This window comes from Dipodomys spectabilis, unplaced genomic scaffold, assembly GCF_019054845.1.
Source record: "Dipodomys spectabilis isolate Male_0828 unplaced genomic scaffold, ASM1905484v1 ptg000017l, whole genome shotgun sequence".
NCBI lineage: Eukaryota > Metazoa > Chordata > Mammalia > Rodentia > Heteromyidae > Dipodomys > Dipodomys spectabilis.
Window position 1 is genome coordinate 19,490,682 of NW_024870694.1, and position 72,089 is coordinate 19,562,770.

At 41.6% G+C, this 72,089-nt stretch overlaps 1 protein-coding gene and 1 pseudogene across 2 annotated transcripts; one reads left to right on the plus strand and one right to left on the minus strand.

Moving 5' to 3' along the window:
• Positions 1 to 15,835: 15,835 nt before the first annotated feature.
• On the plus strand, positions 15,836 to 37,557 carry Tra2b (transformer 2 beta homolog). Of its 2 annotated transcripts, none has more exons than XM_042667618.1 (9): positions 15,836 to 16,046; positions 26,690 to 26,823; positions 28,030 to 28,192; positions 30,188 to 30,376; positions 32,210 to 32,325; positions 33,972 to 34,055; positions 35,043 to 35,102; positions 36,163 to 36,236; positions 37,018 to 37,557. In XM_042667618.1, exons 1-9 carry the CDS (start codon positions 16,011 to 16,013, stop codon positions 37,026 to 37,028), a joined length of 867 nt encoding a protein of 288 aa, XP_042523552.1. In that variant the 5' UTR covers positions 15,836 to 16,010; the 3' UTR covers positions 37,029 to 37,557. The 2 variants fall into 2 exon arrangements, with proteins under 2 accessions (XP_042523552.1, XP_042523554.1); XM_042667620.1 differs by lacking the exon at positions 15,836 to 16,046 and adding an exon at positions 21,430 to 21,628.
• Positions 37,558 to 69,265: 31,708 nt separating this feature from the next.
• The window catches only part of LOC122096693, a 6,641-nt pseudogene continuing 3,817 nt past the window's right edge, over positions 69,266 to 72,089 (minus strand).

Here is a 72,089-nt window from a genome sequence, read left to right on the forward strand (position 1 = left end):
AAGAACATTCATCAACTTATGACCACCAACACCATTGACGCTAAATCTAGCCCACTGCCCTGCTGGGCTATAGCCTACCCATTTCCAGAACATGTTTTGTGTGTCTGTTTCTTCTCATCATTAACTTTTCATTCCAAGAATAAGTAGGGTATTACCTAGCTGCAGGAAAAGCTGGAAAAATAAGTACCTGGGATCCGTAGCTTTTGTAAAGGAAAGCCAGCTCTACTACAAGTGGAGATTTCCCCCTCCCCCCCCCCCAGACATTTAAGGAAGCAATTAAGAAGCTAAGTGGCCATAAATGAAGATACACAGCCCCTTTTGACTTCCTGTCCACCAGGATGTATCCCCGTTCTGCTCGGCTCACTCTCCCCACCACGATGGACTGAGACCTCAGAAACCAGCTGCACCTGAGGGCAGCTTCTTTGGTACTCCAGGCAGCTCTAACTTTTCAGAAAAGTGCTGAATTCTTGTTGATTGTCTTTGATGGAGATGATGTCTACCAGCAGCTTTCATCAACCCTGGATTTCTAGAGGTGACATTTGATCTTTTACTGCATGTTGGAGGACACAAGCAGCAACTAACTTTGCTAAAACTATTCTCCAATCCTAAAATGAAGATTGAATGATTGGTAAGTGTTGCTACCTGCAACCTGAAACAGCATGACCGGATACCAGAGCTAAAGAAAGAGAGAGGGAGCAGGGGAGAGAGGGGGCAGAATGATGAGGGAAGTAACATTGATAAAGAGGCATGTTCTCAAAATTTGACAGGGACCAAGGGGTCAAGTTTCACCGGCTCTTGGGCCCCAAGCTCCTGTAAGCAAAACTATTTAGTACAATGTAGGGGACCTTAGTACAAGTACATGCAGAAAACAACAATCGTTAACATAAGGCATAGTTTGTATGCATAGTAATAATTGACTCCCTTATTGTTAGGAAGCAGAGAGAAACAGCGAGCATTGAACCACAACACAAATATTTGTCTTATCCCCAATGTCTCAAGCTTTATAGGGTCCAAACAATTTTAACTCAAATATCATACAGTCCAGTTAATAGTAACTTACACATTTGTTCAGGTGGGGCCTGAACTCTGGGACTGGGCACTGTCCCTCAGCTCTTCAGCTCAAAGTTAGCGCTCTACCACTTGAGCCACAGCGCCACTTCTGGCTTTTTTCTTTTTGCTTATGTGGTGCTGAGGAATCGAACCCAGGGCCTTGAGCATGCAAGGCAAGCGCTCTACCACTGAGCCACCTTCCCAGCCCTTACACATTTGTTTTGCCTTATGTGTTTGATCTTTCCAGGGTCCAGTTCTTAGGCTTCTGAGTACTGACAACATAGTATTCCAACCTTTTAACCCTTTCTTGATTTCACAGCTTGGCCTCAGAATTCTCTACAGGTGAGTAGTGGTCATTAATTTGCATTCTTTAATGATGAAAACTGAGCTATTTGTAAACCATAATACAATATGAAAATAAAATTTTGAGGGGCTGGGAAGATGGCTCAGTGGTAGAGTGCTTGCCTTGCATGCCTGAGGCCCTGGGTTCAATTCCTCAGCACCACATAAGCAAAATGAAAAAAGCCAGAAGTGGCGCTGTGGCTCAAGTGGTAGAGCTCTAGCCTTGAGCTGAAGAGCTGAGGGACAGCGCCCAGGCCCAGAGTTCAGGCCCCATGACCGGACCCAAAAAAAAAAAAGAAAGAAAAGAAAATTTTGAGAGGCTGGGAAGGTGGTTCAGCAGTAGAGTGCTTGCCTCCCATGCATGAGGTCCTGGATCGATTCCTCAGCATCACATAAACAGAAAAGCCTGGAAGTGGCACTGTGGATCAAGAGGTAGAGCGCTAGCCTTGAGCTGAAGAGCTCAGGGATCGCACCCAGGCCTAGAGTTCAAGCCCCACGACTGACAAAAAAAGAAAGAAAAAAAGAAAAGAAAAGAAAGAAAAGAAAATTTTCAGGCTAGGAAGGTGGCTCAGTGGTAGAGCGCTTGCCTTGCTTGCATGAAGCCCTGGGTTCAATTCCTCAGCACCACATAAGCAAAAAGAAAAAAGCCAGAAGTGGCGCTGTGGCTCAAGTGGTAGAGCACTAGCCTTGAGCTGAAGAGCTGAGGGACAGCGCCCAGGCCCAGAGTTCAGGCCCCATGACCAGACCCAAAAAAGAAAAGAAAAGAAAAGAAAATTTTGAAAAGAATATGTCTTAAAAAAAGAAAGAGAGAAAGCAACTACTACACTACTACTACAGCCTTCTTCTTTGTCTGCTCCAAATCAACCTACACTTTTCTTCCTACCTTTAACACTTCTTGTTAAAGCTGTGATGTAGCTACCTCTCATAACCTTAACCACACAAACTACTAAAAAATAAGTGGTTGAGGCAATGTCCCATCTAAAATTGTCCTAAGGGTCAGAATCTCAAGATGATTTTCATCCCTTCTCCACTTTGCTTAAATTTCATCTTACAATTTGTCACTACTTTTTTGTTTGTTTGTGCTGGTCCAGGGGTTTGAACTCAGGGCCTGGGCAGCTGTTCCTAAGCTTCTTTTGCTCAGGGCTAATGCTTACCATGTAAGCCACAGCACCACTTCCAGCTTTTTCTGAGTAGTTTATTGGATTAGAGCCTCATAGACTTTCCTGCTTGGGCTGGTTTCAAACTGCAATCCTCAGATCTCAGCCTCCTGAGTAGTTAACATTACAGGCATGAGCCACCAGTACCTGGCTAATTTTTTCACTATTTATTATCATAAACTTATAACTTACTATGTAGCCCCAATAACAGGCCCAAATACATATAGACAACTAATTTTTAACAAACACAAAAAAAATTGCAAATAACAAGCAGTTCTTTCTGTGTAGAATAGTGGGGGAAATTTGGTTAAAACCTATAAATACCCGCATTCAAACATCACCAAACTTTGTCCACATTTGCACAACTGATTCTAAAGCCTTAGGTAATATGCAGAACTTGTCTTCTTAATTATGCAATACCTTAGTCTATAGAGATTTATACTTCAACTGACCAAATCTATATTCCTGATGGGTTTGAATTTTGAGTACAACTCAATTAATCTTCAATTACAGCCCCCTATGTAAGATTACTACTGCTTGTCTCCTATCAACTTTTTGTGTATGGCTGGGGGGGGGCGGGGGGAGGCTTGAACTCAGGGCTTCTCACTCTTCCTGACTCTTTTTTTACTCTACCACTTGAGCCATACCTGACTTCTGGCTTTTTCCTAGTAGGAGATAAGAATCTTGGAGATTGTCTGCCCAGGTTGGCTTTGAAACACAATCTGAGATCTGACTCCTGAGTAGCTAGGGTTTGAAGCACCCTGACACCCAGTTCTTCTATAAACCTTTACCACTAAACATGGGAGTTGGTCAAAACTCACCAAGAATTTTGATACAATGATTAGTTTTTCCATTTGGAGAGAAATTAGCAGTTTTCATAGAAACTTCACTGAGAGACATTACAGATGGTTACAGAGACAGATTATAGATGGTTGAAAATCTTTGCTAGTTATGTATCTAACAGAGGATTAATATCCAGAATATATAAAGAACTCAATAATCAGGGGTTGGAGGCATGGCTCAGTGGGTAGAACATAGCCAATGAGTGAAAGATGTAGGTACTAAGTTTGAGTTCTGATCTCAGACCTAAAAGAGAAAAGAAAGGAAAAGAAAAATTCCAAAAGAACAAATAATTGAATCAATAAATGAGTAAATAAATGAATTGGACAAGTCTGAAAAGCTCAAGTAGAAATGGTCAATAAATACATGAAAAAAATGTTGCTTTCTGGGTGCCAATGGCTCATACCCATAATCCTAGTTACTCAGGAGGCTGAGATCTAAGTATTGTGGTTTGAAGCCAGCCCAAGCAGGAAAGTCCATGAGACTCTCATCTTCAATAAACCACCAGAAAACTGGAGGTGGTGCTGTGACTTAAGTGGTAAAATGCTTGCCTTGAGCTGAAGAGCTGAGGAACAGCACCCAGGCCTAGAGTTCAAGCCCCACGATTAACAAAAAAAAAGAAAAGAAAAGAAAAGAAAAAAAGAAATGCATTCTTTTCCTGACTTATGTAACTATAATCCCTCGTACATCACCTTTATAATAAAGGTAAAAAACATTTTAAAAAGAAAGTACAGCAATGAAATCTGTTGGAATTGTTTTATGAAGGGAGTATGGAAGGGAAAAGTGAGAAGGAAAAATGAGAAGATTGGTGGGGGTACATTGTACGTAAGTGTGAAAGTATCACAGTAAAGTCCCCTTGTACAGCTAATGTATGTTAATTTTTAAAAACCCACCATTTTTACAACCAACATATACTAACAAACATTTTGAAAGGTCAAAGAAAGGAATCGTCATTGTGAAGTCTCAGAAGGCATTGTTTGGGTATCATCTTATTGATACTACCTGAGAGTTCCAGGGTATCTTACTTGGCTCTTTCTGCTACAATAGACCTATTGTACAGGTCAAAAAGCCAATACCAGGATTATGCCCCTTGATACCTAGGGTAAAATTCAGATGGTAAAACTTCAGAAATAAGTGGAATCCAAATGTGTGTGTGTGTGTGTGTGTGTGTGTGTGTGTGTGTGTGTGTGTGTGTGTGTGAAAAAACTGCATGTTGGGAGCTAGTGGGTCAGGCCTGTAATCCTAGCTACTTAAATGTCTGAGATCTGGAAAATCATGGTACAAAGCTAGCGTGGGCAGAAAAGTCCTTTATATTCCATCTCCAAAATGTCCAGGAAAAAAAAAATGGCCTGGAGCTGGGCACGGGTGGCTCATGCCGGTAATCCCAGCTACTTAGGAGGCTGAGATAAGAGGACTGCGGTTCAAAGCCAACCCCGTGCAGAAAAGTCCGATACTCATCTCCAATTAACCACCAGAAAACTGGAAATGGTGCTGTGGCTCAAGTGGTAGTGCGCTCACCTTGAGTTGAAGAGCTCAGGGGCAGTGCCCAAGCCCAGAGTTCAAGGCTCACAACCGACAAAAGAAAAAAAAATGGCCTGGAGGTATGGCTCAAGTGATAGAAAATTTCAGTTGAATAAGGAAACTGAGTGAATCAAAGACCCCTGAGTTCAAGCTCCAGTACTGTTTTGTTTTGTTTTTAAAGCCAGGTTCTGGTGGCTCACATCTATAATCCTAGCTACTCAGGAGGCTGAGACCCAAATCCTGGTTCAAAGTCAGCCCGGGAAGGAAAGTCTGTGAGGTTCTTCTCTCCAATTAACTAGCAAAAAGTCAGAAGTGGAGCTATGGCTAAAGTGGTAGAGCACTAGTCTTGAGGAAAAAAACCTCAGAGGCAGTGCCCAGGCTGAGCTCAAGCCACAGACTACTTAAATAAATACATAAATAAATACATGAATAAGCCAAGCCAGAAGTGGAGTTATGGCTAAAGTGGTAGAACATTAGTCTTGAGGAAAAAAAAAAAAACTCAGAGACAGTGCTCAGGCTGAGTTAAAGCCCCAAGATTAGTTAAATAAGTAAATAAATAAATGCAAGAGCATGTTATTGAGAGGATTAGCTCGATGCTAAAACCTAGCTTACATGTGGAGATCCTAGATTGGATCCTTAGTACTAGGGGAGAGGTAGGGAAACATGTTATTTATTTATTTTTGGGTCCGGTCGTGGGGCCTGAACTCTGGGCCTGGGAGCTGTCCCTCAGCTCTTCAGCTCAAGGCTAGTGCTCTACCACTTGAGCCACAGCGCCACTTCCGGCTTTTTTTCTTTTTGCTTATGTGGTGCTGAGGAATCGAACCCAGGGCCTCATGCATGCAAGGCAAGCGCTCTACCACTGAGTTACCTTCCCAGCCCGGAAACGTGTTATTGAGAGACTAATAAATGGGTGAGTGGGCTGGTGTAATTTGGAAGTTTCAGATTCAGTCCTTTCTAAGCCATGTTTTACTTGAGGTTTGGCACCACCTGGTGGAAATAATCTATTCTGGTTTAACTGTTGATAAGGGTGATTATATTTGTGCGGCTGGAATGTACAGGACAGCTATATCATCATTCCAGAATATCTTGATTATTAGTTAACATTTGTTTTGTTGGTCCAAATAGGAATATTTGACCATTCCTGTACCTCAGAGTATCCACAGAAGCTTTTTATTTACAAAGAACAGTTGTTATACCTCTTTTGTTTAAATTGGTGCTTATTTCACAAATGATTTCATGAATGTATTTTTCAGTACTCTAGTCAGAGGAGTAGCTTCTCCACTTCTTCCCAGGCTATAGCTGGAGGATAAAGTAACAAATTACAAGAGAAAATTCACTACAATGTTCCCATTTCATTAGCTTTCATGATTTCTCCTTCTACTTACACAAAGAAATAAGTTAGGCCAGGTGCCAATGGCTCACACTAGCTACTCGAGAGGCTGAGATCTGAGGATCACAGTTCAAAGCCAGCCTGGGCAGGAAAAGTCCATGAAACTCTTTTTTTTTTTTGGGGGGGAGGGGTCCAGTCGTGGGGCCTGAACTCTGGGCCTGGGCACTGTCCCTCAGCTCTTCAGCTCAAGGCTAGCACTCTACCACTTGAGCCACAGCGCCACTTCCGGCTTTTTTCTTTTTGCTTATGTGGTGCTGAGGAATCGAACCCAGGGCCTCATGCATGCAAGGCAAGTGCTCTACCACTGAGCCACCTTCCCAGCCCCTCTATGAAACTCTTATCTCCAATAAACCACCAGAAAACTAGAAGTGGTGCTGTGGCTCAAGTGATAGAGTGCTGACCTAGAGCTGAAGAGCTGAGCAAAAAGAAAAGAAATAAATTAGGTACAGTGGTTTATGCTTGTAATTCCATTTACACAGACAGCTGAGACTAAGAGGATCACAGGCTGGGCGCTGGTGGCTCACGCCTGTAATCCTAACTACTCAGGAGGCTGAGATCTGAGAATCGCGGTTCAAAGCCAGCCCGGGCAGGAGAGACCGTGAGACTCCTATCTCCAATAAACCACCAGAATACCAGAAGTGGCGCTGTAGCTCAAGTGGTAGAGCGCTCGCCTTGAGCTGAAGAGCTGAGGGACAGCTCCCAGGCCCAGAGTTCAAGCCCCACGACCGACAAAAAAAAAAAAAAGAGGATCACAGTTCAAAGTCAGTCTAAGGAAAGTATCAAGAGCCCATCTCATCAAACAAATTAGGAGTGGTTTGAGAGGATCTCAGTTTGAGGCAAGCTTGGGAACAAATTACACCCTACAAGATCCTATCTGAAAATAACCCAAAAACTCAAAAGGGTAGGCGGTATGACTTAAGTGGTTGGTAACTAAGAGTCAAAAAGCTTTGAGTTCAAAGGCTAGTACTTCCAAAAAAAGGAAAAGAAGAGATATAGAAATATCTATACCATGATAAATAAACCTATCATTTTTTGCAAAAAGGAAAAAGTCACCCATCTAAAAAAGCAAGAGAATCTATGAACTATTCACACCAAAAGGAAGGTTCCACAATTTTGCTGGATACAAAAATCAACCTACAAAAATTAATTTCTTTTCATACCACCAAACACCAACTAGAAAATATTAAAAATAAAATGGTACCCTCAGGAACCATAAAAATTGCAAAGAATTAACAAATGAAGACCATATAGAATGTCTTATTTAAAAATAACTTTGGTCCAAGCAAGGTGGCCAAAGCCAACAATCCCAGTACTCTGAATATTGAGAGAGGAGGATTTTGAGTTCCAGACTGTCTTAGGCAGCTGGGCACAGTGGCTCACGCCTGTAATCCTAGCTACTTAGAAGGCTGAGATCTGAGGATCATGGTTTGAAGCCAGTCCTGGTAGGAAAGTCCGTGAGACTCTTATCTCCAATTAACCACCAAAAAACCAGAAGTGCTGCTGTGGCTCAAGTGGTATAGTGTTCACCTTGAGCTGAAGAGCTCAGGGTCAGCGCCCAGGCCCAGAGTTCAAGCAAATGTAAAGATGGTCATCTATTTGAAATGGATGATTTAATATTGTTATAATATCCATCTTCCCTGAGGTAGCCAATAATTTCTTTTTCGATCATGGGGCTTGAACTCTGGGCCTGGGCACTGTCCCGCAGCTCCTCAGCTCAAGGCAAGTGCTCTACCACTTGAGCCAAGCACCCTTTCTGGTTTTCTGGTGGTTAATTGGAGATAAAAGTCTCACAGACTTTCCTGCCTGGGCTGGCTTTGAATGTGATCCTGAGATCTCAGCCTCCTGAGTAGCTAGGATTACAGGCATGAGCCACCAGCACCTGGCTGATACAATTAAATTTTTAAGAGGATCAGTAGGGTTGAAATGGATTTTTGGAATGTAGGAAGACAGAACAGTAAAGCATGTTGACATCATATTAGGAAAAGGGATAGAGTGAGGGAGAGTGAATAATTGGAATAAATCATATGCATGTGGAAATGCCAAAATGAAATCCCTTCTTGTATATCTAATGTATGCTGACAAAAGTAAACATTTTTAAAGTAAAAATTTAAACCTTGTATGATTAGACATAGCTGAAATCTCAAATAATTGGGAGGCTGAGATAGAAGAATGACTTGAGCCTGGGTATTCCAGCCTGAACAATATAACGAAGACCCCATCTCAAAAACAAAAGTAAGGCCGGATGTTGGTGGCTCACACCTGTAATCCTAGCTACGCAAGAAGCTGAGATCTGAGGATCATGGTTCAAAGCCAGACAGTGCAGGAAAGTCCGTGAGACTCTTATTACCAATAAACCACCAGAAAACCAGAAGAGCACTTGCCTTGAGCTGAAGAGCTGAGGGACAGCACCCAGGCCCAGAGTTCAAGCCCCAGTACCAACCAAAAAAACCCAATAACACAAAAGTAAGGTTGTGCGTCAATAGCTCATGCCTGTAATCCTCATTATTCAGGAGGCTCAGATCTGAAAATCAAGGTTCAAACCAGTCCAGATAGACAAATCCTGGAGACTCTTATCTCCAATTAAGCCGCAAGGGGTCTGAATAGAGATATGACAAATGGTAGTGTGCCAGCCCCAGTGTCTGTGCAAATGTAAATAAATAGTCAAAATTTTTACATGGATTTTTTAAGGAATTCAATAAACATCTGTATAATTTATTTAGAAGAATAAAGTTTCACTAAGAGTTAAATCAGTCTTTTTAAGAAATGCATGTAGATGGGGTTTTTTTGGTGATGGTGGTCATGATGATGGACATGATTATACTTTGGGATCTTTTTCCTTTTTAGGAGAGGCAAAGTGGGGGTGCAGAAAGGGAGGGAGAGAAGTTAAGCAAATGAAATCATACTATTCAGTATATACTATATAGAACATGAACTGTGTAACTTATGAGCAAGCACAGGAGGGGAAAACTGAGGGAAAGGGAAGGAAGATGTGACATTGTCCATAAAAGAAACGTACTAATGCCAGGAGCTGGTGGCTCATGCCTGTAATCCTAGCTACTCAGGAGGCTGAGATCTGAGGATCACGGTTCGAAGCTAGCCCGGGCAGAAAAGTCCTTGAGACTCTTATCTCTAATTAACCACTAGAAAATAGAAGTGGTGCTGTGACTCAAGCGGTAAAGCTCTTGCTTTGAGCTGAAGAGCCCAGGGATAGCACCTAAGCCCAGAAGCCCAGAGTTCAAGCCCCACAGCCTACCAAAAAACAAACAAACAAAAGAAACGTACTCATTACCTGATATGTGAAATGGTAACCCCTCTGTACAATACCTTCATAATAACAATAAAATACCTTCATAATAACAATAAAATGTATATGGAGAGTATAGTAATCCCTAAGCCAGGATTAAGCTAGAGAAATATAACCAGCAGGTGATAAACATGAAAAGATTTGTGACAATAAACTGGCTCACACAATTGTGGGGATTACTTGGACACGTTTGAAATCTACAAGGAGGGCTGTTTGTTCTACCTGAACTCTCAGGCAGAAGCTGAAGGTACACTGTTGGCAAGATCTTCCCTATTGAGTCAGGTCCACATACTTTATTTAGGACAATTTCTCCTACGTAAAAGTCAATAGATTAATGGATTTTAATCACATCTACAAGATATCTTCACTGCAATAGATTCATTTTTTAAATGATCATTACAATTGTATTATTTTTACTTAGCTTACCGTAGTTATGCATGAAGAGTTCCATTGAGGACATTTCTACACAGGTACAAATGTATCCCAATCACCCTCACCCTTCCATCACTCTCTTTTTAAAACAATGTCACCAAGTTTTATTATTCTATTTCAGACATGCAAACAAACTACTTCAGCCATAGCCTCAATTAATTTTGATTGAATAACTGGTTTAGTTGAGGCATGGGAGAGCATGTCTGTAATACTACCGCTTGAGAGGCAGTTTTACTCCAGGCTGGCTATAATAGTGAGATAAAAAATTGAAACAAACAGAGCCGGGCGCTGGTGGCTCACGCCTGTAATCCTAGCTACTCAGGAGGCTGAGATCTGAGGATCGCGGTTCAAAGCCAGCCTGGGCAAGAAAGACCGTGAGACTCCTATCTCCAATAAACTACCAGAAAACCGGAAGTGGCACTGTAGCTCAAGTGGTAGAGCGCTCGCCTTGAGCTGAAGAGCTGAGGGACAGCTCCCAGGCCCAGAGTTCAAGCCCCACGACCGACAAAAAAAAAAAAAATTGAAACAAACAAAAAGGTTGTTGAACATGGCTGAGTGCTATTGGTGTTACTTTAGTGACAGAAGTTGGGAAGCAGAGAGGCAGGAGGATTACTGAAGCCCAAGAGTTTGAGATCAGCCTGAACAACAAAGTAAAACTTTGTATCAAAAAAAATCAATGTCAAGTAAATCCTTGTATCTAAAAAATGAACATCTGGGTGTGGGTACTAGTGGCTTATACCTATAATCCTAGTTACTCAGGAGGCTGAGATCTGAGGGTTGCAGTTCAAAGCCAGCCTCAGCAGGAAAATCCATTAGGCTCTTATCTCCAATCAACTACCAAAAAACTGGAAGTAGAGCTATGGCTCAAAGTAGTAGAGCAATAGCCTTGAGCACAAAAAACAGAACAAAACAAAACAAAACCCCAAAAGACAAAATCAACCCCCTCCCCAAACCAGGGACAGCACCCAGGTCTTGAGTTCAAGCCTCATCACCAACAACAACAACAAAATCTTAGAGGAGGAATAGAAAGGAACAATGCCTCTGTGTCTCTGACCATATACAAGAATATTGAAAAGAAAAAAAAAAAAAAAAAGAAGGAAAAAAAGTAAGTGTTGAACAGGACCAGATCAGAGCCCTCTGGTATTCTCGTGTATGTCCAAGAGAGTAGAGAGCATGTCCTTTCATTTAAAAAGATATACCATAAAATGTGTGTGTGTGTGTGTGTGTGTGTGTGTGTGTGTGTGTACTAGGCTTGATCTCCTTTGGCTTGTTCACTCATGGCTGGCGCTTTACCTTTTGAACCACACCTCTACTTCTAGGTTTTTGCTAACTGCAGATAAAAGTATCACAGACTTCCCTTCCTGGGCTGACTTTGAACTGTGATCCTTAGATTTCAGCCTCCTGAGTAGATAGGATAACAGGCGTGAGCCACTAGTGCCCTGTAAAACTTTAGTACTAAAAAAAAAATATTCAAAGCAGTTTTTTTTTTTTTTTGCAAGGACAGTCAAACCCATGAGAAAGAGTAGTTTGGAAATAGACTTGTGTATATAAACAATCTGTGGTACTACAAAGGAGAAGACCAGTTATTTAATATCTAGTGCTGGGAAAACTGGTATCTATATGGTGAAAAGTAAAATCTGTATTTCATACAACCCACAAAAGTAGACCCCAGATGGAATTTAACCTAAACATAACAGATGAAAATAGTAAATATAAGCTGGGCACTGGTGGCTCACACCTACTTATTAGTTACTCAAGAGAGTGATATCTGAGGACCATGGTTAGAAACCAACCCCGGCAGGAAAGTCTCTTTATTTCCAATTTACCACCAAGACATTGGAAATCCAGTGGCTCAAGTGGTAGATCACTGGCTTTGATGGAAAAAGCTAAGGGACAACACCTAGACTCTGAATACAAGCCTCAGTACTGGCATACTCCCTCTACCACACAGAGAGGCATCCTTACTTGATCTTTCCTGCAGTAAATCATGTAAATGGTCTGAGGTCTCCCACATCCAGACCTTTATCTCCTTCTTCCAGGATCCTGAACTGTGGAAGGAAGCCAGATGCACCTCACTTATTTGATCACCTACTCTCTGTTCTGCCCTGTCATCCTCGAGAATCCTCTAGCCTTCTCTGTTCTTCTATCATTGTCCATGTGGCTTCTCCAAACCATCTTATAGCATTAGTTTGTTACTAGTAAAAAGTTGTTCACAGGCTGGGTGCCAGTGGCTCACTCTTATAATCCTAGCTACTCAAGAGGCTAAGATCTGAGGTTTCAATTTAGCCCAGGCAGGGAAGTCGATGAGACTCTTAACAACTACCAAAAAGCCAGAAGTAAAGCTGTGGCTCAAATGCTCAGAGACAGCACTCAGGCCCCGAATTCAAGCCCTAGGACTGGCACCAAAAAAAAAAGGGGAAAAAAAAGTTCATAATCTGTTTCTTTAGAGACCTTTCCACACTTATAACTCCACAAAGTTCTAATGGATTCTAAATTGTTTCAAAATTTGACCACAGTTGTTCCAAGCCTTGTCACTGCAATTTTGCAGTTTCAATCATTCTCTGGAGCATTTTCAGTCAAGTCCACAGAGGATGGCTCTGAGAAGTACTTATTGGTCAAAAGAGTTAGCTTTTAGAACTCCATGGACTCTAGATAAGCTCGAATCTTATTTCTAACTTCAAATAAAGTTATGCATTTTGTAATAACTCCACAAACAGTTTCTAAGTCATTTTGTAATTCTACAAATAAATGAGTCAAGAAGCCTTAATAAATGGTGATAATAGATCTGAAGAGGAAAAAATGTGTGTGTGTGTGTGTGTGTGTGTGTGTGTGCTGATACAATGGTTTGAACTCAGGAGCTAGGACCTAAGGCACTGCCCCTTAGCTTTTTTCTTAAGGCTGGTGCTCTACCACTTGATCTGCTGCTCCATATGTGTGTGTGTGTGTGTGTGTGTGTGTGTGTGTGTGTGTGTGTGTGTGTATACATATATGTGTGTATATGTATCAGAAACCCTAATTGATTATCAGATCTCTACCTTTAGAGTAGCTAAGATTATATGTGTGAACACAAGCACAGGGCCTTTTTATTTTATTTTACTTTATTTGGGGGGTGGGAAGGTCAGTTGTGGGGCTTGAATTCTAGGGTCTGGGCGCTATCCCTGAGCTCTTTTTGGTCAAGGCTAGTGTTCTACCACTTGGAGCAACAGTGACACTTCTGGTTTCCATTTTCTGGTAGTTAATCAAAGATAAGTCACAGGTTTTCCTGCTGGCTTTGAACCATGATTCTCAGATCTCAGTCTCCTGAATAGCTAGTATTACATTAGCATGTGACTTTTTTTTTTTTTGGTTAATCATGGGGCTTGAATTCTGGGCCTGAATGTTGTCCCTTGGCTCTTCAGCTCAAGGCTGCACCACTTCTGGTTTTCTGTGGTTTATTGGAGATAAGAGTCTCACAGACTTTTCTGCCCAGGCTGGCTTTGAACCATGATCCTCAGATCTCAGCCTCCTGAGTAGTTAGGATTACAGGTGTGAGCCAGGGGCACCTGGCTAGCATGTGACTTTTCTTAAACTCAAAGACCTTTTGTGCTTGCTAGGCACTTGAGACGTGCCCCTAGTCTGGGAAAGGTGTTTTAATTGATGAGATGTATTGACTAATTAGATACAGCGGAAAATGTAGAAAGCTTCCAGCAGAAATATTTGGAGAGTACCCAGGGAATACATTTTAGTTTTGAAAAGATTATGTTTTAGAAACTTTTGACAAATCCAGGTGAATAGTCTAATAATTGATTAGTATTTAAGTATGAGACTGAGAGTGTGTTCATAAATGTTAACTATAAATATCATTCATAAGACCACCAGGTCCCTGATTGAGATTGAAGGAGTGGCTGAGGTGTGCTCTAGAGAACCTGTGAGAAGAGAGGATCATTATTACTTTGAATCACCACCAAATCCAATTAAGTACCAGAACAGATGTTTCTTCGAAGAAAACCTATAAATGATCAACATGAAAAGATTAGTGCTGGGAACTAGTGGCTCACACTTAAAATCCTATCCACTCTAGAGGCTGAGATCTAGAGGATTGAAGCTTGAAGTCAGCCTGGCAGAAAAGTCTAAACAACTCTATATCCAAAATAATCAGTACAAAGTCAGACTGGGGGAGTGACTCAAGTGGTAGACTGCCAGATATGTCAGCAAGCACAAAGTAGGGTAACCAGTAACCAACATCTCAAAGATTTGTCTCCCCAGGTTAACTTTGAACCATAATCTTCAGCTCTCAGTTTCCTGAGTAGCTGGGATTACAGGCTCTGCCCCCAGCTAGCCTCTAATTCCTGATCCTCCTGTCTCAGCCTCCAGAGTAATGGAATTAAAGTCCTGTTCCATCATAACCAGTTTAAGGAACTAGCCTAAACTATCCCCAAACTATCCAGTCCCTCTTCTAAGTGACCTAGAGTGAATTTTGCTTATTATAATTTCATTATAATGCTAAATTCTCTGCAGAGGAGGCATTCCATTCAATGTACGAGAAACCATAGTTGAAACTGTAACCTCATTGTTCTCAATTGTTGCAAGTAATAAACCTTTCTTCACTCTGTCTTTTGGTCCCGTTTATTGGCTTGGACTCACCAAGGGAAGAACCAGTTGTGTTTTGCTACATTAACAATACCACTTTAGGTATTAGCCCAAGAGAATTAAAAACACACAAATACTTGTACAGTAGTACAATCATTCATGATAGCTAAAAAAGTGGTAACTATCCTTCAGCTCATTGAATGCTGAACAAAAGAATAAAACGTGATATATCCAAACAGTGGAATACAATTGACAAAAGGAATGAAATACATTTTATAACATGGTTGAACTCTGAAAACATGATAAGCAAAATTAGTTACAGCTACATATCCTGTACTACTATTTACAGGAAATGTCCAGAATAGGCAACTCTACAGATAGAAAGTAGATATGTGACAAGTCTACAGTTGCAAAGGTTTGGTAGGAGGTATGGCTATGAGATTGTTCAAAAATCGATTGTGGGGATGGCTGTGCGGTACTGTAAATACATGAAAAGGTGTCTACATTGTACTTTTTAAATGGCTAAATAAAGCTGCCTGTGAAAAGGCCCTTTACAAGTATCTAAATGTTTCATCAGCCAGTTACTTTTTTTTAACTGACATGAGGACATTACAGAGAGAACAAGTCTTAGTTCTTCCCACTCTATCCAACCATGTGTTCGTGGCTCCTGGCGGAATTCATGTCCCCTCCTTTATGATGTTACTGTACATGCCTATAGCGCTCAGTTCACTTCTCAACCGTGTTTAACGGTTCTCCTCCAACCACGTTCAGAGCACAGACAGCGGTTCCTGTTATTCTGGTTATGAAATGAAGATTTATTCGGGAAGGGAAGGTCTACAACCAAGTTGTTGAAGGCGAAGTCAAACAAAGACGAAGAACAATCAGCTCTCTGGACTTACAAAGAGGATACAGGCCGGGGAAATGGAAGCTGTCTTGCCCCCCACCCCCGACGGTTTCCCAAGCGAGGATTCGGACCTCGTTGGTGACGTCACGGTGCCCCCCAGACCCCCCCCCCCCCAACTCCCCCGGGCCAACCGCGCTCGTTGGCTTTCCCGCCTCCCGGAGGCCGGGTGGGAGGGGTGGGGCAGCGGGAGGGGCGTGGCTAACGTCACCTCCGGTTCGGCAGGAGCCTGAGCTTCGGAGGAAAGGCGGCCCGGGGCGGGACGGGGCGGGGCGGAGCCAAGAAAGCGCGCGTTCGGGGAGCGGGCGGAGCCGAGCTAGGGGCGGCGCGTCACTTCCGCGAGCGTTAGAGCCCGTGCGGAGGTGGCACTGAGCGCGTCGTCTCTGCGGCTCAGCATCCGGTGCACCGGCCCGGCCGCGGCGGAGCCTCCTGTAAAGAAGGCGCCCGAGGGGTTGGCAGGTTCAGTGGCAGCCGGGCGAGCGGCGACGACATCGGGCAGGAGTCATGAGCGACAGCGGCGAGCAGAACTACGGCGAGCGGGTACGCCGAGGCGGTGTCGGGGGAGGCGCTGCGATCGCCGGTTCCTTGCATCTGATCGTAGGCCCGACGACCTCGGGCCGCGAGTGCCGGGGGCGCTGCGGGCGCCGGGGCTCCGGGGCGGGCGTGGTGGTGGTGCTGGGGCGCTAAGGATGGGCCGAGCCGTGGTGGCGGCCGCCGGCGGGGCGTGCGGCTTGGAACCCCGGGTGGCCGTTTTTTTCCGTTAAGGGGGGGGGGCCGGGAAACGTATTAAAAATGGCGGCTGGCGTCCCCTCGGCGTGGGGGAGGGGACGGTGTCTTGTTTCGCCGTGGCTCTCCCGCGGAGCCGCGCCGCAGCCATCTTGGGCTGGCGGGCCGGGCGCTCTGCCAGCGGCACAAAATGGCGGAGGGGCCCGGAGGGCCGGGCCCGCGGCGGGCCGCGCCTCCCGCGACCACGTGTGTGTGTGTGTCGGGTGGGGAGGGGGGGGGCTGGAGCCGAAGAAAGACTTGGCCTCCTTCGTCCGTCCCGGGGGTCGGTCGGGGTCTCGACTTGGAGGCGCGGGGCGGGCGGGGTGGGGGGGGGGACGTAGTCCCGGAAAAGACGAGCTCAGTCCAGGCTGCGGCGGGGTGCGGGGCCTGTCGGGGCCCGTGGGGCGCGCCGTGCAGGCGGCAGCGGCGGTCGGTGCCCGGTCGGGGTAGGCCCGCCCGCAGGCTCCGAGGGTGTCTGGGAGCCGGCGCCCAGGGGCATTGTGTGGAAGGAACGGGCGGGCCGCGAGCGAACGGCCGCTGGCGCCCTTCGGCGGGAGGCGCTTTGATCCGGGGAGCCGCGGGGCGGGGAGGCGCGCCCGGGGGGGCTGGGGGAGGCGCGCCCGGAGTCGGGCAGGTTGGACCGAGTCGCCCGGCTCGGACCGCTCCTGAGTGGGTCCGAAGAGCGCCACGTGGCCGGCCTGGGCGTGCAGTTTGGAAAACACCGGCCGGAGGCTCAGTCCCGTTTCTGTGCTCGGTAGAGAATACCTCGGGGTGCGGGGGGGAAGGGGTACGAATTAAACCCTTGTCGACACGTCCAGACGAGCGCTGGTGTGTTGGATTTTGGGGTCTTCCCTCTGCCCAAGGGACTTCAGTGTCACCGGCACGCGGGCGCCCCGGCCTCTCCCCCAAAGCGCTGCTTTCTTGGGGAAGGTTAGCTTTGGTCTTAGCAGTTGTGGATACCGTGATATCTGGTTGCTTTCCAGTCTGCTGAAGATAGCTGTGCTTGGACTGGAAAAGATTGTTTTTAAGCCCTATTGAAAACAATTTGTTAAGGGAGCTCTATACAAAAGAGCTGGATTCTGGCGTCGTGGGTCTCTTAGTTGAAGCTCAGTGGGTATTTGCTCAGTTGGGGAAGGAGAAGATATTATGTTACTTAAAATGACATTTCGTACACATCAGCTTGCCTTTCTTGAAAGAAGTGTTAGGCCGCTCAGCAGTTTGCCGTTTACAACTTTTAAATGATTGGGAGACACATGAAACAAATCGAAACAATGTTTGGCAAAACTACAAAGTAGAGTGGCAAGTTTTATTTATTTTGGGTCCGGTCGTGGGGCCTGAACTCTGGGCCTGGGCGCTGTCCCTCAGCTCTTCAGCTCAAGGCTAGCGCTCTACCACTTGAGTCACAGCGCCACTTCCAGCTTTTTTCTTTTTGCTTATGTGGTGCTGAGGAATCGAACCCAGGGCCTCATGCATGAAAGGCAAGCGCTCTACCACTGAGCCACCTTCCCAGCCCGAGTGGCCGGTTTTAAATGCAAGGTTCTTCAAGGCTCAGCTTTACAGTCCTTGAAAATAGTGAAAAGCGTGTTCAAGGTAATACATTCTTGGATATTCCTGGAATAAATGGCATCATCAGACCTAACATGCCTCATTGGCTTCCAGATAGTTAAGCCTTCTGGACCGTTGTAACGTAAATAATAGTTTACCTGGATTGTCCAGTCCAGACTTTCCCTCACCCCAGCAATTCCCACCTTCCCCAGTAACTAGTTTCTTCCTCTACTCTCCCTTCAGGCTTTTGAAGTTGATCATTTCCGTAAACTTTTATACTAATAAGGTTAAGTGTGAAACAAACTGTCCTCAGTTTGGTAACTAATATTTGATTGGGTGAATATGTGGATACATCAAACTATAGTTTTGTGTATTCCTTATCCCTTGCTTATTTGTGAGACTTAAATTATTAACCATCTCAAAGGTGGTTTGTCAACTAGCTTCCTTATATGGACAATATGTAAAAGTATTATAATTTTCATCTCTTACTAGTCTCTTAAATACATTCCAAAAATGTTTAACATTTTGTAAAGTGGTAATAGCACCTTTTCTTTGAAAATATGCTTTTGTCGTGTCACTTCACAATTCTGAAGTCTAAAGAAAATGAAGAATTGGTAATAATTTTAAAGGTATAATGTAATATTGGGGATAAGAAGTCTTCAAAACCTACTAATGGTCACAGTGTATAGGGCTGAGGGTTGTATACCATCTGGTTTTAAAAATTCTCTGAAGTCGTCACTGGTTTGTACAAATGAGTCTACCTCAAGGATCCTACTTTAAATTTCTTTCGGGCAATTTCAAGGTTTCAGTGGTAATAAGTTTTAAAATTGAAGCCAGCAAATAACTCTTGAATAAGATATCTCAAGGTTTTTTTTTCTCTTGTTTATCTAAAGATGCCCTTCTATAATGAGTAGTTTTGAGCACAAAACGATGTTTTTCAAAACTACAGCCTTTTCTAAAAATGTCAAATTACTTTCTTTAAGAAGTAATACCAAATTTGAAGAAATACTTGGCATTCTTTCCTTATCATGGTGCCTCTGGTTAGTCTCAACCAATTAATAAAAGTTGAAATAAGTACATTTCCTTTGTTTAAATAATGCTTTAAAACATTATTTAAATTACTATGGACTTTGGAACTAGAAGTTGGTATTTTCACAATGAAATTATTAGTTATTTTACAAGGTAAGTACTAATGGGTATTATCAAAAGTTTGAAGGATTCAGGTGGGCTGAGAAAGTGTTAATGGAACTTGCCTTGTAGCCTTCCTCATTTCTTTCTTCCCAGTTAAGTCTCTGCTAAGTGATGAGTATTAATGCTTTCATATTTCATATTGTGTCTGAGGACAGAACTATATAGTTGAATGTATCTCTTGAACCGTATCACTTTGTTACTGGATCAGACACGATCTAATCATTGTAATTTACAAGTATGGCGATTGATGTTTTGGAATTTTTAAGTGTTAGTATTTTGAGTTGTGAGCCATACAGGAATAGGCAGTGTCACTCATTAGTATTGTCTTTTAAGCTGCAAGCTAAAAGTTCTTCTGTATATCCTAATTCCCTAAAAATCTTTTCTTTGAGTTGAGGTTTGGAGTTTATTTTCAGATCAACATTGTTGGATGAGGTTCCCCCCCTCTTTTGAAATAAAATTTATATTTTCTGGAAAGTACTGAATGTTTTATCAATATAAACTTATGAGTGATGTTTTTGCAGATTTCCTAAAAGCACAGCCTTACATCTGCTGTAGGCATGTCTGGTGGTGTTTGTTGTTTTGGTCTCTGGTTCAATACCACATCCACCCCCAGAGACTACTATCTTTGAGGATTTTTCCATACATTGTTTTACAGTACAGTAAACTGTTAACTGAAAAAAAAAACACCCGAAATGGTGTTATTGATGAGCATTGACCTTTCTGTAGCATTGAGTTTTTTGTTACTCATTTTTCTCCATTATAAAAATGTTGCCCTGTTAGCTTAATCAGTTTGTGCATGCTTAATGGACTCCAGTTGTAGCCCCTATAAACATTTTAACAAAAATAGTGTTGATGAAACAAGCTTATTTCTAAGTAGGGGTTGTTTTAGCCAAATGCATAGTTAGTCTTAATAGTTGGTCTTCTAGCTTTATGAGGTGGCTGCTTGAGTTGAAATAAGTATAAAATGAAATATTACCTCGTGGTTTTCTTAGGTTACAAGAAGGAAAGATTGGAAATGGGTAATGAAATGACTAGCAGGAAGGCATCTGTATTGAAAGTTACATCTCTGGAGCTTTGGTCTCTATTTTAGTATTTTCTACATTTAATCCTTGAGGCCCTAAGGAAACCTGCTTGGGCATTCTGATTCCATGATTACATTGTGCTGCCAGCAAAATATTTCCCGTTACATTTTAGCGATAGACTTTAAAAACCAGTAACTGTGCTTCCCTTAAATAAAAAGTTATTTAAAAATCTTTGCGGATTAAATAATTTAACTTTAAATTAGGTTGGAAATTGTGCTGTTATTTTGTTAGAAAAGACAATATACCCTGGGTAGCCATGGTTGTCTTTATGCCCAGATTGGTACAAAGCCCTCAGACTTCTTTTTAAAGAAAGCAAGCTTTTTTTTTCCTTTTTCCGGAGGAAATGTTCTTCAGTAAAATCGTGCAGTGCAGATTAATAAGGAAAAACAAAATGTTTTAATGTAGGTAGTACTTACAGTGTTCAGTAGAAGTATTAAACTTAACTGATCTGCTAAGTTGGATTTTTTAAATAATTAATTGAGATGAGCGATAATTTCCTCCTGATATTGTCACTTAAAGCTAGGACTTAGACAACCAGACATTAATATTTTGTTCAATGAAGGGAAAGCTTTACAACAGAACAAAATTATTTGAAAGTATCACTGTTGGATTCAAGTTTGCTCTTCATCCCTTGATAGCTACCTACGTAGAGTAGTTGGTTTACCTTAGCCCTTTTTTGTGCTTTTAGATACAAAATTGGTGAATAGAGCAGCTTTCATAGGGGTGGATTGAAAAACAAATCCAAATTGTCAAATTCCCTGACATTATTTGACATTGTTCTTTTAAAAACATGGGGCAAAAATGTGTGACATTTAGTCATTTATTTTACTTAGACCTAAGTCACAATATTGCTAACCTCTTCAACCCCAGCCATCCTCATTATTTGTACAAATGAACTGTCCATGCTTTTCTTTCTTGCACTTTTGTATTGTATCACTTTTTGGCTAGAGATGTACTTTTGACACCTAGTGAATATAATAGAAGTGTGAGATGTAATTAGTTCTTAAAATGTTAAATGAACATTTACTGTTCAATGGCCGCACTTCACATTCAGCTTAAGCATGATAAATACTTGTAGTAGGCAAATAGATAATTACCATATTATATTCTAGAGCCAACAAAACTATAGTTTCAGTTTTTTGAGCTGCATATTATTTTTTTAATCCAAAGGACAAAAGGGATTTTTTTTTCTAGTTTCAGTTTGGCACTGGATTTTATCCTGGAGTTTTAAAATATTCTTCATCCTGTTCTTTTTCTATTAAGGTTAATGGTGAAGAAGGAAAATGCGGAAGTCGTCATTTGACAAGTTTTATAAATGAGTATTTGAAGCTCAGGAATAAGTGAAGCTGAAATTTGAAAAAATAAAAGAAAGAATGCATGCTAATTATCAGACCAGAAGTCCCACTTGTAGAATATTGAGCAATTTGTGTGAAGTGGGGAAGATGAAAGAAGTCAGAATTTGAAACGGAAGAATGAAGAAAAGAAATAAAAATGAAGTTAAGATAAGAAGTAATCTGGAATCAGAAAGCACTACGCTAAGTAATTACTAGTCTGTTTATGTGTCCCTGTATATTTTGCTAAACATGCATGCATTATTTGTTTAATAGAAGAAAATATATACAGGGTAAAGAAGTGCCTTCCAAGGGAAACGTTTAAATTAGGTAATTCTAATTTTAACTGCCTAGTCAAATGATTGAAATGCAATTCTTTAAAAATAACCTTCTTGGTCAAATACCATACCAGGCAGCAGTGCACTCTTCAGCATGGGAGATAGTTGACTTGTCCCCTAGATGGTTCATCTGTCAAACTGCTGGTCTGGGGCCTGAGTATCTCAAGTTGGAATTGGTGGTCTCTGCCACCCCTTGGGATTTTGAGATTAGCTTATACTGACTTTCCTTGTTCAGTATTGGATAGTGTATAGTAGAATGTTTTCTGCCAGGATTTTTTAGAGTACTATTGAGGATGGTTATGGATATAACCCCAAAATTCAAGCAAAGCATCAAACTTGGGTAGCTTCTTTTGGAATGAAAACATTCCCCCTCCCAAATGGCATTAGTTGAAAGCTGTGGCCATTTAGGCCCTGATGTGCTGTTTCTGGTTACGTGTTTGAGATAAATGACTAAGATCTCTTTAAAGTTCTGTAACTTCCCTTAGAAGAGGTGGTCCTCATAAAAGTGAAGAGAGTAGCTAATTCAGATAGATTACTAATACCTGGTATGTTCCTTTTCTTCTTTACTATCAGCATTTAGCTAGTATACTAAAAAGTAGATCATAAAATAGTTCATTCTAGCTTGTCGTCCTTAACTCCCTCCCACTTGCTGGAAAAAAATGAAACTGAAGGCTCAGTTTTCCTTTCTGTTTCATTTTAGCTTTGTAGGAAGAGTCAGGTAGAAATGTTGTTACCCTGGGTTGAACGGAACACATCCAATAACGTCCAGCAGTAGCCAACAGTTGGCTTTAACTCGGAAGAGGCCAAGGTTTGTCCTCTTTCTAAAATGAAGACTGTCAGTTGAGGGGATTAGAAGTTAGCTTTGAGATACAACTGTAGTGCTTTATCTTAACTTTACTATTTACTTACATGCCTGTACTGAGGCTTGAACTCAGGTCCTGAGCATTGTCTCCGCCTTTTTCACTCTGGCTTTTTGGTGGCTGTATCAGACTTTTCCTCCCTGCTTTGAACCATGATCCTCAGCTTCCTGGGTAGCTAACAGTAGCAGCACCAGCTCTCAGCTCCATGACCGCTTTTTAAAACCTGAGAATTTTCAGATCTTAAAGCTCTAGAGAAGTGAAATAAATTTTTGAAGGGTGTAAAGATACAACTTTCTATACTTAAGACTTAATGTCAAGGTGTAGAATATATTTTGTTTTTCTGTGTTTCTGTACTTTGCCAGCAGAAGAAACTCATTTCTCTTGATAGGTTTTGTATTCACTCTACCTGAGTTGTTACTTTGTAACACAATAACCCAATAATACATGAAAGCTAATTTTTCATTCCTTAAATTATTCAAAAAGACAGGCTGAAGTTATATTAATGGACACTTTTTAGCCTCCCCAAGCGGAAGAAGGTATTTGGCATCTGATTATATGGTCCAGAGTGGTAAAGGCTAAAAAAAATCATGTTGATGCTCACTAATAGACCTCATACATTTTTTTGTTTTTCCTTCCTGGAACATTGCAGGAAGGGTAGATACAGAACTTTGTTTCCCACATGGGCAGCAGTACAGGAAATTGATAATGGGCTGATAAATTCTGGGGCAAGAAGAGCAGGGACGATGATAGAAATAAAGCTCCAAGATGTTTTTGCTAAGGGAAGAAAATCAAATACTTCTGAAGTAGGGTTGATGAGGCTTAACAAGCATCACATACTTTGAGTTTAAGAAAGGGGCAGATTCCCCACACCAGTCCTATTAAAGAGAACTCTGTATTATAAAATATTGAAGAGATTTTAGTGCAAGCCTCTTTGTGCTGCTGTTCTCATTCTATCTAGTACGTCTAGTTTGTAAAAGGAAATTGATGGTTATCTCTGCTTACCATTTTTCAAATAAGTTCTGATATTAGTACTTAAAATAGGGAGCCTGTAGATTAAGATACTATCTTAGAAAGGTTTTTTTTGTTTGTTTGTTTGTTTGACTTGAGTCCTTTGTATTAGTGGAGGACTAGGATTCATTAATAAAAATGAGCAGTTTTAGAGGAGTTTGTGGCTTTATTTCACTCATGCTAACTTAAAGTCTGAGTCCTTAGGCATTGGTGTCCAGAGTGTTCTTTAGAATGTGAAGTGTAATTGCTTATAGGGGCTTTCTCAGTGAGCTGGTTTTAGAGATCTGGCTATACATTGAGATTTAAAGTTAATGTTGTACTTTGTTTTTTGGCTTATCTCTGTGGGGTCTGATTTCTTCTAGACAAGTAAATTCCTGTATTTTCAGCTTAAGGACATCAGAACTCTGAAATGTCTTAGGCTTTTGAAATCTTGACAAGAAAATACAGGTTATATGAAATATTTTACAAGTCTGTGTAGCAGTACATATTTTTTCCCCTTATATTTCTGGCCTAACAACTGCTCACAGAATTCAACAATATAACCTGTTAGATTTGGGGCCTGAATCAGCTCTTAAGATTTTGCAAATACTGTATCATTGTTGTTCTGCTAGAATTTTAAGAGGAGATCTCATTAAGGTTTGTTTCCTAGAATATGAATACTGTTTCTCTTTTTAGGATAGTTTGAAACATTTCAGTTTGGAATAAGACTTCTGTTAACTTAAAGGCTTAAAAGAGAACTATTGAATTTTTTACTATACTAATTGGTTAGGCTAGTTTTCTGCTTACCATTTTCTTAATCTTCCGTTATTTAAAGGCAGACATCTGCTCTCTTCCTTGAGCAAATTGCTTTATTTGGTTTTACTAAAGTTATAATTCTGTGGTACAAACATACTGTGAAGAAATCTTTCTAAACACATGAGACAGTTAACTTTTGAGTTCCTGATTTCCTCTTATAGATTAGTTTTTGCCTGTTGTAAAATTATAGAAGCTTCCTTGTTGCTGATCAGTTTTTATGTTCAAGGAGAGAAAGGAGACAAATTGCCTTTCTAAAATTTTAGGCTGAGCATTTAAGAGAGGAATCGAAGACCATATCTTTTAGCCATTTCTCCCCCCCCCCCCCCCTTTTTTTTTTTTTGCTTGTCCTGGGGCTTGAACTGAAGGCCTGGGCTCTCTGACCCTGAGCTTCTTTTTCTCAAGGCTAGCACTCTACCACTTGAGCCACAGCAATCACTAATCACTTCTGGGTTTTTCTGTGTATGTAGTACTGAGGAATTGAACCCAGTAGGGCCTCATTTATGCTAGGCAAGCACTCTACCACTAAGCAACATTCCCAGCCAGTCATTTCTTTCTTGAAGTTAAAAAGGCAGCTGTTTTCACTAATTGAAAAATAAAGGTACATTTCTTTTTTAATCTATATATTCATTGATGTGAAGAGTCTGGTAGAAAGGAAAAGACTAGTACATTTCCTGTCACTTTGTATCACAATTCATAGTGATTTTAAGTAAGTCTAGTTGTTGACAGCCTGGAGAGCCAAATTCCTTTTTCTGGCTGTTAAATTTTTGTTTTAGTAAATGTTAATCTTTAGTTTCTCATTAACTATGTTGTATAGAAATTGTGGAAGTTTGTAAGTGGGCCCTGGTGGCTCATGCCAATAATCATTACTCAGGAGGCTAAGATCTAAGAATTGAGGTTCAAAGCTAGCCAGAGCAGGAAAAGTTCATGAGACTCATATCCAGTTAACTGCCAGAAAACCCACAAGTGGATCAGTGGCTTAAAGTGATAGAGTGCTGTTCTTGAGCAGAAAAGTTTGGGGGTTGGAGGAAACAGTTCCCAGGCCCAGAGTAGAAGCCCCATGACCGACTAAAAAAAAAGTTTTAAATCTGAGCATTATAGAATGACTGAATTTTCTTAATTATTTAAATCACAAGTTTATCTTCTATAATGTTTTGAGGACTATTATTTAAAACAATCTTACTCTTAATTTTAAAATGCCAGTAATGTTCAGGGATCTACCATAACAGGGGAGATCTCTTGTAAAAACTTGTACTTGGAAGCTTCAACTTTAAAAAAGGAAGAAAAAAAAGCCTTTATACCGACTTTACATTGTATTATTTGCTTCTGTTTTTAGGCCAGCCATTTCTCCCACATCTTGGGTTGGAAATTCTCTGGATCTCATGCCTTTTTAAAAACAATCCTCTTCTTTAACTGGTCCTTTGATTTCTTCTGTGTAACTTGCCTTCTAATTAGGTAGTTTTGACTGATTAAGAAAGGTGTAAGTGCATAGTATTTACCTTGACAATGCTTTTTGCTGAAATTTTTTCCTGCCAGAGCCTCTGATTTAGAGCCTCTGATTAAAAGTCTTTCTCTGATTGAAATGTGTCCTTTTGAGAAAAATGTGGCTCTTTCATACCCCCTCTAACTCTTAACCTCTATATGGTTCACTGCCTTTGTAGCTTCATCTGATTGATTGTTTTGAGTTTCATAGGAGCTTCTTACCATGGCTAGATGAAGTTAAGGTCTTAGAAGTGTGAATCTATTTAGCTGGTCCTGGCTTTTCACTAGGCTTCTACTTTTAGGACTCAAATGGAAATTAATCTTTTTTTCTTTATTCGGCAATAAATGATACAACTTGAAATTTTGAGGTCTTTTGGAAAAGATCAAGAGCATTGAAGTTTGTACATTTTGTAGGATTTTTGTTTTGATTGGGACTTGACTGAAGTAGTTACAAAGTATAGGCTTCAGAGTTCTTTATCTTCCGTATTTATGAAGTAATAGCCTCAAAGTACAATCCTTGATAGTTCCTTGTCTTTGGCATCCCTTTTTAAGAGAGTAGGGTTAGATAACTTATCCCTGTTCCAGAAAGGTAAAAGAAAAGACAAATTGACTATGGTAGTTGAAACAATGAAACTGTTACATCAAGTACATTCAATTCTTGCCCTTACCTATGTTTTCTTGTCTTTTTGGAAGAGGATTGCTCTCCCTCACAATTTATCTCACAGCAGCTTATTTGTTTCTAAAGTCTCCCACAAAGTATACAAATTAAACTTTTGACTCTGCGTGTAGGAATCCCGTTCTGCTTCCAGAAGTGGAAGTGCACATGGATCGGGGAAGTCTGCAAGGCATACCCCTGCAAGGTCTCGCTCCAAGGAAGACTCCAGGCGCTCAAGATCAAAGTCAAGGTCCAGATCTGAATCTAGGTAAGAAAGATTATCCTGTGATTTTCTTGTTTCCCTTAGCTTTGAAGTTGGTATGTGGTTTGTAGACTTGGCAGGTAAAGAGTATATTATCACTTTTTGTTTTTTAACACTAGCACTCATAATGAATCTATTTTCTTTCATGTCTTACCTTTTTTGCTGACTAGCAATTTTCCAACCTTGTACCTTTTTATCTATGTAAAGTGAGTACAAATAACTCAGAGTTGTGAAAATGCACTATTAGTATTAGTAAATGGCTTCAATAACTTATTATGTAAATAGGTGTGGTTTAATGTGTAGAACAAGTGATACCTTAATATTCTATGCTTTTTTTGTTAATGTTAGTTGGGAGAGCTCTGTGCATGCTGGATTGCCTAGGACAAAATTCTTATGTTTGTCAGGCATAATTAACAATCATTTTTTCAATGCATCTTATTAAATGATGGCTTTATATAGTTCAAGAGCCACACATTTTTGGGAAAACTAGCTGCTATGATTCAGTTACCATGTTAAATGAATGGTGAGAGTAATGGGAAACATAAAACTGAGGGGTAGTATTGTGAGATAGAAAGATGGGCATAATCAAAAGTAAAGTGCTGTATGCAAGGATCGTGTTTGAAGCTGTCTCAGACAGGAAAAAGTCCAAGACTCTCCCCCCCCTCCCCCCCAGTTAACCCCCCCCCCCCCCAGTAGAGCTGTGGCTCAAGTGGTAGAACACTAGCCTTGAACAGAAAAGCTCACCCCCCCCCCCACACACACAAAGAAAAAAGCATTTTTCCTTTGTATTAATTTAAATGTTGGGTATGTTGGTAGTTTTTTTTTTGCGGGGGGCGGGGGGGTCCAGTTGTGGGGCCTGAACTCTGGGCCTGGGCACTGTCCCTCAGCTCTTCAGCTCAAGGCTAGCGCTCTACCACTTGAGCCACAGTGCCACTTGTGGCTTTTTTCTTTTTGCTTATGTGGTGCTGAGGAATCGAATCCAGGGCCTCAGGCATGCAAGGCAAGCGCTCTTCCACTGAGCCACCTTCCCAGCATGTTGGTAGTTTTGACAGTTCAAACAAGGTAGAAATGATTAATTCAAGAATAAAGATTTATCTTGGTAACCATGATAGTAACAGGGTTAGGTCCTTTTGCAGTTCAACTCTAGAGTAATGAAAGGATAGCTATGTCTTATTTCAATTATGCACAGACTTTGGAGCCTTTGTCTTTCAGGTCTAGATCTAGAAGAAGTTCTCGGAGGCATTATACAAGGTCACGGTCTCGATCCCGCTCCCATAGACGTTCCCGTAGCAGGTCTTACAGTCGAGATTATCGCAGACGGCACAGCCACAGCCATTCTCCTATGTCTACTCGAAGGCGTCATGTTGGGAATCGGGTGAGGTGAAAAACTTTGAAGCAATGGATGGATGGACTATTTGGTCCTACTCCTTTTACTTAAAACTGACAGTTTTACCAATAAAAATCTTTGGAGGTTTTTTGGCATTTAGAATTGTCTTTTTAAATTAATACTCTCCCTCATGATGAATTACATTTGGGATATCACTTGGGCATAATACACACTGAGAAAACTTGGTCCATCAGACTAAAAAAGTAAATTCCTATTCATTGCTATTTATTATTAGCACATTCTTATTACATACATGGTTCCACACTTAACATTCGTGCTTTTGGGGCTTTCCCTGAATTTGACATGACCTCCTAACATTTTCAGGAGAGATGTCAAATGAGATGATAGTTAATGTGCCTATATTGTATCATCTAAGAGGGGACATGGGGCTTAGATTCTTAAATTGGAATATAATTCTCCCTAGGAAATTATTAGTATATGAAATGGAAACCTTTAGATCAATTCATTATAGTTGGACAGTTGGCGATCTGTGCTTTATTAATTTTTTGTTTCTTGGGTCCTGTTTACTTTGTTGTATCTTCTTGCATTTTGAATTTAATTATCCACATATTTGGGAGATCATGTGCTGTGTGGTTTATTTTATTTTATTTATTTATTTATTTTTGTCGGTTGTGGGGCTTGAACTCTGGGTCTGGGCGCTGTCTCTCAGCTCTTCAGCTCAAGGCGAGAGCTCTACCACCGTCTCTACTGCCCGGGCTTGGCTTTGTCCCGCGATCCTCAGATCTCAGCCTCCTGAGTAGCTAGGATTACAGGCGTGAGCCACCAGTGAGCCACCAGTGCCCGGCTGTGTGGTTTATTTTTAAAACAAGTAATCCCTGTTTTCTCTCCCCATTGAAGTTCCAGGTATCTATCCATGTATTGATACGCTTAAAATTCTATCATAATTATTATACTAGACATTGTAATATAATGGAGAGAGTTGTTTTTTTGTGACAGGGAGTTAATGGTAAGCATACAGTGAATCTCTAATGTATATATATTTAGAGTTCTTAGAGTGACATTATTATTCTAGAGCATGTTCATAGGTTACATGCAAATAAGTCACTGTAGGAACAATGTAAGACTGAAGCAGCCACTGATTTTTTTGTTTTGTTTTTTTTAGTCGGTCGTGGGGCTTGAACTCTGGGCTTGGGCGCTGCCCTCTTAAGCTCAAGACGGGTGCTCTACTACTTGAGCCACAGCACCACTTCTGGTTTTCTGGTGGTTTATTGGAGATAAGAGTCTCATGGACTTTCCTGCCCGGGCTGGCTTTGAACTGCGATCCTCAGATCTCAGCCTCCTGAGTGGCTAGGATTACAGGCGTGAACCACGGGCGCCGGGTTTTTTAGTGTTTGTAGGGGTCCTGGAAGTAGTCCCCTGAGTATAAAGGGACAACTCTAGGGTGGATTATGTCTAGTTTTTGGTGTTTGGAACTTTGAGCTCAAAGCTTGCCTGTTTGCTATGCAGGCAGCCTACTACTTGAGCTCTCCCCCAGCCCTACTATCTGATTTTCCTTTTTCAGTTTTTGTTGGTACTGGAGTTTCAAATTTGGCCTGGTGCTTGCTGTGCTTGGATGTTCACCATTTGATTTTCTTGCATCCACTGGAGTTGGGGAGTCCCTAAGAAATAAAATTGAACTGCATGTTATCTATTAGCTTTTAGGCAGTTAACTGTATGGGTGATAGGCCAATTCAATATCCAGGATTTATTTCTGGCTGATAAAGATTGTATTCTGATTATTTTCATATTGTGAATTTTTTATACAATTAAGTTCTTGGATAAAATATCCAAATTGTCTCTAATTTCCAGAGTACCAGGTTTTTTTTCATTAATCTTTTCACTAACACACCCAGTTAATTAATTTTAATGTGAACTCAGTCTTTTATTCTGCTCATTCTTGTATGTTTTATAATTACAGTTTCTTATGAACCATGACTTGTGACAGATTTTCATAATTTTAGAATCCACGTTTTCCATTTCCAGGCAAATCCTGATCCCAACTGTTGTCTTGGCGTGTTTGGTTTGAGCTTGTACACCACTGAAAGAGATCTCCGAGAAGTGTTCTCTAAATATGGCCCCATTGCTGATGTGTCCATTGTGTATGACCAGCAGTCCAGGCGTTCTAGAGGATTTGCCTTTGTGTATTTCGAAAATGTAGATGATGCCAAGGAGGCAAGTAAAAGTTGCCTTTTGTCTGTCTGTATGTTGGTTAAAAGCATCAGTCTTGTACTGTAATAGCATCCAGGAACTTGGAAAAGGACAGATATTGCTTGTATTGGATAAATACAATAGTCAACTATAGTATATCTTGTGAGTTTATGTTGAATCCAATAGGATTTTGGACTTGTTTCTACTTTAGTGGAAAATTTCATATCTATGCAAAACAATATAGCACTGTTTTAATAATGTGGCATGTCTAATGAAAACAAGTATTGGTAATTCTCTGATTTAGAATACATTGAGATGTATTCTAGAATGGAAAATAAGTTGCAGGTTCAAAATTGAATTTGTCTTTTAAAAGTATTGGCAAATGTGATTTTAAATATTTGGATTGTAACTTTGAAGCAAGATGTAGAATGTTATCATTTGGTATGTTAAAAGATATATTATGTACATTTTAGACTTTAAGGAAGAGGAAAACCTGACAGTTAATGGCAAAACCTTAGTAATTGAACTGTGGGTAAAATTATTCAGTAACTCTATAGGAAAATCAAAAAGATGCAATTAAATATAATAGATGGTCTTGTAGTTCAGTTGAATGTTAGAAGATATATTTGCCCTAGGGTGCTGATAATACAGGCTTTAGAGTTTCACTTTAATTACAGGACCAGAAACAAAGTCTAAATGAATGTCTAAATAAAGGATAAAATAATATTGTAATTAGAGGCTATATTTCTATTTAGGTTCTTAAAATGGTCCTCAAATGGTATAGAAAAGTCAAAGCATTCTGCATAGGATTTTTAAATTTTTTGCTGGTACTGGAGTATTTTTCTCTTACCACTTGAGCTACACCTCCAATTCCTGCATTTTCCTGGTTAATTGGAGGTGAGACTCTCAGACTTTTCTGCCCCGGCTGGCTTAGAACTGTGATCTTCAGACCTTAGCCTCCTAAGTAGCTAGGATTCCAAATGTGAGCTACACTAGAGCCTGGTCACACTTGCCAAGTTTGTGATTAGTTATAATGGCTTTAACTATTTTATACAATTATTTTAGTGTTGTTTGTTTTGGGGGCTTGAAATCAAGGCCTGTGGGCTTTTGTGTTCTACCACTTAGAACCACAGCACTATTTCTTGCTTTTTAGTAGTTAATTGGAGATAATAGTCTTACAGACTTGGCTTCCTGGGCTGACTTGGAACAGCAATCCTCAGATCTCAAGTCTCTTGAGTAGCTAGGGTTTTAGGGATAAGCCACCACTAGCACCCAGCTTTAGTTTTTTTTTTTTTTTTTTTTTTTGTTTTGGTGAGTTTTCATTTAAAAATAAATACTTGGGCAGCATCTGTGGTTCACACCTGTAATCCTAGCTACTCAGGAGGCTAAGATCTGAGGATCATGGTTCAAAGTCAACCCAGGCACAAATAAATACTTGATTGGTGGTCAGTAAGCTTTTGTTGTTATTTTTTATTTTTTTGTTGGTCGTGAGGCCTGAACTCTGGGCCTGGACACTGTCCCTCAACTCTTCAGCTCAAGGCTAGCACTCCACCACTTGAGCCACAGTGCCACTTCTGGATTTTTCTGCTTATGTGGTGCTGAGAAATCGAACCCAGGGCCTCATGCATGAGAGGCACACTACCACTGAGCCACTTTCCCAACCCCTGTTGTTATTTTAAAGGTGATACACAGAGGGCAAGAAACTTTCTGTATTTAGATGGTGTTTTAGAAAACATTTTGAAAATTACGTCACAGGATATAATTGACTGAAATGTCCAGCCAGGCATTATTTAACAGCTTCAGGGTAAGTAGTGGCTTTGTTCAGGATGTGTGTAACCATTTGTTTATCTTTTAAAGGCTAAAGAACGTGCCAATGGAATGGAACTCGATGGACGTAGGATAAGAGTTGATTTCTCTATAACAAAGAGACCACATACCCCAACACCAGGAATTTACATGGGAAGACCTACCTAGTAAGTTTCTTTTTTTAAGGTGAAAACCATTTAGTTTTTACATTGGATAGTCTTTGTCATATTGACTGAATGTACTGTTAGTTTTTCATATCTTCTTAACTAAGTTAAGTACCTGCTTAGGCTAGGTACTACTGGTTTATACCTGCAATCTTACCTATAAGATAGGCTGACATCCAGAAGATCTCAGCTTTAAGTCAGCCAGGCAGAAAAATATATTGCAATTCCACTTCCAAAATAATTTGCAAAAAAAAAAAAACTTGGGCTGTAGGCATGGATCACATTGTATGGCAGCAGCTAAGCAAGCCTTAAGATGTTCAAACCCCAGTACCACCAGGGGAAAATATGTTATATAAAGCCACACTGGCCTTAAACAATCCAGTCTTCCTGCTTCAGCCTCCTAAGTACTGGGATTACAAGTGTGCTTCTGCATTGAAATTAAAGTTTAAGTTTTGCTCTACAGCTTTAAGTCATTTCCTTCCTACTTCACTGTCATAGATAAATTTTAGTTTTGCTGGGTAGAGTTTATTGCTTTTACTATCATGCCTGTTATTTGCATTATGAACAAACTGGCATGATGTATATAAAGCTTTTTTTCCGGTCGGTTGTGGGGCTTGAACTCTGGGCTTGGGCTCTGTCCCTGCCCTCTTTAGTCAAGGTGAGCACTCTACCACTTGAGCCACAATGCCACTTCTAGTTTTCTAATGGTTTATTGGAGATAAGTCTCATGGACTTTCCTGCCCTGGCTAGCTTTGGACCACGATCCTCAGATCTCAGCCTCCTGAGTAGCTAGGATTACAAGTGTGAGCCACTGGCGCCGCCTGGCTTGTGTATAATCTTAGTTGTGCCTGTTTAATGTTTTAAACGGTAGGAATCAGGCTTTGGCTATTCTGAACTATGAAAGCATGGTTATTGTTATGATCCATCAAATATGCAGTGTACGTTGATGGAAAAGTTGAATTCAGGCTATAGTTGAAATGTAATGTTTTCATATACAGTAAAGCATCATTCTATGCCAAGGTTGCTATATTCTCTTTTAATAAGCTGAACCCACATCCCACACCATACTCTAAAGGTTTTTTGTTGTTTCTGTTTGTTTTTATCTTTTCTCTGGAAAATGTATGGAATTAGTGAATTGATTGGCTTTTAGTGAGTAGCCTTTAAATTAGAAGCAAATCAGGATTTATTCTTCAACATAAAATATTTTTGTTTAATATTGTAAGAGTTATAGTAGAAATAATCTTTTTCATTTAACATCAGAAAAGACCTTCTAGGAGAAATCCCCATATTTGTCCAGCATATTAAAAGAAATATATGTCCTAGTCATGTCTATGAAGCTTGGCTATTATAGTACCCGTAAAACTTGAAGGACCTCATATTACATAGTGTTGCCCCTTTATGTGTCTTGAACCATTCCCCCCCCCCCCCCCCCCCCCCCCCCCCCCCCAGGTAAGGGGTAGGTTTATTCAGTAGACCTGCTGGCACCAGGCCAGGTTGGCCTTCCATGTGGCTGTCAAAGGCCTGGGAAAGAGAGGTGGGAAAGAGAAGAGAGCTGGGAAAGAGACTTGAACCAGTTTTTAATAGCAAAGAGTCATCCAGGGAAATAGACCACTCAAAATTGTTTTTTAAAGATAATATTTTATTTATAGTGGCAGCTCACGTCGCCGTGATTATTATGACAGAGGCTATGATCGAGGATATGATGATCGGGATTACTACAGCAGGTCATACAGGTAAGTTATATACAAGGGTTGATTATCTAAACGCTTGTGACTTCTTTGTTTTGATGCTGATGGTGGAGCTTGAAGTCAGGGCCTGTGTGCCATCTCATAGCTTTTTCGATCAAGCTTTACTTTCAGCTTTTTGGTAGTTGGAAGTGAGGATCTCAGGGACTTTTGTTTAGGCTGGCTTCAGATATCATCTTCCTGTGTAGCTACCAGCAACAGGCTTCATGTTGTAAGGTTTTAACAGAAGAGCATCTGCTTATCCTTGGGCTCTGGGATTGATTCACCAGCAGAGGTGGGAGAGAGGGCTTTATTTTATTGTATCTCTGGATACTTGAAACTGTTTTAGGTAATTGTGGATTTTTCTGGATAGCTTGCTGAAGCATGGAAGTGTACAGGGTTTTTTAGTTTTTGTCAAGTCATTGGACTTGAACTCAGCCTGGGCACTGTCTCTGAGCTTTTTTTTTTCTCTCAAGGCTATCACTTGACCACTTTGAGCCACAGTTCCACTTCTGGCCTTTTGATAGTTAGTGGTACATAAGAGTCTCTCAGACTTTGCTGCCCTGGCTGGTGTCAAACTGATCCTCAGATCTCAGTCTCCTGGGTAGCTAGGGTTACAGATGTGAGCCACCACTTTGCTTTTGTTTGTTTGGTTTGGTTTTGGGTTTTTTTACATACTATTTTGATGATTATGGAAGCAGTGGTAAGTCTTTTATATACTTTTCACATTGCTGTGATTGTAATTACAAAAAATTGAAGTGTTGCACTAAGTAGCACTAAGGGATTGAATTGTTTTTAATATACTTGGACTTACTTAGAAATTATTTTTTTGTTTTGATGATAGAAGTTTTAGCCACCACAGAAAGTTCTTTGCCCTTTTCTAAAAATGTAGGGTGGCAAAGTGAACTCTTTATTGTTTCCTCCAAGAATGTAGGGTTCATTTGTTCCTTGTGGGGGTTTTCTTCATAACTTCAATTTTGTTTTTCTGTATCACAGGGGAGGAGGTGGAGGAGGAGGTGGATGGAGAGCTGCACAAGACCGGGATCAAATTTACAGGTATGCCAGGTTTAGAATTAAAATCTGGAAGCAGTTTCACAAAAAGAGGTCTACTAACTAATTGGTAACTGACTTAGAGCCACACATTAACATTGGATTTCTGTAGTCCATAAAATTATACAAGATACCAGTTTGAAGCTAAGACACTATCAAGCAGGGCTTTGAAATATTTGTGTTAGTACTTAGGGCTCAAATCCAGACCTCACATGTTTAGTCTCTTAAGGCTGCTGTTTTCTCACTTGCTAATGGGAGATTTTGGTCTTAAAATTGTCTGCCCAAACTCCCAAATTCTAGCTTCTCAAAGGCAGAATACTAGGCTTGACAACAGGTTTTTGTTTGGTTTTTTAAAATAAATTTTAATGAGATTTGGTGAGAGGAATAATTGGTCCTTGGAAACAAATGAGCACACATAACTGGTGTTGAAATTCAGGGTAAAGAGCATGTTTCCACTTGGGCATGTATATGTATCTACTCCTTGAGCCAAAAACCCATCCACCTCCCCTCCAGTTAATCTATAAGACATATTAATTGAAGACTGGAACTTGAAAATCTGGGCTTTGCATTCTCAAATTTCTCTTGTGACCGTTGTTGTCACTTGAGCCATACATTTACTTCTAGCTTTTTTGCTTGTTGGTTAGTTAAGAGACTCAAGAGTTTGTCTCCTGACTATCTCCAAATTGTAATTATCTGTGTAGCTAGAAAATAAACAACGGTTTCTTGTTCTTAAATTTTGTTACTACTTGATAAACATTTCAATAAACAGTTACACAAAACCAAATTACTTAAAACTAGTAAAAGTCTGTTTTCAGTGTTAATACATTGGAATTGGTGGCATTTTTCTTTTAAATACTTCATAGAATTTTAAAAATACAAATTGCTAAATAATAATATAATAGCAAGGAAATAATTTAAGAGTGGTTCTAGTGGCCAATAATATTCTTCATTCTTAATGCTTAATCAGATCCTGAGGTACCATGACAAATGCAAAAGTTGCCTTCTAGTTTGTCCTTTAGTCTAATTATGATCTGTAGACTTAGATTATCTTCTTATTTGTTTGCAGAAGAAGGTCACCTTCTCCTTACTACAGTCGAGGAGGATATAGGTCACGTTCTCGATCTAGATCTTATTCGCCACGTAAGTTTTTATTATTGATCGGTTTTTCCGAAGTACAGATAGGTTAAGTTACTACAAGTAATTCGAGTAGCTATATCTATGTTTGTGTGATTTGAGTAAGGTTAGCCTTTGAGGAAAGGTAGCCCATGCTCCTGGGTAGATGCTCTGCTACTGAGCCATGCCTCCACCTCTTTTTGTGCTGGTTAGTTTTTGAGATAAGGTCTGACTTCTTGTTCAAACTGGTATGATGGGTGTGTAATAACACAGTCTTGTCACTTTTCTCCTTGGGGCTATGTTAGCATCTACAAAGTTCAGATATGGTGAGTGATTGCCATGGCAGCCAGCTAAGGATTGACAAGACCTCATTAATTTTTCTACATGTGCTACTACCCTCAGACCATAATCCTTGGCTTCTCAACCTTCCTATTAGCTAGGATTACAGGCATGAGCCACCTTAATCTACTGTGTCCCCACACCTGTGAATGAAGTATTACTCTTTGATACAAAGCAAGTACAGTATATTGTGGCTATTATGAGTTCTTGCCAATTGTGAAGAGTTTGAAAATATCTGCCTGCTTTAAAACCTGAGTATCTCTTACACAGTACATTTCCTCCTGTCCAACCACATCTATTAACATTGGTTATCTAGTATCTAAGGTTTTCTAGCCTTCACACTTGGCATTTTTTCATAGAACAGAATCTTACTACATAGGCATTTCCAAGTGGTAGAATAGTTTTTAGCATTAACATAGGTTTGGAATCCGCTAGCATTACATTATATGTTTATTTTTATCTTTTTCAGGTCGTTATTAGAGCATGAAGTTGGAAAGTTTCTGAAACCTGCCATAGAGCTGGAATATTGTTTGTTGACAATATTTTTTATTGTCTCCTGTTTAAAAAGTGAACAGTGCCTAGTGGAGTTAGGTGACTTTTACACCTTTTATGATGACTACTTTTGGTGGAGTTGAAATGCTGTTTTCATTCTGCATTTGTGTAGTTTGGTGCTTTGTTCAAGTTCAAAGTTAAGTGTTTTCAGAAAAGTATGTTTTGCATGTATTTTTTTACAGTCTAAATTTTGACTGCTAAGAAGTTTCTATTGTACAAAACTTCATTTAAAAGGTTTTTCTACTGAATCCAGGGTATTCTGAAGATCGAAGCCTGTGTGTAAAATGTTACCAAATGGCAAAAAGCAACAATAAACAGTTTGATTTTTACTTTTCTTTCTAATATATCAATGCTTAGGAAAAACCAGAATAAGTTGTCAGTAGTAAATTTTAAAGGCAAAATACCTGTTTTCCTCCAGTCCATGAAACATACCATATTTAATATACCTGCAACTGTTAAAAACAACGCTCTGTAACTCTGTACTGCTAGTATTAGAAGTTAAAAATTACAATACAGCAAATGCTTAATGCTTATATAAATGTGGATTTGTCAACCTTTACGTAATCTGTATTATATATACATGTATAGCAGGGAATAAGAGAAGAGTTACAGATGGATGCCCTTTACAGGCTGTTGTTGAAGCTTGTTACAAGGGGATAGGATGATGGTATTTCAACTAGTTGTCAGCGAGTGTTATTACATTCCACCAGAAATGTACTCTTGTTCTTCTAGCGTTAGACTATGAAAAAACTAAAACTGGGTGCTTCAAAGTATGGTATAAGATAAGGGAACACTACACCTGTGTCATGGATGAGCTGATGATTGATTGCCTGTTCATTTTTTAAATATTATTTTCAGGTCCTTTGCTTACCAAAGGAGACCCAATTTCACTCAAATGTTTTGAGAACTGTGTTTAAATAAATGTAAATGAAGAGAAAATTTGCCATTTCAGCTTAGTTTGCAAAGTGTCGGTTTACTTTTATTTAGTCTTTCCCTAGTTTAATTCTTGATACAATGCATTTCTTATTTTGAGATTTGTACTTTTTTGCACTATTTGCACTATTTTTCTAAGAAAACAATTTGTGTGCGTGTGTGTCCCATGGTGCTTGAACTCTGGGCCTTGGCACTTTCTCTGGGCTCCTCTTGCTCAAGGTGGTTAGAGCACTCTACCACTTGAGCCACAGCATCACTTCCAGCTTTTTCTGATTAATTGGAGAGCAGAGTCTTATGAATGTTTCCTGACCTGGCTGGCTCTTCAGATCTTGGCCTCTTGAGTAGCTAGGATTACAAGTGTGAACTACTGGCTCAGGCTTAAGACAAGTTTTAATATCCTCAAGTAAATTGAGACTAAACAATACAATGGTCATCTCTCCTTTATACAGCTGTAGCCTACATACACGCACACCTTAATAGGTTTGGAGGAGATGTTATAGTTTGTTATATCTGGGTTATTTGCATACCCATTTGGAGAATTTTACAGGCATGTTAATTTTAAGTAAACAGGTGGAAATGCCTTGTTTAGCTATTAGGCAGATTATATCTTAGGTCTGTCTTCCCATTTTGGGAATTAAAAGACCTCAGTTGTGTGCAAGCTGAGTTTCAGGACTTGGTCCAGATATGGGAGTCAGGTTATAAAGAATGAAATCAGGGGCTGGGAAGGTGGCTTAGTGGTAGAGCGCTTGCCTTGTATGCATGAGGACCTGGGTTCGATTCCTTAGCACCACATAAGCAAAAAAAGAAAAAAGCCGGAAGTGGCGCCGTGGCTCAAGTGGCAGAGCACTAGCCTTCAGCTGAAGTGCTGAGGGACAGAGTTCAGGCCCCATGACCAGACCCAAAAAAAAAGAATGAAATCAGCCAACCTCTGTGTTGTTAATGTATGAGGGTAACTGGCTTGTTGGAAAAATGAGCTGGACTAGTGCCTCTGGACCCAGAGTATATTTTAAGTCAGTACCATTTAAAAAATAGAGTAATATAGAGATTTACAGGCAGGAACCTTTTAGTGGGCAAAGAAATACTTAAGTTGGTAAAAGAATGCATTGACAAAGCCATGCCACAAACATTTGCCTAGTTTTGTGGGCTGGGGAGGTGGCTTAGTGGTATTGCGCTTGTCTTGCATGCATGAGGCCCTGGGTTCGATTCCTCAGCACCACATAGGCAGAAAAAAAAGCCGGCAGTGGAGCTGTGGCTCAAGTGGTAGAGCCCTAGCCTTGAGCTGAGGGGCAGAGCCCAGGCCCACGACCGGACCCCCTCACCCCTCCCACACACACAAAAAAAGTTTACCTAGTTTTGTGATAAGGAAAGATTCTGAAATCTGACCCAAAAATACTGGATGCTGTCTTTATTAAATGAACTTCAGGGAACAAGAACACAGTTATGATCAGAAGTCGCTGAATGGGGGCTGAAAGAAACCAAGTGAATAGTATTCTGAATAACTTCAAAATGGGCTTGGTGGAGACTGACAAAACCTGTCATGGTTTTACTATAGTTCTTACAGTGTGCTCAACTCAGTTCTCATAATCCTGGGAAAAAGGGATAGAAATCATTCAGGATGCACCTCCCTGATAGAGTGGTTTGTATTGTTGTGAATTAATACTCAATAGCATTGTGTAAAATGGGCAGCTCCCATAGGAACAGCATGCACTACGTCTCCCAGCAGTCACAGATTCTCAGTCAACAACTGTTGATAGCTACATACATGTACCATGTGTCTCCATAGTATTACAAATCATTTTTCTTTGCAGTACTAGATAGTGATGGAACCTAGGGCTATGGCCATGATTGTAGGCATTCAGTCTTGGCGCCCTAATTTCTGAACTCTGCTGAAGGCCAACTCTGCTGCTAGAGCCACAGTGCCACTTCTGGCTTTTATTGTTGATAAGGCACTGAGGAATTGAACCTAGGGCTTCATGCATGCGAGGCAAGCACTCTTCCACTAAGCCACATTTCTGGCCGCGTGTGCGTGCGCACACATTGGCCCTGGGCAGACATTGTCTTTAAGCTATCTCCCTCATGTTTAAATTCATTCTTGGCAACATGTTGGTTTCAGGACATAACCCTACGAGTGTTTCTGCAGTACAGAGAACTATCACCAGAGGTTTGCAAACAGTATAAATACTATACAGTATTTATGCAGTGAATAGTGGAGGGACGAACACTTGGATGTACAAGAGGGCTTTTACTGTGAATTCATGTATATACCACCCTTGCCTTCATTTCATTGTCCTCATAGGTGCATACATATGATCCTCAACCATATTTACTCTCTGGACTCCTCCCTCCCAATGGCAGGCACACACAATACAGATCCTGTTTTATCCTGAACCAAGGGCTTTGACGAGTATTTCAGACATGCATATAATTGTGCTGAATAACCCTCTGCTGTGTGTGTAGCTATGGTTATAGGCATGAACCACGAGAACCAAGCTTAATACTTTAATCTGTATCTCTCCCAGCTTCCTCTTAGTCATTCGTCAGCTTTCACAGATCTTTATGCTGTCTCATGTGATTGCACTGTTAACTTTGAATTGACCATGATTAATTTTTCCCTTTACCCTCATTCCAAAGAGCTGTCTTGGTCAGGTTCTTTATGTTTGTATGTGCCCAAGAATGGATATATCCTAGGTTTAGTTTCCACATGAGAACAAAACATGCAATATTTGTTCTTTTTAACCTTGGCATCTCAACATAAGCTATAATTCCATCTATTTTCCTGCAAATGATGATTTTGCATTTCTTCATGACTAGTGTTCCGCAGTATATGTACATTACCTTCTATATACTCTGGACATCTTAGCTGTGTTGGAATAAACACTAGGTATCTTGATTTGCAGTCCTGTGCTGTGATTATAGGTACACCACTATACTCTGACAAGTATAGCTACTCATTTTAAACAGGTCCTTATTTAGACCAGGTTATCTTATTGAGACATATACTATGGTCCCTAGCACTAATATGTGCCTGATCTAGAATTGCATTCACCATTATGATGAACACCTGAAGCAATACCTGTTTCTGGATAAAATGAAAATTTGCTTCATTAAAGTTCTCAGAAGGTGGCAGTCAAATCTTCCCAGGTTCTGGTAGCTGGTTCTTCTTTTGGAACATAGTTGTACCTGTGTTGTATGTATTGCATAACTGCTTCTACACCGTAGTGACATCTCAGAATTTGATTTCATTTGAAGCTATATTCTGAATATAGTTTTGCCCCTCATGCCCACACATGAGCTACATGTGCATGTACTATTTTTTTGTGTTGCTATTAACTGTACTTCAGATTAATGAGCATTTTCCTATGAACTAAAAATTTGGAAAACATGAAGATCTCATAACTTCAAAATACAGAAATATTTGGCATATGCCTATAGCCTTCTCCCCCAACATCCTACATCCTACCCCCATCCCAGTTCTGGGGCTTGAACTCAGGGCCTGGGCACTGCCCCTTTGTTTTTTGTTTTCAAGGCTAGCACTCTACAACTTAGCCACAGTACCCCTAAGAATGTCTTCCTTTGGTCTCACTGAATGCCTAGGGTCCTGTGTACTTTATGATGTATTTTAGGTCTAGCTTCTGCATATGAGAGCATGTACCATATTAACTACATATTCAGTTGCTCTGCACATATTAGCCACATATTAGGCACTGTTCTTAGTCCTGGGAATACAGCAATGGACAATTTTCCTTATTTCACCAAGAAGACAAAATCTGACGTTTGACAAATGCAATTGAAAAATACAGAAATAGTATTTTTGATTAATCAAGGCTGCATTAATATGACATTTAGAAATGTGGAATGAAATCACCATACAAATATTTGGAGGAATAGACAATACGAGATCCCCTATAAAGGCACACTGGGTGAGTGAAGGTGAGTTCTGTAAGATACAAAGAATATCTATTGTAGACTTCCATAGGAGAGAATCATTGGGGATTTTTGACAAGAAAGAAACCTGACTTCTAGAAGATTCAACCATTGAGTGTAGACAATTCTACAAACCACTCATGCATGTAGATGCCAAGTTTTTACACAGTTTGGTAGGTCCCTTTATTCCCTAGCTGGTTTGCTAGCCTTTACTCCTTTGTGGTATGTCTGCTATTGCTGCATAATAACGAAAAAGCATATCTCAGGCATTGAATAGCAGTTAATAAGCTTTGGTTAGCTCAAAAATGGCTAGGCTGACTTGATGTCAGCCAAGCTCTTGTACATCTGTGGCACTGCTAGGGACTGAGGGAGCTGAGGCTGCAGTATACTTCATGCTGCAGGTGTGTGCTTCATATGTGTCAACCTCCTTGGACAAGCCGCCACCTGTACCTGTCATGGTGATGACACAAACGTCACCAAGCCCATTTTAAAACTGCTTGCATTAACATCTAACTTCATATATGCAAAATATAAGAGATGAGGGGAAACACATTAGGGGGTGGGGGGAGGTGACAATGAAAGGCTAAGAGGAAAGATACTGGGAGGGACCAATAGTCCAAAAGAGCTGCAAGTGCTGGTTAGAGCACTAGCCTTGAGCAAAAGCAGCTCAGGGACAGTGCTCAGGCCCTGAGTTCGAATGGCATACATAAACAAAGCCCTTTGTGACAAGTGCTGAGAATCCTGTGTGCTTGCACACTAAGCTTTCTCTGTAAGTGTATATGTGAGTGGTCTTGGTCAGCTGTGGACATCCAAACTAATAAATCAGTAGTGACTCCAAGATGTAAGGACAGTGGGGAAATTACTTCTGTCCCTGCAGCCAGTGAAGCCTATCCTCACCTGATGGACTTCCAATGAGAATTTTGTGTCCTTTCTTAAATTGAAACATTAAGCAAGGAGCTTAACTCTTTAAAACCTCCAAGAGGAAAATATAGAAATCTAAACAAGTACTTAGAAATGTGAATTTAAAAAGAATAATTGGACACTAAACATTTAAAAAGTCAGACTTACTTAAAAAGAATTAGGCTCTAACACCATCAAGAAAGTGAAGCCATACAAGATGCTGCATATCTAATCCCAGCACTCAAGAGGCCCAGGCAGGAGAGTTGAAAGCTCCAGGTCAATCTGAGCTACATTGCAAGATCCTGTCTCAAAAAACTAGTGGCTGAACTGGGCATGGTGGCTCAGACCTATGATCTTAGGTTTTCAGTTCAAGGCCAACCTGGACAGAAAGTTCTCAAGACCTTTAACCAATAAAAAGCTGGGGCAGCAGTGCACTGGTGGCTCATGCCTGTAATCCTTGCTACTCAGGAGGCTGAGATCTGAGGATCGCAGTTCAAAGCCAGCCTGGGTAGAAAAGTCCGTGAGACTCTTCTCGTTAATGAACCACCAGGATACTGGAAGTGGTGCTGTTGCTCAAGTGGTAGAATGCTAGTCATGCTAATATGGAAGTTATTTATAAAATTACATCACTGACACAATATGGTAACAGAAAACTATGCCATCACTCCCCATCTTCTTTTGCAAAGAATTTACTCTTTGTAATAATTATCATGAGGGCCACTTTGCCAGGTCTATAGATGGTAATTATTTCAGACTCATCATTTGCATCCGTCTGGAGGAGAAAGGGAAGGAGCACTCATTGCCTGGGCCTGCAGGCTCGTGGTGTTGCTGGATATCAGGCAGCAGCATAGTCTGTTCTGTGGTGGGGGCTTCCAGGGAGCGAGGCACTCCAGCCTCTTCCTGGGCTGGCTCCACGTTATCTTCAAGTTGCATCTCTTCAAAACCTTGCTGCTCCTCCCTAACTTCCATCTCAGTGACTGTAGGCTCGTTGATGGCAATCATGTGTTCTGACAGCTGGCTGTATCAGTGTTGCACGTCATCCGCTTGATTCTGGTGGTCCACCTTGTCAGGGAGGTCATGGATGAAGCAGGCTTTTCGCTGCTTCTTGGGCACCTGTATGTACTGTGTGTCCTTAGACACACCATGGTTTCTGCTTTGGGGGAAGAGGGCCTGGCGCTCCAGCTCTCTCTGGCAGTGGGCTGGCCAGGTTGGCCAGGCACCAGCAGCTGGCCTGTTGCTCCTGCAGCTGCCAACTGAGCTTCACTTTCTTTGATTCAGCCACCAATAGCCTTGACAAGTTTAAAATTCCATCTGGTTTGTGGGGTGTCTACGTCCTCTGGGACAGTCACATCACACAGAGTTACCTCCTCACCCTTCTTTGCTTACTCCTTCGCTTTCTTAGGGAAAGCCAGGGAGCTCAGTTGGGCCCGCAGCTGTTCATTCTTCTGTCTTGTTGCTTCCAGGCACTTCAGAGTGTCCTGTAACTTTTGAGGTATTCTTTGGCCCTCCAACTGGCTCTGCACCTGCTCCTGCTCCAGCTGCTTCAGCAGCTGGGTGTGTCTTAGCAGGTGCTGCTGCAGGGTCTCCTTCTCAGAGGTCAGCTGCTGATTGGAGGTCGGGTGCTGTTCACAAGTGGCTCTGAGCTTCTGCAGTTGAGCCAGGTACTGGTCATGCAGCTCCTGTGAATTCTGAACTGCTTGTTTGTTTTGTTTTTTGTCAGTTGTGGAGCTTGAACTCTGGGCCCGGTCGCTGTCCCTCAGCTCTTCAACTCAAGGCTAGTGCTCTACCACTTGAGCCACAGCACCACTTCCGGTTTTCTGGTAGTTCATTGGAGATAAGAGTCTCACAGACTCTCCTGCCTGGGCTGGCTTTGAACCGGGATCCTCAGATGTCAGCCTCCTGAGTAGCTAAGATTATAGGTGTGAGCCACTGGCGCCCAGCAGCTGCTTGGTTTTTTAACTCAGCCATCTCTTTCCATTCTTCTAACTTCTCCTCCAGCTTGTCCAGTTTCTCCTGCAGGTTTGTCTTCTGCTGCTGTCAGTTCAGGATGCTGGCAAGCTCCTCCTTCTCACCACTCCGCCTGTGGCAGGCATCCTGCAGCTGAGCCAGCTTGTTTTTCACCTCTCAGTTGTGTACAAGAGTGCATCTCAGGGCTGGGGAATGTGGCTTAGTGGTAGAGTGCTTGCCTAGCATGCATGAAGCCGTGGGTTCGATTCCTCAGTACCACATACACAGAAAATGCCAGAAGTGGTGCTGTGTTTCAATTGGTAGTGCTAGACATGTCAAGTCCCAGAGTTCAAGTCCTACGACTAACAAAAAAAAAGTACATGGTCTTTGTTCCCTCTCCTTCATTTCAAGGATCTTGTATCACTCCTCAGCATGCTGATGCCATTCCTCGGCCTCTCCTGTTGCTCCAAGTTCTGGAGACCAAGGCTCTGGTTTCCCTCCATCTGCATGTGAAGTTGTTCCTCCAGGTTCTTGAGCTTTTTCTGCCTCTGGTAGGCCTGGGCCTGCAGCTGCTGCTCAGCCTGAGATGGCCCTGCAGGGGCTTTGGGGACAGCAGTTCTGCCAGCTGCTTTCTCAGTTCCACTAGGTTGGTCTCTGGGTCCAACATCTGCCTCACCCCTTGCTCTTTCTCCTCTCTTAGTTGGCTCATCTGCTCCAAGAGCTGCTGGATCTTCTGCCACCTGGAGCTCTCCATCCTCAGGTCCTCTGCAAAGTTGTCTCTCTCCAACTTTGATGTCATCACCAACTCTTTCATGTTGTCCGAGTGTCTTTTCAACTCTGTCTGCTCCACTAGTGCTCGTTGAAACTTGTTAATTTTGATCTTTATGTTGGCCTTCTGTGTCAGGAGCATTTCCAGCCTTTCCTGCAGCTCCATGTTCTCTTCCTTCAGGTCATCATAGCTTCTGGCCTTTTACTGGAGCTGCAGCTTCACGTTATTCATGGCTTTTCTTGAGTTCTAAGTTGTTCTTGGTGGTCTTGTTCTGCGTGGTGGAGACCGCAGCCTGTGTCATCTTTAGCTCTGTGACCTGCTGCTCTGAAGCCTGCAGGATTCTGGCATGACCTTCGTGCTCCAGTTCTCTTTCATTGGCCACCTGCTGCATGTGGGCCAGGGCAGGTGGTAAATTGAATTTTTCTGAAACCTACATCTGTATTGATAGCTTGTGGAGCTCCAGCTGTTTTCAGTGCTTCCTGCACACAGGCCATCTTCTTATTCTTTTTCCACTGTTGATTCTGCAGATCTTTCTTTTCCTGCTTCAGTTGTTTGATCTCACTGCAGAGCTGCTGGTTTATTTTGCTGGCGTCCAGGGCAAGCACCAGATTTTGGTTGTGCCTTTCTAGATCCTCCGTGTTATGGGGACCTGTGACACTCTTGACTTTGGAAGCTCTGACTGTGCCCAAAGTCAGGGGAGGCTCAGGGTCTGAGTGGTCTTTGTTCACACCCTCAGTTGAATTATAGTCCCCAGTGTTTCTTTTGGGGTTCCCTCTCTTTTTAACTTCCTTGTTTTTCTTGGATTCTGCAGCTCCATCAGGACAATTCCACTGTAGGTCTTCTTGGAGTAATTTCTTTCCTGCAGCTAATTTTCTTCATCTTGTTTGCTCAGACATCCCAATGCTGGGACTGGGAAAGTGGGGAGGCCACATTCCCAGACTCTCTGAAATAACCTCTGTTCTCACAGTCACTACCGACTGTATCTCCAAAATCACCCCAATACTCTCACCGCACAGCACCTCTCCCTCTCTCAACAGCGGGAATACCAGTGCTACTAGGCAGCATGGAATGTGCACTCAATTCTTGTATCCCATTGGGTCAGAGAGGAATATAGAAAAAGAGAGGATGTGGCCCGAATCTTGTGATCCAAGCAGAATGGGTAGAGTCATGAGTTGAGAGCTGTTCCTGCAGCCTCTCTCCAACACATCTCTGTCCAGATCGGCTCGCAGAAGAGTGGGAACCAATCTTGTGGGATAGGTACACAGTTTTACAAGTTACCTTCCTGGCTTCCATCACACAACTGTGGTTACCAGAGTTTCCACCAGGCTTCAAACTGCCCTTCAGGAATGACACCAAGAAACATAGCTATCTGCCCATGTCCACTGGCTTCAGGTCTTCACTCCATGAAGAATTAGCTCTACTATATTAGCTGACATTTGTCTTATCAGGGAGCCACTGAGGTTCATAATGGCCTCCTCTTCCAGGCACTCTGAGACTGGAGGGATCAGGAAGTTCATGGTCCAGGGCTCCTCTCCATGAATATCAGCAATGCTACACACCTAGGCCATGCATCGCACAGCACACATCCCACACACTTTGGCTGGTGATCTCAGGATTCAGAAACACAATCATGGGAGAAATGAGAATGTCAGAATTCCATGCTATCACTGTTCAGGAGTATATACACAGAATACACAGAAAGAAGAGTAACTGGTAAATGACTGACAACAAATCCGTTAGCTGAGCAGTCAGCCATATCCAAATGATGTCCAGTGTGTCCAGAATCCAGATTCTGTGGCAGCCTTCTACCACTCCAGAGCCCTTGGACATCTATTTTAGCACAGGAGTGATTGGTTGTCCTCCAGTGATTGGCTGAAGTAATTGATGAGTTCATGTTAGGAGGCCAGCTTTTCCTTCCAATGAAAAAGTTGTGCTGGTTGTGTCAGTATACACCTGAAGTTCTCTCTGTTCAAGTCACTGCTTTGGATTAAGTCATTGTCTCCAGAAAGCCATGTTACTGTGACTAAGGCAGCAGTATTCCTCAGTTCTTTGACTAAGATGGTAGTCAGCCCTCAGCATAGTAACCAGAGCCAGTTAATGGCCAATCTAGGTATAATATTTTTTTAAAAAAACACAGAGGGCTGGGAAGGTGGCTCAGAGGTAGAGCGCTTGCCTTGCATACACAAAGCCCTGGGTTCGATTCCTCAGCACCACATAAGCAAAAAAGAAATATCCAGAAGTGGCGCTGTGGCTCAAGTGGTAGAGCGCTAGCCTTGAGCTGAAGAGCTGAGGGACAGCGTCCAGGCCTAGAGCTCAGGCCCAATGACCGGACCAAAACAAAAAACAAAACAAAACAACAACAAAAAAACCACAAACACAAAATGGCAGTGTTGTAGAAAAACTGAAAGCCTCTATAATGTGGGTGGAAGTGTAAAATGATGCTCTATGAAGAGCAGTATTTCCATTCCTGTGAAAGTTATATATAGTTGGGCACCGGTGGCTCACGCCTGTAATCCTAGCTACTCAGGAGGCTGAGATCTGAGGATTGCGGTTCAAAGCCAACTTGGGCAGGAATGTCCCTGAGACTCTTACCTCCAATTAACTACTAGAAAACTGGAAGTGGCACTGTGGCTCAAATAGTAGAGCGCTCACCTTGAGCTGAAGAGTTAAGGGACAGTGCCCAAGCCCAGAGTTCAAGCCCCAAGGCCAACCAAAAAAAAAGTTACTATAGGTCATCACATTTCACTCCTAGGTTTATAAACAAGAGAGCCAAAAAGAGACACTAAAACAAAAATTGTACATTGTACACGCATGTTCATAGCAGCACTATATAGAAAGAAACAACCCAAATGTGCCTTTCACTGATGAACTGGTAAATAAAATGCAGCACATCCACACCATGGAGTATTCTTCAGCAGTGAGAAGAGACTAAAGTACTGATAAATGCTATGTGTTGGTGAGTTTCATGTCCTTATGACAAATTCCTGAGAAAGGTAATTTAAAGGAGGAAAGATTTATTTTGGCTCAGGGTTGCAGAGGTGCCGGTTGGATGGTCACTTGGCTTTGTTGCTTCTGGGCTCATGAAGGGGTATAACTCCATGGCGGGGAGCACATGACAGGGCAAAGCAGTTCACCTCATGATGGACAGGAGGAAGAGTGAGACCAGGGGTCCAGGGACAAGAGAGTCCTCAGTGGTACACATCCAACAAGCTGCCATCACCTCCTAGCAGCCCTTTAAATTACAAACACATAGTTGGGCACCAGTAGCACATGCCTGCAATCCCAGTTACTCGGTAAATTGAGACTATTTGGATTGCAGTTTGAAGCCAAGTGGAATAAAAGGTTAGTGAGCCCTCCTTCTAACCAATAAGCTGGGACTAGTGGGGCATATCTGTAATTGCAGTTATGTAGGTAGGAAGATGATTGGTCTGATCTTCCCCTGTGGTATTTACAGCATTGAATTCCTGGTCTGTTATAGAGAGCCAGACTGAATTCTGTGTTACAGAAATGACGAACTTTACATAACAAAGCTAGGTCAGAAAAGAAGTCAAAGCTCTCTTAGCTCACTTACACTGGGGAAGGCGAGCTATAATTCTGAGAGCTGAGTCAAATCATCCTGTGGAGAGTCCATAGGGCAAGGTACCAGACTCTCTCCAGAATACCACACCAACTTACCAGCCAAGTGAGTAAGGCATCCTGGAGAGAGAGAGTACAGACAGTACCTCCACCTGCAGATGGCTGGAAGCTACTTTGCTTCTTTTTTAATGAGCTTACATAGTTGTATGGGGGAGGGGAAAGATGGTTGTGATCATTCCACACCTGTCCACATGTATGCTGTCAAGCCTCCTCCTCAATCTTCCTCATCCCCCAGCCCATTCTGAAAAGAATTTCAGACTTTCAATAGGATTTGTTGTTCTGTATTCTATTCTTGTCTCCTCTTTCTTTTGTTCTTTTGTGCCAACACTAGGGCTTGATCTCAGGACTTCCCACTCTCACGCAGTATTTTTTTGTTTGTTTTTGTTTTGCTCACAACTGGTGATCTACCACTTGCGTTACAGCTCTACTTCCAGGTTTCTGTTAGCTTATTTGCAATAAGAATCTTAAGGATTTGTCTACTTGGGCTGTTTTCAAACCTCAGCCTCCTGAGTAGCTAGGCTTACAGAGGTGAGCCACAGGCCCCTAGGTCATGGTTCTTGTTTATTTGTTTGCCAGTCCTTGGGGGTTGAACTCAGAGCCTGGGCTCTATCCCTGAGCTTCTTTTCCTCAAGGCTTGCACCTCTTTGAGCCACAACACCACTACTGGCCTTCTGGTGGTTAATTAGAGAGATTAGAGTCTCACGGACTTTCCTTCCCCTCACTGGCTTTGAACATCATGTGGTCTGGGAATGTGAAACAAGCTTTCCTGCTTGATGTTCCTATTTCTGCTGAGAATTCCACCTATCTCTTGGCTCACCACATGGCATTTTAGGTAATTTAGCATACTACTGATAAAAACTGACCTGTAGGGAAATCAGGAAATGGACAGAGGCCCTGTACTAGTGGCTTAGCCCTGTAACCCTAGCTTCCAAGGGGGCTGATCTGAGGATTGTAGTTCGAAGCCAGCCTAGGCAGGAAAATCTTTGAGACTCTCATCTCCATTTCACCACCACCCAAAAGCCAGAAATGGAGATGTGGCTCAAGTGGTAGAGTGCTAGTCTTAAGCAAAAAAAAGCTGATGAATGTGTCCAGGCCCTGAGTTAAGCTCCAGTACCAGCACAAGGGAGAAAAAAAGTGGGCAGAGGAGGAGCTTGTTAGAGCAAAGAAGAACAATAGAAATGAAAATGAAACTCTGCCTAGAATAAGCTAGGATAAGAGAAACTAAACCTCATTCTGTAGCCACAGCCAGTCTCCAGGACTGGCTGTGGTCCTACTAGTGATTACAGTATTTGATTTGTTTCTCAGGATTTACATGAACCCAAAGTTGCAAATCTAAAATGTAGAATTATAAAACTAGAGATTATAAATGTTGTGCTGCTGAATATTTGTTCTGTGAGCAAAGTGTTTTTGTTATTTTAAATTTGGAGGAACAACCTGGGCATACTCTTGTAATCTTAGCTACTTAAGAGGCTGAAATCTGAGGATCATAGTTGTTGTTATTGTTGTTGTTTTTGAAACTTTACATACATTATTTTATTTAATCTTTAGAAAGTTATTTGATAGTTTTTCCTTTAATTTGAAAACTCGAGTTTCCACAAACATCTGGTTTTCCTTTTATTTAAAAAAATATATGAGCTATTTTCTACAATATTATATAAAACCTTAAATATAAGTCTGTTATTCTTCCCTCTCCCCACCCCCAGGGCCTGAGCATTGTCCCTGAACTTCTCTGGCTCAAGCCTACTTTAGCCACAGCTCCACTTTTTTTTTTTGTTTGTTTATGTGGTACTGAGGAATCGAACCCAGGGCTCTATGAATGCTAGGCAAGCATTCTACCAAGCCACATTCCCAGTCCTGTTATTCATTTTTCTTTTCTTTTCTCTTTTTTTTTTTGGGTCCGGTCGTGGGGCCTGAACTCTGGGCCTGGGCGCTGTCCCTCAGCTCTTAGCACTCTACCACTTGAGCCACTTCCAGCTTTTTTCTTTTTGCTTATGTGGTGCTGAGGAATTGAACCCAGGACCTCGAGCATACAAGGCAAGTGCTCTACCACTGAGCCACCATCCCAGCCCCCCTGTTATTCTTTTTAATGTATGAAATTTTATACTTGTCTACCAGACCTAGTTTATTAATTATAGATTTTTCATAATCTAATGGACATTAAAGCTCAGAACTATAAGTATATATTCCCATTTTGAGAAAGATGTGATTCTTAATTTGTGAATGATTTGTTTTCTCTTTCTATAAAAGCCATGTTGCCGGGCACCAGTGGCTCACACCTGTAATCCTAGCTACTCAGGAGGCTGAGATCTGAGGATCATGGTTCAAAGCCAACCTGAGCAGGAAAGTCCGTGAGACTCTTATCTCCAACTAACCACCAGGAAACCAGAAGTGGCGCTGTGGCTCAAGTGGTAGAGCACTCACCTGGAGATGAAGAGCTGAGGGACAGCACCCAAGCCCAGAGTTCAAGCCCCACAACTGACAAAAAAAAAAAAAAAAAGCCATCTTGAGGATTATAGTTATAAGCTAGCCCAGGCAGGAAAGTCTGTGAGACTCTTACCTCCAACTAATCTGCAAAATGCCAGAACTGGAGGAATTGCTCAAATGGTAGAGCATCTGCCTTAAGTGAAAAAGCCATGTTACAGCAAAGTACTCTGAGTTGAAGGGACAAGATTGGCACGAAAATAAAGAAATTTTTGAGAAGCAAAAATTGCTATCTTTCAGTCATTTAAAAAAATGCAGTGTGCATTGAGAGAGAGAAGATAAGAGGTTGGGACACAAAGACACAGAGAGCCTGGCATAGATCTGTGTGTGTGTGTGTGTGTGTGTGTGTGTGTGTGTGTGTGTGTGTGTGTGTGTGTATGGCCCTAATTTATCCTTTCTGATAGAGGAAATAAGATGGCAGCACACAGCATAAAATGATCAAAGAGGTATGGATCACAGCCTACTGAAGTAGCTGCATTTTGAATTAGAGGAATCGGGGCACACACAAGCCTGGGCTTTGGAAGCTGGGCAGAGTTTATGGGCTGGACCACCGAAGGAGATCTCTGTCCCTTCTGATGGGATTAATGGTGGTCCAGATTGGATCTGGGGGTGAAATGGATTTCTCTGGGATGGTCTTTTCCATCTAGTGGAATGTAAGAGGGTGTCCAGTAAATTACTCTGTGACAGGAAATGGCTGGAATTGGGCACAGGCGACCCGCTGACTCAGGAGAGTGGGCGCAGCCTTGTCACACTCAGGGCTCTGGTCCTGCTGCGGCGTGGCACTGGGCCAGGCTTGCAAACTGCCTTCATGCCACTTGCCAAAAGACTTGAGTATGCACTAATTCTCTCCCTTATGGGCAAAGGAGTACATGACAATTATTTCTTTGGCATGTTCTCCTGAGGGAAAAACAGTTTGAAATGTAGAGATTCTGTTTTGTATCTCTATACAGCCCTAAAACTAGAATGTACAAAAAAAAATGTAATTATTATCATCTCATTTAAAAAGAGCTAGATGAGGGGGGGGGGCGGGGACACAAGAGGGCGGAACAGTAGGAAAACACCACAGCTCTACCAACCAATTAGAGAGCTCGAGTTCCAATGCTTGGTTTCCCCAAGAGATCGACAACAGCAAAAAGGTGCACACCCCAAGAAATACAGAAGGTGACAAAAGAGAAGGAAAAAAACTTCTCAACCTACACAAAGATGAAAAAGTGTGAAGACCCTTCTCCCACCCCTTGCTGGTGGTTCTGCCAGGGACCCCAGAGCCACAGTGGTCCAGAGAACACCAGCGCAGAAAAGTCCCATGGCGCTGAACGCAGACAGGGTAAACAGAGACAGACACTGTGAAACCCAGACCCGGAGCCCCATCACCACCCGGCCCAGCCCACAATCATCTCAAACGGAATGCAGAACGCCGTGACCAGCGACCTGCAGCGCACAGAAACAGTGATCTGCCAAGGCATTGCTGGACAGCCCCCAACCAGTTCCAGGAAAAGTGAGTACCCCACAGGGGACAGCCTCCCCCTCTACTCACCTCCCACCCCCCCAAAACCAGTGCTGGTGGGAACCCTCAGAGCTTGACCTGGACCCCCCTCCCTCTCCCTCCTAGGCTACTGGTTCCACTGAAGCTGTGAATTGTGCAAGCACTTGTCCCAGCAACCGGTGGAGCACACTCAGCCGGCCAGACTTGAACAATAGCGCCCCTGGGAGGGAGCTCAAATGAAGCTGGTCCCTGGCTGAAGTTGGGAAATGCGCACGCAGGCCTCAGTAGCCAACAATGGAAGGAGACCGACCTGTGTATCCCGGGCTGGGGATCAGGGATCTGGGCTCAGGCAGCTCAGGCTGCCAGTACCTGGCTAAAGTCGGGAACTGTGATCAGGCTCCAGGAACTGGTGGAATACATCCAGCCCACCTGGTTTTGCCAAGAGCGCCCCTGGAAGGGAGGCTGCCTGTCTTTGGCTGAAGTTGGAAACTGCCTGTGGACTCCTGCAAGTGGCTGAACTAGCCGCATCTGTGTCCCAGGTGGGAATCTGAGCTGTCTAAACCACCTGTCCCTTCCTGAGGTCAGGAACTGAACGTGAGTCTCAGCAGGGGGTGGAATGTATCTGCCCACCAGCATCTAACAAGAGTGAGCTCTAAGTGGGTCAATTAGCAGCTGGACATTGGTCCCTCCCCCAAAAGAACCAAGACCTGGCAAAGTCTCAGCCATCCCAGGGCTGACAGCAGGATTCAATAATTAACCCAGGAACCAACCCAGAACCAAGCAAAGGCAGCCACCTATTGACCAAAACAAAGTTTGGGATTCATCTCCAATAATCCCTGAATGCTCATGTGAAAATCACAGTGAAAGGGCTGGGAAGGTGGCTCAGTGGTAGAGCGCTTGCCTTGCATGCTTAAGGCCCTGGGTTCGATTCCTCAGCACCACATAAGCAAAAAGAAAAAAAGCCGGAAGTGGTGCTGTGGCTCAAGTGGTAGAGTGCTAGCCTTGAGCTGAACAGCTGAGGGACAGCGCCCAGGCCCAGAGTTCAGGCCCCACGACCAGACCCAAAAAAAGAAAAAGAAAATCACAGTGAAAAAGGACAAGATTCATCAACAGCCAAGACCGCAAACCTTTATCCCTAAAGGCCAGCAGCCATCCAGGGAAGAACTCCAAGTGAAAGCAAATAGAAATGGAAGACAAGGGGCTGGGAAGGTGGCTCAGTGGTAGAGCGCTTGCCTTGCATGCATGAGGCCCTGGGTTCGATTCCTCAGCACCACATAAGAAAAAAGAAAAAAAAAGCCAGAAGTGGCACTGTGGCTTAAGTGATAGAGCACTAGCCTTGAGCTGAAGAGCTGAGGGACAGTGCTCAGGCCTAGAGTTCAGACTCCATGACTGGACCAAAAAAAAAAAAAAAAGAAATGGAAGACAAACGCTATATCCAAGAGTTGATAGAGGCAATGATTCAAGAATTAAAGTGAGAAATGGATCCAAAATTTAAAGAACAAAGATATCAAAAGATATCCAGGATTTCAAACAAGAGATGCATTCACAAATATATGCAAAACACATCTCTTTAAAAGATGAAATTAATACTTTGAAAAACGACTTAGAAATCATAAATGGTTCAATTAGCTGGGTGCTGGGCGCTCATGCCTGTAGTCCTAGCTACTCAGGAAGCTGAGATCTGAAGATGGAGGTTCAAAGCCAGCCTGGACAGGAAAGTCCGTGAGATTCTTATCTCCAATTAACCACCAGAATACCAGAAGTGGTGCTGTAGCTCAAGTGGTAGAATGCTTATCTTGAGCTGAAGAGCTCAAGGACAGCTGAAGCCCAGAGTTCAAGCCCCACGACTGACAAAAAAAAAAAACCACACAAAACCTTCGATTTCCTCCATGCAAACCACAATGGAAGCCATAGTTAATAGCATGAGTGAAATAGAAAATAGAATATCAGGTACTAAAGACAAAGTGCAGCAACTGGGAAAAAAAGTTACAATAATGGAAAAAATATTCAAAATATGCCAAAAGGAAGTCCAAGAACAAGCAGACATTGCCATAGTTAATAGCATGAGTGAAATAGAAAATAGAATATCAGGTACTAAAGACAAAGTGCAGCAACTGGGAAAAAAAGTTACAATAATGGAAAAAATATTCAAAATATGCCAAAAGGAAGTCCAAGAACAAGCAGACATTGCCAAGAAAATTGACTTTCATATATTGGGGTTGAGGAATACCAGAACAGAGGGATGCAACACTTATTCAATCAGATTATCGCTGAAGGGGCTGGGAAGGTAGCTTAGTGGTAGAGCACTTGCCTTGCATGCCTGAGGCCCTGGGTTTGATTCCTCAGCACCACATAAGCAAAAAGAAAAAGAGCCGGAAGTGGCGCTGTGGCTCAAGAGGTAGAGCGCTAGCCTTGAGCTGAAGAGCTGAGGGACAGCACCCAGGCCCAGAGTTCAGGCCCTATGACTGGACCCCCCCCCCAAAAAAAAAAAAAAAAGATTATCGCTGAAAATTTCCCCCATCTGAAAAGAGAAATTCTAACCTACATAACCAAACATACTGAACACCTAGCAAATAGGATACCAGGAGGAAAACTTCTAGGCACATCAGAGTAAAAACACTAGATTTGAACAATAAAGAAACAATCTTGCACATGGCAAAAGCAAAGAAGAAACTATACTACAATAGGGGAAAAAATCAGAATCACTGCAGATCTCTCCACACAGACACTGAATGAAGGAAAGCCTGGAAAAGTACCATCAGAGCCCTGAGAACCAATAACTGCCAACCCAGATTGGTATATCAAGTTAAGTTGGCATTCACATTCAATGGAGAAACTAAAATTTTTAATAGTAAAGGAAAACTAAATGAATTCATAAACAATAAGTTAGCACTACAAAGAATATTAAGAGGGGGATTACAATCTGAAGAAAACAAGATCAGGTATCCACATCAGACAGATACCACTTGAAGACCAACTTAGTAAGCACAGGAGGAAAGGAAAGAAGAAAAATTTAGGAAAGCAGGAAAATGACAGGAAACACAACACACCTCTCTATAATAACCATAAATATTAATGGATTCAATTCACCAATCAAAAGAAAAAGAACTGCAGATTGGATCAGAAAACAAGATCCATCCATTTGTTGTCTTCAAGAGACCCATCTCACAGCCAAAGAGTGAAGGGATGGAGGATGATCTACCATGCAAATGCTCCCAGCAAGAAGACAGGAGTTGCCATCCTGGTATCTGACAAAATAAACTTTTCATTAAAATCAATACAAAAAGACAAAAAACACTACATATGAATACAGGGAAGAATCCAAGAAGAGGATATCACCATTATCAATTTATACTCTTCAAACACTGGCGCATCCAAATACGTTAAGCACATGCTCTCAGACTTACAAGAAAAAATAGATACAAATACAATAATACAAGGAGACTTTAATCCTCCACTCTCACCAAAGGACAGGTCTACCAACCAGAGGATTGACAAAGAAGCCTCTGAATGAAATGATGATATATCTCAGGTGGACTTAATTGATATCTACAGAATTTTCCACCCGAGCTAGGAAGGTGGCTCAGTGGTAGAGCACTTGCCTTGCATGCTTGAGGCCCTGGGTTCGATTCCTCAGCACCACATAAGCAAAAAGAAAAAAAGCCGGAAGTGGTGCTGTGGCTCAAGTGGTAGAATGCTAGCCTTGAGCTGAAGGGCTGAGGGACAGCACCCAGGCCCAGAGTTCAGGCCCCCCCCCCCAAAAAAAAAGAGTTTTCCACCCAACAACAACCCAGTACATATTCTTCTCAGCAGCCCATAGAACTTTCTCCAAAATAGATCATATCATAATTCATCCAACGAATTTAAACAAATACAAGAGGATCGACATACTCCCTTGTATTCTATCTGACCATAGTGGAATCAAGCTAGTTTTCAATAACAAAGCATACTGTAGAAATTACTCAAATACATGAAAATTGAACAGCACACTTCTGAGCAACACCTGAGCCACAGAAGAAATTAAATAAAAAATTTCCTGCAATTCAATGACAATGAACACACACCACAAAGAAACCTGTGGGACAAGTCAAAAGCAGTCCTGAGAGGGCAAATTTATTGCTCTCAGTGCACACATCAACAAAATAGAGACAGACCAAGTAAATAATCTGCTCAAAAAGCAAGAAAAAATTGAACCCAAAGTTATTAGATGGAGTAACCAAATAAGAGCTGAAATTAATGAAATAGAGATTAAGAAAATTATAAATAAAATTAATTAAACAAAAAGCTGGTCTTTTGAAAAAAATAAATAAAATTGATTGGACCTCTGGCAAGACTGAAAAAAGAAGGGAGGAGACCCAAACCAATAAGATCAGGGATGTCACAGGAATAATTGCAACAAATATCCAAGGCATTCAAACAATTATAAAGAACTATTTCCAGAAACTATACTCACTAAGGAAGGAAAACCTAGCAGAAATGGATGAATTTTTAGAGAAATACAAATTGTCCAAACTGAACCAAGAAGAAATAAATTAATTGGAAATTCCAATAACTTACAATGAGATAGAGGAAGCAATCAGAAGTCTTCCAACAAGGAAAAGCCCAGGACCAGATGGATTCACTACAGAATTCTATAAGACCTTTAAAGAGGAACTAATACCTATACTCCTCAAGCTCTTCTGAAAAATGGAAATAGAGGGAGCCATCCCAGACTCATTCCATGAGATAAAATAACACATCCCTGCAGGCAAAGACCCAACAAAAAAAGAGAACTACAGACAATCTCTTTGATGAACACAGATGCAAAGCTCCTCAATAACAGAATCCAGAAACATATAAAAAAATCATACATTATTATCAAGTAGGCTTCATCCCAGAGATGCAGGATGGTTTAACATACATAAATCAATAAATGTAATTCATCACATCAACAGATCCAAGGTCAAGACATGATTATCTCCATTGACATGGGAAAAGCTTTTGATAAAATATAATATCCATTCATGTTAAAAGCTCTGGAGAAAATAAGAATAGAAGGAACATTCCCTAAAACAATAAAATCCATATATGACAGACCAATAACCAATATTATACTAAACAGGGAAAACTACAACCAATTCTCCTAAAATCAGGAAAAAGGCAAGGATGCCCACCCTCTCCACTCCTCTTCAATATGGTTCTGGAATCCTTAGCCAAAGCAATAAGGCAAGAAAAGGACATTAACGGGATCTACATAGGGGAGGAAGAAGTAAACTATTCCTATTTGCAGATGACATGATATAATACCTTAACGACCCCAAAAACTCCACTCCCAAACTCCTAGAGCTTATAAACCACTTTGGCAAAGTAGCAGGATAAAAAATTAACCCACAAAAACCAGTTGCCTTTCTGTACACCAACAGTGTACAAGCAGAAAGGGAAATCAAGGAAACAACCCCATTCACAATAACCTCAACAAAATAAAATATCTAGGAATTAACCTAAACAGAGATATAAAAGAACTATTTAATGAAACTATAAAAGCCTAAAGAAAGAAATCTTAGAGGACACCAGGAAATGGAAAGACCTCTATGTTCTTGGATAGGCAGAATTAGTATAGTGAAAATGGCCATACTGCCAGAAATGATAAACAAATTCAATGCAATTCCCATCAAAATCCCAATGATGTTCTTTACAGAAATAGAGAAAACAATCTAAAATTCATATGGAACAACAAAAGACGTACAATAGCCAAAGCAATTCTAGGCAAACAAAACAATGCCAGAGAGATCATGATACCAGATTTCAAGCTCTACTATAGAGCCATAATAGCAAAGATAGCTTGGTACTGGCACAAAAACATACCTGAAGACCAATAGAACAGATTAGAAGACCCAGAAATAAAATCACATACCTATAGTCAGCTGATATATGACAAAGGAGCCAAAGACATACAGTGGAAGAAGCGTAGCTTATTCAACTATTGGTGCTGGGAAAACTAGGCAGCCACATGCAGAAAACTAAAAGTGTACCCCAGCCTGTGACCATGCACTCAATATGGATTAAAGACCTAAACATCAAACCTGAAACTCTGAAACTATTGCAGGACAGAGTGGGAGAGACACTTGAACTTATAGGCACAGGCAAGAACTTCCTGAACAAAGTCCCAGGGTCACAACAAATTGGAGAGAAACTCGACAAATGGGACTGCATTAAAATAAATTTTCTGCACAGCTAAAGATATAACTACCAAACTAGAAAGACAGGCAACTGATTGGGAAAAAATATTTACCAGCAATATATCAGACAAGGACCTAATATCCATTATATACAGGGAACTCAAGAAACTAATCTCTCCCAAATCTAACAAACCCATCATTAAATGAGCAAAGGAGCTAAAGAGAGACTTCTCAGAAGAAGAGATAAAAATGGCAAAGAAACACATGAGGAAATGTTCATTGTCCCTGGCTGTAAAGGAAATGCAAATAAAGACAACCCTGAGATACTACCTTAACCCCAGTCAGAATGGCTTACATCCTAAATTCAGCCCACAACAAATGCTGGCAGGGATATAGAGAAAGAGGAACCCTATCGCACTGCTGGTGGGAATTTATACTAATACAACCACTTTGGAAAACAGTCTGGAGGTACCTCAGAAATCTAAGCATAGACCTCCCCTATGACCCAGCCATACCACTCCTAGGCATCTACCCTGAGCAACAGGAACCAGAATACAAGTACACATGCACCTCCCTGTTTATTGCAGCACTGTTCACAATAGCCAGGATATGGAAACAACCCAGATGCCCCACTACAGATGAATGGATCCAAAAATTGTGGAACCTATGTACAATGGAATATTATGCAGCCATTAGGACAAAATAATGGCATTCATAGGGAAATGGATGGAACTACAGCAAATCATTTTGATCGAGGTAAACCAAGAGCAGAAAGACAAACAGTACATGGTCTTCCTGATATGTGATGTTAAATCCAAAATGCAAGGAGATATGACAAACAGAAACAAAGGACCTCCTCTCAATTTGTTGTATCATTACTAAATGACTCCCATGTTCTTGACCACATATATGAGATATATATACATATATATATATATGTATATATATACACAGATATTAAGCACATCTGAGGGAGGCTAGGAGGAAGACACAGAATCAGGGAAACGGGGGAAAATATTCCACAGACGGGCCCATTAGCTGCAATGGACATTGATGAAAAGTAATTGAGGGCAGCGATGGGAGGGAGGGACTGAGAGGGAAAGAGGGAACAGCTTACACTAAGTAAAAGGCAAGAAATGTACAAATCACCCGATGTAGAAGACATAGTGATATTGTCAAAGCTCATAGAATTCACAAACATGACAGACCATGATAATGATAATTTGCCTTGTGAAGGTTAAAATGTGTTTGTGACTTTAACTAAGTATCACTATCTCACAATACTGTGACATTTATGTAATCACTTTATCTCAGTAAAAAAATTATTTAATAAAAAAAAGAGCTAGATGATCCAGGCACTGGTGGCTCATGCCTATAATCAGCCATTCAGGAAACTGAGCGCTGAGAATCGTGGTTCAAAGCCAGTCGTACCAGGAAAGTGCAGGAGACTCTTTATCTGCAGTTTACTACCAAAAAGCTGGAAGTGGCAAGTAGTAGAACACCAGCCCAAAGTGAAAAAGCTCAGGAATAGCTAGCTCCCAGTCCCTGAGTTCACACTCCAGTCCCAATACACATACACACACACACAAAGTTAAATAAATGAAAAATCCAGGCTGAGTTTAACAATAAAGAGAACAATACAATGTTTGTTGTGACACATATACATAAAATAAAAGGATTCAGCCCCATTTGTTTGTTTGTTTTTTTGGGTCCAGTCGTGGGGCCTGAACTCTGGGCCTAGGTGCTGTCCCTCAGCTCTTGAGCTCAAGGCTAGCGCTCTACCACTTGAGCCACAGCGCCACTTCCGGCTTTTTTCTTTTTGCTTATGTGGTGCTGAGGAATCGAACTCAGGGCCTCATGCATGCAAGGCAAGCGCTCTACCACTGAGCCACCTTCCCAGCCCTCAGCCCCATTTGTAAGGAAATGGAAATACTTTAGAAAAAAATCATATTAAGTTCAGTAAGGCAGACCCAAAGAAACATAGGTCCCATGATTTCTTTTATTTGCAATAATTAGTATATGTCTAGGATAATCTTAGCAGATGAGCAGAATAGCTCAATAGCTATGTACATATGACCATATAGGATGATGCTAAGGGAAATAAACTCTAAGACATGGGCACAAGAGGTTTTTCTTTGTTGTTGTTGTTTTTTAATGTACTATGTGATTTCTTGTTTCTTTTGTGTGTTCTTCCCCCTCTGGTATATCCCCTGTTGTCACTGTATTTGATTTTGGTGCCCTGGTATTGTATACATTAGAAGGGGAACATCAGAATGGTGAGACAAAGGACAAGGGGGAACCAATGCAGCAGCCATATACACAAGGCAATATTTTGGAAGCAATCTGTACAACTTCAGGGCGGGGGAGGGGGGAGGGAGGGAATGTAGGAGAAAATTGAGGGAAGGGGTAACAAGATTGACAAGAAATGTACTCATGACCTTACTCATTTTCTTTTTTCTTTTCTTTTTTTGTTTTGGTCGTGGGGCTTGAACTCTGGGCCTGGGCACTATCCCTCAGCTCTTGAGCTCAAGGCAAGCGCTCTACCACTGGAGCCACAGCGCCACTTCTAGTTTTCTGAGTGGTTTATTGAGATAAGAGTCTCACGGACTTTCCTGCCTGGGTTGGCTTTGAACCATGATCCCCAGATCTCAGCCTCCCGAATAGCAAGGGTTATAGGTGTGAGCCACCGATACCCCCTCATTACCTTACTATGTAACTGAAACCCCTCTGAACATCACCTTGACAATAAAAATAAATTTAAAAAAAGATTCATATATATAAAGTAAGATGATGGGGACAAAGTATAATAAATTCATAGGTCAAGATGGTGATTACCACGTGAAGGAGCTTATATATTGTTTGATTCCTTCCTTCCTTCTTCCTTTCTATGTTTCTTTCCTTCTTGTCCATCTTTCTTCTTTCTTTTGTGTGTGTGTGTGTGTGTGTGTGTGTGTGTGTGTGTGTGTGTGTGTGTGTGTGTGTGTGTCTGTGTCTGTGTGTGTATGTCTGTGTGTGTTGGTACTGGGGTTTGAACTCAGAGCCTGGGCACTATCCTTGAGCTTTTTCACTTAAGGCTGCTGGTGTTCCGTGTCTAGGTTTTTGATGGTTAACTGGAGCTAAGAGTCACATAGACTTCCCTGTCTGTGCTGGCTTTAAAACATGATCCTCAGATTTCAGCCTCCTTGAATAACTAGAGTTACAGGCATGACCCACTGGTTCCTTGTCTGCATTATTTTATTTTCTAATCTGTGCGATAATCATGAAGGCATTTCCTATATTATTCTCTCTCTCTCTTTTCTCTCTCTCTCTCTCTTTCTCTCTCTCTCTGTGTGTGTGTGTGTGTGTGTGTGTGTGTGTGTGTGTGTGTGTGTGTGGTGTGTCTGTAATATTGCATTGTCTCAAAATATCTTTCTTTTACTTTTTTATAAGTCATGTAACCAGCTCCCTAGTTTGTAATTTAGAACATTTCTATCACCTCCTAAAATTAAAAATATAGCATCAGCTTGAAGGTTTTATTCTCCTACCAATGGGAGAAATGGATCTTATTTGGACAAACTGTTATCTAGGCAATGAAAGACTATGGCCCTGGAGAAGGAGCAAACAAAGTGAACAATTATAACCATTATTTTTAATTAAAATTTTTTTTGTCGGTTGTGGGGCTTGAGCTCAGGGTCTAGATGCTGTTCCTGAACTTTTTTGCTAAGGCTAGCACTCTACCACTTTGAGCTACAGCTCCACTTCCAATTTCTCCTGGTTAATTAGAGATAAGAGACTTACTGGCTTTCCTGCATGGGCTGGCTTTGAACAATGATCCTCAGATCTCAGCCTCCTGAATTGCTAGAATTATGGTTGTGAGTCACCAGTGTCTGACTTATACCCTGATTTCTATTTGGAGCCAATTTCTGATCTGAGCCATAGCCTAAACAGAGCCCAGCAGCCTCCCTGATACGAGGTCAATCCCCTCCTGGTGGCTCACACCTGTAATTCCAGCTACTTAGAGTCTGAGATCTAAGTATGGCAGTTTGAAGCCAGCTGGGCAGGAAAGTTCATGAGATTCTTATCTCCAATTAACAATCAAAAACTGTAGAGCTGTGGTACCACTCAAGGCTAGCTCTTTAGATGTAATTGACTGCACTCAAGCCCTGAGTTCCAGGTTAAAAAAAAAAAAAAAAAAGACAGGTCAGGGTTTAGGGCTAATTAGTTGTCTGGAATTTGTGAGACAGATTGCCAAAAAAATGGGAGAATGCCAAGAAAATGCTCCAGAAATCAACACAAGAACTCTCGAGTATTTAGCTAAACACTGCATTGTACAGGCACAGGACAGGACTCTAAGAGACTGGACCAAGCCCAGTTACCAGGGAAAGAACAACGATCAATTAGCTATGAGCTAAATCCAGACTCATTCAAGATTGGGAGATGTTCAAGTTCTTGGTAGATGCTTACTAAAGACCCCAATTTGGGGGAAGGACAAATCCATCCCTGGAGCTAAAGGTTTCTCTAGATTTATCTTCAAAAAAAAAAAAGCTTAAAACTAAGTTTTAAAAGAGTCAGGTGCCGGTGGCTCACGCCTGTAATCCTAGCTACTCAGGAGGCTGAGATCTGAGGATTACGGTTCAAAACCAGCCCAGGCAGGAAAGTGCATCGGACTCTTATCTCCAATGAACCATCAGAAAACCAGAAGTGGTGCTGTGGCTCAAGCGGTAGAGCGCTCACCTTGAGTTGAAGAGCACAGGGACAGCGCCCAAGCCAAGAGTTCAAGCCTCACGACTGACACACACACACACACACACAACTTAATTCCCATGCAAGCTAACTCCCTGATAGAAACAAACCAAAACAAATTTTACTAAGAAACTTAAAGCCAGATGTGAAGGCAGTGTGGCTACAGGAAAGGTTGAGGCAGGAGAATTATTTGAGACAAGGAGTTCAAGGCCTGCCTGAGTTATGTAACAAAACCTTGGCTGAAAAAAAAAAATTCTAGGCTGGGAATGTGGCTTAGTAGTCAAGTGCTTGCCTAGCATGCATGAAGCTCTAGGTTCAGTTCCTCAGTACCACATAAACAGAAAACGCTAAAAGTGGCACTGTGGCTCAAGTGGTAGAATGCTACCCTTGAGCAAAAGAAGCTCAGGGACAGTGCCCAGGCCCTGAGTCCAAGCCCCAGGACTTGCAAATAAAAAAAAAAAAATTCCTAAGCACTCAACAATGTAGCTCCCTAATTTCTAACATACAATTTTTAAAAATACTAGACATGAAAGAAGCAGGATAGTTTGATGCATAACCAGGAGAACGATGGAAATTATACCCTTGGGGCTGGGAAGGTGGCTCTGTGGTAGAGCTCTTGCCTTGCATGCATGAGGCCCTGGGTTCGATTCCCCAGCACCACATATGCAAAAAGAAAAAAAATCCAGAAGTGGCGCTGTGGCTCAAGTGGTAGAGAGCTAGCCTTGAGCTGAAGAGCTGAGGGACAGCGCCCAGGCCCAGAGTTCAAGCCCCACGACTGGACTCCCCCCCCCCCAAAAAAAAGAAATTATACCCTTATCAACAAGAACATTAAACCTGTATTATAAGCCTACAATAAAGGAAGTGATTTTTAAAAAAAGAAAATGCAAAAAAAGAGAATCAGATGAATATTTTAGAATCCAAAAATATAATATAGCAATAGATAATTGTGTCCAACACATTGGACACGAGAAGAAAAAGAAATGGCCTTAAATGAGTGGCCTAGCCACAATCCACACAGCTGGAAGATCTCTTACAAATCTCAGCTACTCATTGGCCAATATCATCCCATCTACTATATATGAAATTTTGAACATGGGAGTAGAGAGGAAAGACATTGAGACAGGATGACATGGAGAAGATGGTTGAGTAATGGTTACAATATAACTTTTAAATAATGATAAAAAATTTATTTACAAAATTCCCCTTATATAAGCCCACAGATCTAAGAAACTCCAACAATACCAAGAAAAAAGAAAAAGAAAACATACCAGGAAACATCATAGACACTTTTCTGAAAATCAAGAAAAAGAAAAAAGCAACCAGAGGAACAAAATATATATTACTGGCCTGTGATACCTAAACCTGCATACTCCTACTCCAATGGCCCTACTCCTTGGTCCTGCTGGGCACACCGTGCTGTAGGACCTGAGTGTTCTGTGAAATTGTTCTTTGTACCAGTCCTGGAGCTTGAACTCTGGGCCTTGGTGCTGTCCTTGAACTCTTTTTTTCTTAAAAAATAAAAATTGTGGACTGGGAAGGTGGCTCAGTGGTAGAGCGCTTGCCATGCATGCATGAGGCCCTGGGGTCAGTTGCTCAGCACTACATAAGCAGAAAAAGCCAGAAGTGGTGCTGTGGCTCAAGTGGTGGAGTGCTAGCCTGGAGCTGAAGAGCTGAGGGACAGCGCCCAGGCCCAGAGTTCAGGCCCCAGGACTGACAAAAAAAAAAGAATGTATTTACTTAGAAGTATTCAGAATATCAACAAAACAATGGAAAGTTTTTTGATTGTTTTTTTGGTCAGTAGTGGGACTTGAACTCTGGGCCTGGACACTGTCCCTCCGCTCTTCTGCTCAAGGGTTATGCTCTACCACTTGAGCCACAGCTCCACTTTGGATTTTCAGAGTCTCATGGACTTTTCTGCCCAGACTGGCTTGGAACAGGGATCCTCAGATCTCAGCCTCCTGAGTAGCTATGATTACAGGCATGAGCCACCTGTGCCAGGCGTAACAATTGCAAATTTATTTTTGTTTTTGCAATTACAGAATGGTATTCAATTAACAGAACAGCACATTTTGTATAAGCTCTGTCAGACAACTGAAGATGAAAAAATTACTGTCCCCATATATAACTAACTTGTGCTGTGCAACAAGAACCTACTTTAACAGTCCTGGAGGGAGCTGGGTGCCGGTTGCTCACGCCTGTAATCCTAGCTACTCAGGAGGCTGAGATCTGAGGATCACGGTTCAAAGCCAGCCTGGGCCGGAAAGTCCATGAGACTCTTATCTCACCGGAAGTGGCGCTGTGGCTCAAGTGGTAGAGCACTCACCTTGAGCTGAAGAGCTGAAGGACTGCTCCCAGGCCCAGAGTTCAAACCCCACAAGTGATTTAAAAAAAAAAAAACAGTGGTGGAGGACTATCAGTACCAAACTTCAAACTCCCTTACAAAGCTATAGTAATAAAACCAGCTTGGTACTGCACAAGAACAGGCCTGAGGACCAATGAAATAGAACTGAAGCCCCAGAAATGAACACCCAGATCTATGGCTACCTAATCTTCAATAAGGGAGCCAAAAAAATAAGGATGGAGCCGGGCACTGGTGGCTCATGCCTGTAATCCTAGCTACTCAGGAGGCTGAGATCTGAGGGTCACGGTTCAAAGCCAGCCCAGGCAGGAAAGACTGTGAGACTCCTATCTCCAATAAACCACCAGAAAACCAGAAGTGGTGCTGTAGCTCAACTAGTAGAGTGCTTGCCTTGAGATGAAGAGCTGAGGGACAGCATTCAGGCCCAGAGTTCAAGCTCCATGACCCACAAAAAAAAAAAAAAAAAAGAAGAAAGCCTCTTCAACAAATAGTGCTGACAAAATTGGTTAAACACCTGTAGAAAACTACAGTTAGATCCTTATATATTACCCTGCACCAGAATCAATTCCAAATGGATAAAAGACCTTGAGGTAAAAGTAGTATCCTGAAAAACAAGGTACAGGAAAGAATAGGAGAAACACTAGGGCTTCTTGGCACAGGACTTGGCACAGGTCAAAATTTGCTTAATAAAGACCCAGAAATACAACAAATCAAAGAAAGGTTAGACAAATGGGATTGCATTAAACTGCAGAGCTTCTGCATGGCAAAGGACATAGCTAGCAAGATCAATAGAAAGCCCACAGATTAGTAGAAGATCTTCATTAGCCATACAACAGACCGGGCCTCATATCTAAAATATACTTAGAACCCTAAAAATTAAATCCCCCAAAAACAAGTTCTCAAAGAAACAACTGCCCCATTAATAAGTGGGCTAAAGACTTAGAGACTTCTCTGGCCGGGCACTGGTGGCTCATGCCTGTAATCCTAGCTACTCAGGAAGCTGAGCTCTGAGGAACACAGCTCAAAGCCAGCCTGGACAGAATAGTCCCTGAGACTCTTATCTCCAATTAACTACCAGAAAACCGGAAGTGGCTCTGTGGCTCAAATGGTAAAGCATTCACCTTGAGCTGAAGAGCTGAGGAGCTGAGGGACAGCACCCAGGCCCCGAGTTCAAGCCCTACCACCGACAGAGAGAGAGAGAGAGAGGGTTCTCTGAAGAGGAAATAAGAATCGCTAATAGATACATGAAGAAATGTTCAACATATCTGGCCATAAAACAAAATGCAAATGGGCTGGGAATGCGGTTTAGTAGTAGAGTGCTTGCCTAGAATGTATGAAGCCCTAGATTCAATTCCCCAGTATGACATAAACAGAAAAAGCCAGAAGAAATGCTGTGGTTCAAGTGGTAGAGTGCTAACCTTGAGCAGGGACAGGTCCAGGCCCTAAGTTCAAAGCCCAGAACTGGCAAAAAAATAAATAAATAAAAATAAATAATAATAATAGGAAGAAGAAGAAGAGGAGGAGGAGGAGGAGGAGGAGGAGGAGGAGGAGAAGGAGGAGGAGGAGGAGGAGGAGGAGGAGGAGGAGGAGGAGGAGGAGGAGGAGGAGGAGGAGGAGCAGAAATGCAAACAAAACAACGTTGAGATTCCACCTCACCCCAGTTAGAATGGCCATTATCAAGAAATCTAATAACTACAGATGCTGGTAGGAATGTGGCCAAAAGAGAACACCAGTACACTGTTGGTGGGAGTGTAAACTTGTTCAACCACTCTGGAAAGCAGTGTGGAGGTTCCTCAAAAGACTAAACATAGAGCTCCTCTATGACCCAGCAATCCCTCTTCTGGGCATTTACCCACATGACCACAAGCAAGGCCATACTAAAGCTACCAGCACAACCATGTTCATTGAAGCATTATTTACCATAGCTAAGACACAGAACCAACCCAGAGGCCCCTCAGTAGATGAATGGATCAAGAAAATGTGATATATATACATAATGGAGTTTTATGCTCTCATTAGAAAGAATGACATTGCCCATTTGTAAGGAAATGAAAGACTTGGAAAAAATCATATTAAGTGAAATAAGCCAGACTCAAAGAAACATAGATTCCATGGTTTCCCTCATTTGTAATATTTAGTATATGTTTAAGGTAGTCCTAGAAGAGGATCACCATAGCTCAATAGCTACGTACATATTACCATATGAGATGATGCAAAGCGAAATGAATATGGAAGCAAGTGGTTTTCTTTTGTTGTTGTTTTGAATGTACTATGGGATTTCTTTTTTCTTTTATGTTTTTCCCCCTATGGTTTATCCCCTGTTGTCACTGTATTTAGTACCCTGGGTATTGTTTAGATGTTTATTAGAATCAGGGAAAGGAATGGTGAGATAAAGTTCAAAGGGTGAACCAATGCAACAGCAATACTCACAAGACACTATGTTGGAAATGAACTGTACAACGTAAGGAGTATTGGGGGAAGAAAGTGGGAGAAAATGGGGAGGTAACAAGTTGGACAAGAAATGTATTCACTACCTTATGTGTGTAACTGTATGCTCTCTGTACATCACTTGACAATAAAATTAAATGTTAAATAAAAGAACCTGCTTAAGGTTAGTGGCTACTAAAAATACCACCAGGACAAAGCTATCTAAAGACACATTCAGTAGTGTGTACACTACCAGAAAAGACACTGTACAGTTTAAAAAACAAATCTTATACAGCCTTATATTTTCATTTTTTTCTTCAAAAGGAGTGAGGGGTGTGTGTGTGTGTGTGTGTGTGTGTGTGTGTGTGTGGTGGGAGGGGGTGGTTAAATGCTTTATAGACAAGAAAAAAAATCACCAGAACCAACTTATTCATCCTCCTCATCCTCCTCTTCCTTCTTTTTCTTGCTCTTTTCAGCGTTCACACCTCCCTTTTTGCTGCATCAGGTTTTCCTTTAGCTCCGTAGGCAGCAATATCCTTTTCGTATTTTTTTTCCTTCTTTTCGTAAGGCTGCTTGTCATCTGTGGCAGTGTTGGTCCACATCTCTCCCAGGTTTTTTGCAGCATCACCAATAGGCCTGCCAGGATGCTCCCCTCTGATTTTAGGACACTCAGAACAGAGCAAGAAGAAGGCCAAAGGAGGCCTTTTGGGTGCATTAGGGTCCTTGAACTTCTTTTTTGTTTCTCCTTTAGGAGGGATGTAGGGTTTCATTTCTCTTTCTTAACGAGCCTTGTCCTCCTTGGACATGTCTTCAAATTTCCCTTTCTCTGTAGCAGACATAGTCTTCCACCTCTCTGAGCACTTGTTAGAAAATTCTGAGAAGTTGACTGAAACATCCTGGCTGATGCTGCTTCTTGTGTTCTTCCTGTCAAGTTCACACACACACACACACACACACACACACACACACACACACACACACACACTAATGTTTAGTTTTTCCTCCCTGAGGCACAGAGTCGCTTGGTGCCCGGCTGGCTCTCACTTGCCTTTTGCTGTCTCTATGGAGCTCAGTGTATTGAAATGGCTGGAAGAGCAGAAGCCAATGTACCTGAGTTCTTTCACTAGGCTAGCAGACTACCACTTTGAGCCACAGCTCCACTAATGGTTTCCTGATGGTTAATTGGAGATAAGAATCTCATAGCCTTTCCTGTCTGGGCTGGCTTTGAACCATGACCCTCAGATCCCAGCCTCCTAAGTAGCTAGGATTATAGGTGCTTGGCAGAAATGTGTTTTTTTTTTTTGTGGTTAAGATTTAAAAATAATATGGAACTTGCACAGAAGGCTATTATGTATGTGCCTTACTTTTTAAATAGTTATTATTAAGGAGTTTTACAAAGGGGTTACAATTCCCTGTCAGGTAATGAATACAATGTTTCTTGAACAATGTCATCTCTTTGTTTGCTTTCCTGTAAGCCAGTTTGTGTGTAAATGCATAGAGCCTTGTATGAATTATCATGTCCAGTTGTAGTTTAGATCTAGCTTCCACATATGAGAGAAAACCTGTACTGTTTCTCTGAGCTTGGCTTACCTTGGTTAACATGGATTTGTTCTAGGTCCAGCCATTCTCTGCAAATGACATAATATTATTCTAATGGACAATTAAAATTTTATTGTGTATAGGTACAACATTTTCTTGATCTACTTATATGTTATAGGGAATCTGGTAGGTTTCCATAGCTTGGCTGTTGTGAAGAGTGCAGCAATGAACATGAATGTGCAAGTGTTTTTACTATATCCTGACTTGTAATGTTCTGGGTAGATGCCCAGGAGAGGTATTATGACTTACTTTTTTTCAAAAAGTGTATTGTATTTATTGGAATGTGCAAAAAAGTACTGGGGGAGGTAAGTATAAAGGTAAATGTAAAAGGCTCTTTTCTTCATTTCTTTAGAAGATAATTGCTTAAATAAAAATAACAATGCCTCACAGGGTTTATGATGATTATGAAAGTGAAATATATGTAAATAGTAACAGGAAGAATGGGAAGAGTGAAAATATGAGTTTCTTAAGTCATCTGTGAATTTGTATTATTTAAATGTAGAATAACGTAAGTTAAAAGTTTAAAACTCTAGAACAAATGTTAACAATAATGCAGAATGCATTGCTAGGAAGACAACTTTCATATTAGAGATAACCAGAACATTCAGATAATCCAAATGAAGGCAGGAAAAAAGGAAGACAAGAACGAAGAACACGTGAAAACATGAAAGAAGTAAAAAATGAAGAACAAGTTAAGTTTGTTCTCTCTCTCTCTCTCTCTCTCTCTGCTTATAGTCCTCCTTCAATTATGGTTATGGTTCCTAAAACTCCTCAGACTTTTCTATAAAGAGTGTGGCAAGCACCAGCCTCATACAGTGTCACAGTACGGAAAGGGTAAGGACTCTGTGCTCAGGGAACAGTGTTTTGACAGGAAGTAGCAGAGTGGCTATTGGCTCCAGGGGTGGGAGGTTGGGGTGGGCATGGGAAGTTGCGGGGAAGGACCAGACTAAGCTGATTTTTCCAAGAAAAGGCTAAAATTACAAAGAAGATTGTGCTAAGACTTGAGAGTGTTGTGGTCAACTGTACCCCTAAGAGAGAGAATACTAGTAAATAAAGCTGCAAGCATTGGTTTTACTTTTCTATGGACCCATGCTGGAGTTTGAACTTGAACTGCAGACTCTGTGCTCTCTTACTTAGCTCTTGCTACCACTTGAGCCACACCTCCATTTCCAGCTCTTTTTTTTTTTTCGGTCCAGTCGTGGGGCCTGAACTCTGGGCCTGGGCACTGTCCCTCAGCTCTTCAGCTCAAGGCTAGCACTCTACCACTTGAGCCACAGCACCATTTCCAGCTTTTTCTTTTTTGCTTATGTGGTGCTGAGGAATCAAACCCAGGGCCTCATGCATGCAAGGTAAGCGCTCTACCACTGAGCCATCTTCCCAGCCCCATCCAACTCTTTAATTGGAGTCTCACAAACTTTTCTGCCTGGACTGGCTTTGAATCTTGATCTTTAGATCTCAGCCTTTTGAGTACCAAGGATTACAGGAGTAAGCCACCAGTGCTTGGTGTCCACCTGCTACAAAAAGCATTATGAGCCCAGCGCTAGATGCTCATGCCTGTAATCCTAGCTACTGAGGAGGCTGAGATCTAAGGATTGAAGATTGAAGATAGTCCAGGCAAGAAGTCTATGAGACTCTTATTTCCAATAAACTA

Bases quoted from the DNA above. Each gene is read 5' to 3' on its own strand.
- Tra2b (XM_042667618.1), top strand. From the start codon at position 16,011: ATGAGCGACAGCGGCGAGCAGAACTACGGCGAGCGG. The intron at 30,377-32,209 runs GCAAGTAAAAGT...TATCTTTTAAAG, and splicing joins ATGTAGATGATGCCAAGGAG to GCTAAAGAACGTGCCAATGG. The intron at 35,103-36,162 runs GTATGCCAGGTT...ATTTGTTTGCAG, and splicing joins GACCGGGATCAAATTTACAG to AAGAAGGTCACCTTCTCCTT.